Source organism: Oncorhynchus nerka, linkage group LG20 (genome assembly GCF_034236695.1).
Source record: "Oncorhynchus nerka isolate Pitt River linkage group LG20, Oner_Uvic_2.0, whole genome shotgun sequence".
Classification (NCBI taxonomy): Eukaryota; Metazoa; Chordata; class Actinopteri; order Salmoniformes; family Salmonidae; genus Oncorhynchus; species Oncorhynchus nerka.
In genome coordinates, this window is record NC_088415.1 from 10,577,882 (window position 1) to 10,642,414 (window position 64,533).

The 64,533-nt window shown below is 46.9% G+C and overlaps 1 protein-coding gene across 2 annotated transcripts; it reads left to right on the forward strand.

Annotated features, from left to right (window-relative positions):
• The first annotated feature begins 18,063 nt into the window (after positions 1-18,063).
• LOC115101945 (cytochrome c oxidase subunit 4 isoform 2, mitochondrial-like) lies at positions 18,064-60,671 on the forward strand. 2 transcript variants are annotated; one of them, XM_029621406.2, is made up of 5 exons: positions 18,064-18,193; positions 59,348-59,444; positions 59,817-59,981; positions 60,141-60,272; positions 60,381-60,671. In XM_029621406.2, exons 2-5 carry the CDS (start codon positions 59,348-59,350, stop codon positions 60,512-60,514), a joined length of 528 nt encoding a protein of 175 aa, XP_029477266.1. In that variant the 5' UTR covers positions 18,064-18,193; the 3' UTR covers positions 60,515-60,671. The 2 variants fall into 2 exon arrangements, with proteins under 2 accessions (XP_029477266.1, XP_029477265.1); XM_029621405.2 differs by lacking the exon at positions 18,064-18,193 and adding an exon at positions 18,341-18,415.
• Positions 60,672-64,533: the final 3,862 nt, after the last annotated feature.

The following is a 64,533-nucleotide window of genomic DNA, read 5'->3' on the forward strand; positions in this document are numbered from 1 at the left end:
ACCAGTACCCCCTGTATATAACCTCCACATTGACACGGTACTAGTAACCCCTGTATATAGTCTCCACATTGACTCGGTACTGGTACCCCTTGTATATGGCCTCCACATTGACTCTGTACCGGTACCCCCTGTATATAGCCTCCACATTGACTCGGTACCGGTACCCCTGTATATAGCCTCCACATTGACTCAGTACAAGTACCCCCCTGTATATAGTCTCCATATTGACTAGGTACTGGTACCCCCTGTATATAGTCTCCACATTAACTCGGTACTGGTATCCCCTGTATATAGTCTCCACATTGACTAGGTACTGGTACCCCCTGTATATAGTCTCCACATTGACTCTGTACCGTAACACCCTGTATATAGTGTCCACATTGTAACATACATTTCTTGTGTTACTCTTGATTGATTCCATTTTTTAAACTTTAGTTTATTTAGTAAATATTTTCTTACCTATTTTTCTTGAACTACATTGTTGGTTAAGGGCTTGTAAGTAAGCATTTCACGGTAAGGTCTACACCTGTTGTATCCGGCGCATGTGACAAATACAAATTGGATTTGATTTTGATTTGATTCAAGTGTGTTCAGATGAACTGCAGTATACTGAAGAACGGTGTGTAGAAGGACGACAGTGTTGCAATTGTGGTGGGGATCACGATCCTGAGTTCCTGGAGTGCCCTGTAAGGGTGGAGGAGATGTGGCAGAAGTTAGAGAGGTCGATCGAATGTCCTATGCGGAGGAGATATTAAAATAACTGAGAAAACAAGTGATGCTAGTGAAGATATGGTAGTGGATACACCACAGCCTGAAGGAAATGTTTGCTGCCAGACAAAATATACCCTGTGTGTTTAAAAAGGTGGATTTTTGTTGTGTTCATTTGCCACAGTTATAAGTTGTACAACACAAGCCTCAATGAAGTCATAACAAACTGGACATTATTGTGGTTGCGTCAGAAAGGTTTTTTGGGGACTTAAGGATTTTACATCTGAAAACTTACAAGGGGTATTGGCGCCAGAAGACACGCCCTCCCAGGTTCCCCAGGCCTGCTTGTCGCTAGGGTTGAAGGTCAAGGTCCTGTCAGTTTAGGGTCAGGCGATCAGAGTTGCGACAGATGGAGATGTACGGTACAGCTGGTTGGCAGCAGGTTTCCCACTAGAGCCTTCAGGAGCCTTCAGACATGCAACAGGGAACCTGAAGACAAGTACAGTTATGAAGATAGTTATGGGTAAAGATCTACATCGCTACAATCTATACCTGCAATGTCAACTAATGTTTTAAAAAATATATATATTTAGAGATGCAAAACATTAAAAACAGAATCCCATCAGATACATTTCTAGGAATTTCTATTGAACTTGAGTCAGTGATTCTTAACATAATTATATTTGCATAAAGGGTGACTGCCTACCAAGACTGATACATGTAAAACAACTAAAGACTGTGCCAGGGTGACATCTGACAAGAGCACAAATCTGTGCCAAAACAAACTAAGATACATGTTTCTATTGGTGCAACTAGACGGATTGGTGCGACTAGACGCCTCAGGTCGGAGGTCAGACTGGCATGCCCAGGGATTTTTGTGTTCAATCTCTGTGAGGTTACCTAACCCCCAAGCACGCTAACATACTCCCCCTCAAACTGTTGATCTGACCTGACACACACACACACACACACAGACACACATGCTCATTACTGAGTCGTTCAGCAGAGACAGGGATCAGCACCCATGGACACAAAAGGGGCCCTGAAAAAAATATATAATGATCACCCCCCTCCGTTATCGTTAACCCCTACCTCCCTCCCTCCTTCCCTCCCTCACCAGAACACTTACCCCACGATCCCCCACTCCTCTCTTTCACTCTCTCCATCCTCCTTTGATCTGGGACAGATGAGTCCATGCATGTGTGGCAGGAGTCAAGGTGCTGCCGTAAGGAACAAAGTGGTGGCCTCATGCATAAGAGCACTTAACCAAATCATGAATTATGATGAATAATGAATATTTAAATGAATAATAGATCAGAGATAATGTCTCTGCCCTGAAGCTGCAGATAGGACTGCAGAGATAGTACTGTAGAGATAGGTCTGTAGAGATAGGACTGCTCACCACACAGGTGAGTGATATATGCCAGTTAGGAATGAGAAGAATAATTAGGTGGCCATGATGGAATTTTGCCATGACACCCCTACAGTACTCTTAGAGTCATGGGATTTTGCCATGACACCCCTACAGTACTCTTAGAGTCATGGGATTTTGCCATGACACCCCTACAGTACTCTTAGAGTTGAATGACCACAGAGTCAGGATGCTTGTTTAGCATCCCAAAGACAGCACCCTACACAGGGCAATGTCCCCTTCACTGCAGTGGGGCATTTAGATCTCCTTAGACCAGAGGGACTATTGGCCCTCTAACGCCACCTCTAGCAGCATCTGGTCTCTCATTCACTTGAAGCTGATTTCCTGGTGTTTTTACAGTCTTTAAAGTCCAACAATACAAATAAATAAATAAAAATGTTTTTCCTCAAACAACATGGGGGGGACAAACAAAACCAAATTGTCACGCTGAGGGACAGTGCCATTGACCAAGAAGGCTGTTTCACTCATGTATTCCTTGAGGATTTCACTATGCCAGTAACCAGTCCAACATGTGAACAATTTCATAATTGAGATACAAAATGAATCAATATCATGCAACACGTACAGTGGAAGTGTCTTTCCATTCTAGCCTGCATAGCACCTTACACCCTGGGCACTTTTCTGCCTTTCCCAACCTCCTGATCTCTCTCCAGGTCACCTGTCTCAAACCATGATCTAACAACATTCCACAGAGAATTCCTGGTTATTTTCCAGCCTCTCATTTTCTCCTTCATGTGTGGTGCGTGGGAGATGCCAAAATGTGGCTAGGAGTAGATTGATTTGTAACTATTTGTTTGAGTGTATTCAGGTCAATGTGAGGGTACATATGTAGAGTGGCTGATTTTGTGTGAACATAGAATGCGATGAGTGAGTGTCTGTGTGAGTCTATGAGTGTATATGTTCTGCGTATTAATCGCTACAGTTGTACTTGTAGAACCAGTTCAGGACCAGATTAGGACCCGATTAGGACCAGTTCAGGACCAGATTAGGACCAGTTCAGGACCAGATTAGGACCAGATTAGGACCAGTTCAGGACCAGATTAGGACCAGTTCAGGACCAGATTAGGACCAGATAAGGACCAGATTAGGACCAGTTCAGGACCAGATTAGGACCAGATTAGGACCAGTTCAGGACCAGATTAGGACCAGTTCAGTAGGTTTTAAATCAAGCCCCTCGACACAGAAACGTTAATCCACACACACACACACACACACACACACACACACACACACACACACACACACACACACACACACACACACACACACACACACACACACACACACACACACACACACACACACACACACACACACACAGTGGCCTACTTGCTTCCCAACAGATAAAGTTGTAAGATGAATGAAGATGTTCACTAACACACAGAAGAGGAAGCAGAGTAGATATTGAGTCTATTTTTAGAGTAGACATTGAGTATATATTTTTATAGAGGATATTGAGTCTATATTTTTAGAGTAGATATTGAGTCTATATTTTTTAGAGTATATATTGAGTCTATTTTTAGAGTAGATATTTAGTCTATGTTTTAGAGAGGATGTTGAGTCTATTTTTAGAGTGGATATTGGGTCTATATTTAGAGTAGATATTGAGTCAATTTTTGGAATAGATATTGAGTCTATATTTAGAGTAGATATTGAGTCTATTTTTAGAGTAGACATTGAGTCTATATTTTTATAGAGGATATTGAGTCTATTTTTAGAGTAAATATTGAGTCTATTTTTAGAGTAGATATTGAGTCTATATTTTTTAGAGATATTGAGTCTATATTTTTAGAGTAAATATTGAGTCTATATTTTTAGAGAGGATATTGAGTCTATTTTTAGATTGGATATTGAGTCTATTTTTAGAGTAGATATTGAGTCTATATTTTTAGTGAGGATATTGAGTCTATTTTTAGCGTGGATATTGAGTCTATTTTTAGAGTAAATATTGAGTCTATTTTTAGAGTGGATATTGGGTCTACATTTTTAGAGTAAATATTGAGTCTATTTTTAGAGTAGATATTGAGTCTAAATTTTTATAGAGGATATTGAGTCTATTTTTAGAGTAGATATTGAGTCTATATTTTTATAGAGGATATTGAGTCTATTTTTAGAGTGGATATTGAGTCTATTTTTAGAGTAAATATTGTGGCTATTTTTAGAGTAGATATAGAGTCTATATTTTTAGAGTAAATATTGAGTCTATATTTTTAGAGATATTGAGTCTATTTTTAGAGTAGATAATGAGTCTATTTTTAGAGTATATATCGAGTCTCTATTTTTAGAGTAAATATTGAGTCTATTTTTAGAATAGATATTGAGTCTATTTTTAGAGTAAATATTGAGTCTATTTTTTGTGTAAATATTGAGTCTATTTTTAGAGTAGATATTGAGTCTATATTTTTAGAGTAGATATTGAGTCTATATTTTTAGAGAGGATATTGAGTCTATATTTTTAGAGTAAATATTGAGTCTATATTTTTAGAGATATTGAGTCTATATTTTTAGAGAGGATATTGAGTCTATTTTTAGATTGGATATTGAGTCTATTTTTAGAGTAGATATTGAGTCTATATTTTTAGTGAGGATATTGAGTCTATTTTTAGAGTAGATATTGAGTCTATATTTTTAGTGAGGATATTGAGTCTATTTTTAGCATGGATATTGAGTCTATTTTTAGAGTAAATATTGAGTCTATTTTTAGAGTGGATATTGGGTCTATATTTTTAGAGTAAATATTGAGTCTACTTTTAGAGAGGATATTGAGTCTATTTTTAGAGTAAATATTGAGTATTTTTAGAGTGGATATTGGGTCTATATTTTTAGAGTAAATATTGAGTCTACTTTTAGAGAGGATATTGAGTCTATTTTTAGAGTGGATATTGGGTCTATATTTTTAGAGTAGATATTGAGTCTATATTTTTATAGAGGATATTGAGTCTATTTTTAGAGTGGATATTGAGTCTATTTTTAGAGTAAATATTGTGTCTATTTTTAGAGTAGATATAGAGTCTATATTTTTAGAGTAAATATTGAGTCTATATTTTTTTAGATATTGAGTCTATTTTTAGAGTAGATAATGAGTCTATTTTTAGAGTATATATCGAGTCTATTTTTAGAGTAGATATTGAGTCTATTTTTAGAATAGATATTGGGTCTATTTTTAGAGTAAATATTGAGTCTATTTTTAGTGTAAATATTGAGTCTATTTTTAGAGTAGATATTGAGTCTATATTTTTAGAGTAGATATTGAGTCCATTTTTAGAGTCGATATTGAGTCTATTTTTAGAGTGGATATCGAGTCTATATTTTTTATTTTTGCTCCCAACATGTATTCTGTACATACAGCAACAGTGGCATAGCAGTGACCCCCCCATCGCTATTGTGGCATCCTGGGGTCTGTGGTGGCATCCTGATCTGTGGTGGCATCCTGGTCTGTGGTGGCATCCTGATCTATCTGTGGTGGCATCCTGGCCTGTGTTGGCATCCTGGCCTGTAGGGGCATCCTGACCTGTGGTGGCATCCTGGTCTGTGGTGGCATCCTGATCTGTGGTGGCATCCTGGCCTGTGTTGGCATCCTGATCTGTGGTGGCATCCTGGTCTGTGGTGGCATCCTGATCTGTGGTGGCATCCTGGCCTGTAGGGGCATCCTGGCCTGTAGGGGCATCCTGGCCTGTAGGGGCATCCTGGTCTGTGGTGGCATCCTGGTCTGTGGTGGCATCCTGGCCTGTGTTGGCATCCTGATCTGTGGTGGCATCCTGGTCTGTGGTGGCATCCTGATCTGTGGTGGCATCCTGGCCTGTAGGGGCATCCTGGCCTGTAGGGGCATCCTGGTCTGTGGTGGCACCCTGGCCTAGATCGTCAGTACCTAGAGGGTGCAGAAGGAAACACCAGTGACTTTTCAACATTCCTGCCTCATTTTAAAGCAATCCATTACTTCTAATTAGATTAAACCTGATTAATTTCCACCACATTTCCTTCGCTGAACCCTTTTAAAAACAAAGAGTGACAGATTGGGGTTTTTGTCCTGTAGATTCATTGGGATAAAGTTAATTAGAACATTGCCCCAGACCCTCCGGTCCCTTCTCCCTGCATTGTGTCCCAGGTGATTAGTCAGAGGCGCAGGACACTCTCCGACATCCGAAGGAAGGCCCCCAAACTCTGAGGCCATGCACAGAATGGCCCCTATATGCTGCCCTGGCAACGGCCACAATCCTGCAGAGACCAACTCCTCTGGAATACTAAAGACTGAGGAAAAAAGTCCCTGGCAAGTTCAACTGCCGCTTTTTTACTTAGAGACGAATCTGGTTGATTTGGTGCTGAAGTTTTATAGCTCTTAATATTGTCTATTTTTATTGACGTGTGATGTAATACGATGTAATGTAATGGCACGTTATTAAAAATCCATGAGAAACCGTAGGCTAATCTGGTACGGAGCAAAACCACATTCTGCAGGCGCACTAGGCACAGACGTCAATTCAACGTCTATTCCACGTTGGTTCAACGCAATTTCTTGGGTTGAACAACGTGGTAATAATGTTGATTCAACCAGCGTGTGCCCAGTGAGGGAGCCACATCCAGTAGAACCGAGGACACTATGCTGCGCCCTCAGGCAAGATGCTTAACCCAACTTGCATCATTACGTAGATAATACGTAAAACTGCAAGCTAGGTGACTTGCCCTGGATAAAAGTGAATGTGCCAAGTACACAAACTAAAGTGACAATGTTGTCGTGGTGCAGCAGACCTTCCTTTAAAGCATCAGTGGAGAAACAGAGAGAACGTTGGTTCATCGTTATCAGGACACACCCCCCTCTCCTCCGGGGCACGTTGGTTCATCGTTATCAGGACACATCCCCCTCCCCTCTATGGCACGTTGGTTCATCGTTATCAGGACACATCCTCCTCTCCTCTATGGCACGTTGGTTCATCGTTATCAGGACACATCCCCCTCTCCTCTATGGCACGTTGGTTCATCGTTATCAGGACACATCCTCCTCTCCTCTATGGCACGTTGGTTCATCGTTATTGGGGACACATCCTCCTCTCCTCTATGGCACGTTGGTTCATCGTTATCAGGACACATCCTCCTCTCCTCTATGGCACGTTGGTTCATCGTTATCAGGACACATCCTCCTCTCCTCTATGGCACGTTGGTTCATCGTTATCAGGACACATCCTCCTCTCCTCTATGGCACGTTGGTTCATCGTTATTGGGGACACATCCTCCTCTCCTCTATGGCACGTTGGTTCATCGTTATTGGGGACACATCCTCCTCTCCTCTATGGCACGTTGGTTCATCGTTATTGGGGACACATCCTCCTCTCCTCTATGGCACGTTGGTTCATCGTTATTGGGGACACATCCTCCTCTCCTCCGGGGCACGTTGGTTCATCGTTATTGGGGACACATCCCCCTCCCCTCCGGGGCACGTTGGTTCATCGTTATTGGGGACACATCCTCCTCTCCTCATTGGTTAATCATTATCCAGGGACACATCCCCCTCTCCTCCGGGGCATGTTGGTTCATCATTTTTGGGGACACATCCTCCTCTCCTCCGGGGCACGTTGGTTCATCATTATTGGGGACACATCCTCCTCCTCTCCGAGGAACGTTGGTTCATCGTTATTGGGGACACAGCCTCCTCTCCTCCAGGGCACGTTGGTTCATCGTTATCCAGGGACACATCCCCCTCCCCTCCGGGGCACGTTGGTTCATCGTTATTGGGGACACATCCTCCTCTCCTCATTGGTTCATCATTATCCAGGGACACATCCTCCTCTCCTCATTGGTTTATCATTATCCAGGGACACATCCTCCTCTCCTCATTGGTTCATCATTATCCAGGGACACATCCTCCTCTCCTCATTGGTTCATCATTATCCAGTGACACATCCTCCTCTCCTCTCCTCATTTGTTCATCATTATCCAGGGCCACATCCTCCTCTCCTCTCCTCATTGGTTCATCATTATCCAGGGACACATCCTCCTCTCCTCTCCTCATTGGTTCATCGTTATCCAGGGACACATCCTCCTCTCCTCATTGGTTCATCATTATCCAGGGACACATCCTCCTCTCCTCATTGGATCATCATTATCCAGGGACACATCCTCCTCTCCTCTCCTCATTGGTTCATCGTTATCCAGGGACACATCCTCCTCTCCTCATTGGATCATCATTATCCAGGGACACATCCTCCTCTCCTCATTGGATCATCATTATCCAGGGACACATCCTCCTCTCCTCATTGGTTCATCATTATCCAGGGACACATCCTCCTCTCCTCATTGGATCATCATTATCCAGGGACACATCCTCCTCTCCTCTCCTCATTGGTTTCCCCTGTGAAGCAGCGCCAGGGAAGCGACAACCCCAAAAACAGCACACAGCAGCAGAAGTAAAACTAACACAAACCAGCCTCGGAGTGCCCACGATGGGAATCTGACCCACTTACCCATTTTGCCTCAGGGATTCAATGTAGGGGACGGTGCTGTGCTGCCAGGGCCAGGGAGCCCGTGTCAGCGCACAAGCTCTACAGCAGAGACGAGACAGCCCAGCGAGTCTGGGCATGTAGGGGCCACCATGGCAGCCTGAGTTAAAGCTGCGCCAAGAGATAGGCTGGGCCTCCACTCTCCTTCCACCCACATACATTAGCAGGAGAATGTTCTGTACAGTCTGATAAAACATCCTGATTCCCATGGCTGACTGAGGAAGCAGACTACACTGATGTGTGGAAGAAGATCAATAGCCCATACACTGACTACAGAGACCTGATGTGTTCTGTCTCTGACTATAGACCCCTGGTGTGCTCTGACTCTGGGATGCTGCCTACACTGACTCCAGACCCCTGATGTGTTCTGTCTCTGACTATAGACCCCTGATGTGCTCTGACTCTGGGATGCTGCCTACACTGACTCCAGACCCCTGATGTGTTCTGTCTCTGACTATAGAGATCTGATCTGTTCTGTCTCTGACAATAGAGCCCTGATGTGTTCTGGCTCTGACTATAGAGATCTGATCTGTTCTGTCTCTGACAATAGACCCCTGATGTGTTTTGTCTCTGGGATGCTGTCTACCCTGACTATAGAGACCTGATGCGTCCTGTCTCTGGGATGCTGTCTACCCTGACTATAGAGACCTGATGCGTCCTGTCTCTGGGATGCTGTCTACCCTGTCTACAGAGACCTGATGTGTCCTGTCTCTGGGATGCTGTCTACCCTGACTATAGAGACCTGATGCGTCCTGTCTCTGGGATGCTGCCTACCCTGACTACAAAGACCTGATGTGTCCTGCCTCTGGGATGCTGTCTACCCTGACTATAGAGACCTGATGCGTCCTGTCTCTGGGATGATGCCTACCCTGACTACAAAGACCTGATGTGTCCTGTCTCTGGGATGCTGCCTACAGTGTTTCTCCATCAGCTTCTCCTAAATGGAGATAAAAAAATAAGCCGTGTTAATTTGATGCATGCTGGATATAGTGAACATTACACAATGTGTGATGATGAGGTGTCGTTAACCCACTGTTCCTAGGCCGTCATTGTAAATAAGAATGTGTTCTTAACTGACTTGCCTTGTTAAATAAAGGTTAAATAAAAAAATTCACGAAAGAAAACAAGTGATAGACGATAATACAGATGAAAACCAAATAACTGTGTGCAGGTTGGAAACCCAAGGGCTTATACAGAAATAGGGGCATCGACCGACAATAGGTGCATCGACTTGGGGGTGGGGTGGATGTGGGGCATCGATCGACAATAGGGGCATCGACTTGGGGGTGTGGTAGATGTGTGGCTTCGATCGACAATAGGGGCATCGACTTGGGGGTGGATGTGTGCACCGTCAGGGCATGTACTTAATTTTCATGAATGAATCAAGGGGACATGTGCCGCCCTGTTTGGGGGTGTTTGTTTGTGTTTGTTGGAGGGGTCCACGGCCTGTGACATTTATGTCAGCTCTATGTCTTGTCCTCCCAGCTGTTATGGTAATGTCCTCCCAGTTGTTATGGTAATGCCCTCCCAGCTGTTATGGTAATGTCCTCCCAGTTGTTATGGTAATGTCCTCCCAGTTGTTATGGTAATGTCCTCCCAGCTGTTATGGTAATGTCCTCCCAGTTGTTATGGTAATGTCCTCCCAGTCAGTTGTTATGGCAATGTCCTACCAGCTGTTATGGTAATGTTCTCCCAGCTGTTATGGTAATGTCCTCCCAGTTGTTATGGTAATGCCCTCCCAGTTGTTATGGTAATGTCCTCCCAGCTGTTATGGTAATGTCCTCCCAGTTGTTATGGTAATGTTCTCCCAGTTGTTATGGTAATGTCCTCCCAGCTGTTATGGTAATGTCCTCCCAGCTGTTATGGTAATGTCCTCCCAGTTGTTCATGGTAATGTTCTCCCAGCTGTTATGGTAATGTCCTCCCAGCTGTTATGGTAATGTCCTCCCAGGTGTCATGGTAATGTTCTCCCAGTTGTTATGGTAATGTCCTCCCAGGTGTTATGGTAATGTCCTCCCAGTTGTTATGGTAATGTCCTCCCAGCTGTTATGGTAATGTCCTACCAGTTGTTATGGTAATGTCCTCCCAGCTGTTATGGTAATGGTCTCCCAGTTGTTATGGTAATGTCCTCCCAGCTGTTATGGTAATGTCCTCCCAGGTGTCATGGTAATGTCCTCACAGTTGTTATGGTAATGTCCTCCCAGTTGTTATGGTAATGTCCTCCCAGCTGTTATGGTAATGTCCTCCCAGCTGTTATGGTAATGTCCCCCCAGCTGTTATGATAATGTCCTCCCATTTGTTATGGTAATGTTCTCCCAGCTGTTATGGTAATGTCCTCCCAGCTGTTATGGTAATGTACCCCCAGCTGTTATGATAATGTCCTCCCAGTTGTTATGGTAATGTTCTCCCAGCTGTTATGGTAATGTCCTCCCAGTTGTTATGGTAATGCCCGCCCAGTTGTTATGGTAATGTCCTCCCAGCTGTTATGGTAATGTCCTCCCAGGTGTCATGGTAACGTTCTCCCAGTTGTTATGGTAATGTCCTCCCAGCTGTTATGGTAATGTCCTACCAGCTGTTATGGTAATGTCCTCCCAGCTGTTATGGTAATGTTCTCCCAGGTGTTATGGTAATGTCCTCCCAGCTGTTATGGTAATGTCCTCCCAGTTGTTATGGTAATGTCCTCCCAGCTGTTATGGTAATGTCCTCCCAGGTGTCATGGTAATGTCCTCCCAGTTGTTATGGTAATGTCCTCCCAGTTGTTATGGTAATGTCCTCCCAGCTGTTATGGTAATGTCCTCCCATCTGTTATGGTAATGTCCTCCCATGTGCCATGGTAATGTTCTCCCAGTTGTTATGGTAATGTCCTCCCATCTGTTATGGTAATGTCCTCCCAGCTGTTATGGTAATGTCCTCCCAGGTGCCATGGTAACGTTCTCCCAGTTGTTGTGGTTCTGTCCTCCCAGTTGTTATGGTAATGTCCTCCCATCTGTTGGTAATGTCCTCCCATCTGTTATGGTAATGTCCTCCCAGGTGCCATGGTAACGTTCTCCCAGTTGTTATGGTAATGTCCTCCCATCTGTTATGGTAATGTCCTCCCATATGTTATGGTAATGTCCTCCCAGGTGTTATGGTAATGTCCTCCCAGCGTAAAGATACCTTAATAGAATTGTATTCATTTTTTATTTCACCTTTATTTAACCAGGTAGGCTTGTTGAGAACAAGTTCTCATTTACAACTGCGACCTGGTCAAGATAAAGCAAAGCAGTGTGAGAAAAACAACAACACAGAGTTCCACTTAAACAAATGTACATTCAATAAAACAAAAGAACATTTAAAAAATTACTCAAGTAAAAGTGGAAGTCACTCAGTTAAATACTACTTGAGTTTTAAATATACTTAAGTATCAAAAGTAAATGTCATTGCTAAAATATACTTAAGTATCAAAAGTAAAAGTGTCAATCAATTAAAATTCCTTATATTAAGCAAACCAGACTGCACAATTTTCTTGTTTTTCAATTTACAGATGGCCAGTGGCACACCAACACTAATTTACCAACAAAGCATTTGTGTTTAGTGAGTCTGCTAGATTAGAGGCAGTAGGGATGACCAGGGATGTTCTCTGTTTAGTGAGTCTGCTAGATTAAAGGCAGTAGGGATGACCAGGGATGTTCTCTGTTTAGTGAGTCTACTAGATTAGAGGCAGTAGGGATGACCAGGGATGTTCTCTGTTTAGTGAGTCTGCTAGATTAGAGGCAGTAGGGATGACCAGGGATGTTCTCTGTTTAGTGAGTCTGCTAGATCAGAGGCAGTAGGGATGACCAGGGATGTTCTCTGTTTAGTGAGTCTACTAGATTAGAGGCAGTAGGGATGACCAGGGATGTTCTCTGTTTAGTGAGTCTGCTAGATTAGAGGCAGTAGGGATGACCAGGGATGTTCTCTGTTTAGTGAGTCTGCTAGATCAGAGGCAGTAGGGATGACCAGGGATTTTCTCTTGATAAATGCGTGAAGTAATAACCAATCAGTCTGTCATGTTCCACGACTGGTCGAAGTATAAAGCTGATCATCCACTTCAGTTGTAGCCGTCACACTACCGTTTGAGAAAAGCTTGTTTAACTAAACATTAGGACTCATTCCCAATATCTCTCATGGATCAACCTCAGTCTTTCCACAAAACCCAGAGAAACACAAATCCCAGTAGCCTTAATCTTCCTTTCCACAACTGGAGCTCTGTGAGTACTGTTTTTTGGTCTCTGACGGCCTCCTGAAGTGAATATAATGCCAACAGAAAAAGGCTATATCCATTTTAGACCTACTTGATAAACCTACAGCACTTCACCAATAATCCAAGGCGATACTATTGATTCTGAAGTTATGTACATGCTGCCACCTTGTGTCTAAATGTGGTAACCACAAAATTGCGCCACTATTGAGTAGCTGTCGTCTGAATTCAAAATAACCACCTTCCCCTCGCCGCTCCATTTTTGCGTTCATTTGCACAAATGTCCCAAAGCTGAGGAAGGGTTAATTCGTGTAAAACCCCAGGCGGATTTGGCAATTCAAATGTCATTCTCGTTTTATTAAAATTGGGGACATAAATTGCATCATTCAATTCACGAGTGTGTCCCGAAGTTGATGGATTTATTGATCCCATCGCCACTAACTGGTCGTTATCGGAGTTTCGTCAGCAACACGTGACAACGGAAAGCCCCCGGAGCAAATTGGTGGTGGGGGGGTTCACCAATAGTAACTAGCAGAACTTTTTCACTTCTTAGCCATTTTGTATTTCTAAGAACCATTGGTCTGCAGCACACGTTTGTCGGTGCATAATAATATAACCAACTGGGCACAGACGTCAATTCAACGTCTATTCAACGTAATTTCGTTGAAATAAAATGGAAACAACATTGATTAAACCAGCGTGTGCCCAGTGGGACTGTACTATGAGTTGTAGCACTGAAAGGCTGTGGTGTAAACTACTTAAGTAAAAATACTTTAAAGTTCTACCTAAGTCATTTTTGTGGGGTATCTGAACTTTACTTTACAGGGCTCCGGGCAGCCGAGCGGAAATGGAGGAAAACTCGCCTCCCTGCGGACCTGGCATCCTTTCACTCCCTCCTCTCTACATTTTCCTCCTCTGTCTCTGCTGCTAAAGCCACTTTCTACCACTCTAAATTCCAAGCATCTGCCTCTACCCTAGGAAGCTCTTTGCCACCTTCTCCTCCCTCTTGAATCCTCCTCCCCCTCCCCCCCTCCTCCCTCTCTGCAGATGACTTCGTCAACCATTTTGAAAAGAAGGTCGACGACATCCGATCCTCGTTTGCTAAGTCAAACGACACCGCTGGTTCTGCTCACACTGCCCTACCCTGTGCTCTGACCTCTTTCTCCCCTCTCTCTCCTGATGACATCTCGCGTCTTGTGACGGCCGGCCGCCCAACAACCTGCCCGCTTAACCCTATCCCCTCCTCTCTTCTCCAGACCATCTCCGGTGACCTTCTCCCTTACCTCACCTCGCTCATCAACTCATCCCTGACCGCTGGCTACGTCCCTCCCGTCTTCAAGAGAGCGAGAGTTGCACCCCTTCTGAAAAAACCTACACTCGATCCCTCCGATGTCAACAACTACAGACCAGTATCCCTTCTTTCTTTCTCTCCAAAACTCTTGAACGTGCCGTCCTTGGCCAGCTCTCCCGCTATCTCTCTCAGAATGACCTTCTTGATCCAAATCAGTCAGGTTTCAAGACTAGTCATTCAACTGAGACTGCTCTTCTCTGTATCACGGAGGCGCTCCGCACTGCTAAAGCTAACTCTCTCTCCTCTGCTCTCATCCTTCTAGACCTATCGGCTGCCTTCGATACTGTGAACCATCAGATCCTCCTCTCCACCCTCTCCGAGTTGGGCATCTCCGGCGCGGCCCACGCTTGGATTGCGTCCTACCTGACAGGTCGCTCCTACCAGGTGGCGTGGCGAGAATCCGTCTCCTCACCACGTGCTCTCACCACTGGTGTCCCCCAGGGCTCTGTTCTAGGCCCTCTCCTATTCTCGCTATACACCAAGTCACTTGGCTCTGTCATAACCTCACATGGTCTCTCCTATCATTGCTATGCAGACGACACACAATTAATCTTCTCCTTTCCCCCTTCTGACGACCAGGTGGCGAATCGCATCTCTGTATGTCTGGCAGACATATCAGTGTGGATGACGGATCATCACCTCAAGCTGAACCTCGGCAAGACGGAGCTGCTCTTCCTCCCGGGAAGGACTGCCCGTTCCATGATCTCGCCATCACGGTTGACAACTCCATTGTGTCCTCGTCCCAGAGCGCTAAGAACCTTGGCGTGATCCTGGACAACACCCTGTCGTTCTCAAATAACATCAAGGCGGTGGCCCGTTCCTGTAGGTTCATGCTCTACAACATCCGCAGAGTACGACCCTGCCTCACACAGGAAGCGGCGCAGGTCCTAATCCAGGCACTTGTCATCTCCCGTCTGGATTACTGCAACTCGCTGTTGGCTGGGCTCCCTGCCTGTGCCATTAAACCCCTACAACTCATCCAGAACGCCGCAGCCCGTCTGGTGTTCAACCTTCCCAAGTTCTCTCACGTCACCCCGCTCCTCCGCTCTCTCCACTGGCTTCCAGTTGAAGCTCGCATCCGCTACAAGACCATGGTGCTTGCCTACGGAGCTGTGAGGGGAACGGCACCTCACTACCTCCAGGCTCTGATCAGGCCCTACACCCAAACAAGGGCACTGCGTTCATCCACCTCTGGCCTGCTCGCCTCCCTACCACTGAGGAAGTACAGTTCCCGCTCAGCCCAGTCAAAACTGTTCGCTGCTCTGGCCCCCAATGGTGGAACAAACTCCCTCACGACGCCAGGACAGCGGAGTCAATCACCACCTTCCGGAGACACCTGAAACCCCACCTCTTTAAGGAATACCTAGGATAGGATAAAGTAATCCTTCTCACCCCCTCCCCCCTTAAAAGACCTAGATGCACTATTGTAAAGTGGCTGTTCCACTGGATGTCATAAGGTGAAAGCACCAATTTGTAAGTCGCTCTGGATAAGAGCGTCTGCTAAATGACTTAAATGTAAATGTATATATTTGACAACTTTTACTTCCTAAAGGAAATAACTGTACTTTTTACTTGATACATTTTCCCTGACACCCAAAAGTTATTCATTACATTTTGAATGCTTAGCAGGAAATGAAAATGGTTCAATTCACACACTTATCAAGAGAACATCCCTGGTCATCCCTACTGCCTCTGATCTGGAGGACTCACTAAACAGAGAACATCCCTGGTCATCCCTACTGCCTCTGATCTGGAGGACTCACTAAACAGAGAACATCCCTGGTCATCCCTACTGCCTCTGATCTGGAGGACTCACTAAACAGAGAACATCCCTGGTCATCCCTACTGCCTCTGATCTGGAGGACTCACTAAACAGAGAACATCCCTGGTCATCCCTACTGCCTCTGATCTGGAGGACTCACTAAACAGAGAACATCCCTGGTCATCCCTACTGCCTCTGATCTGGAGGACTCACTAAACAGAGAACATCCCTGGTCATCCCTACTGCATCTGATCTGGAGGACTCACTAAACAGAGAACATCCCTGGTCATCCCTACTGCCTCTGATCTGGAAGACTCACTAAACAGAGAACATCCCTGGTCATCCCTACTGCCTCTGATCTGGTGGACTCACTAAACAGAGAACATCCCAGGTCATCCCTACTGCCTCTGATCTGGTGGAGTCACTAAACAGAGAACATCCCTGGTCATCCCTACTGCATCTGATCTGGAGGACTCACTAAACAGAGAACATCCCAGGTCATCCCTACTGCCTCTGATCTGGTGGAGTCACTAAACAGAGAACATCCCAGGTCATCCCTACTGCCTCTGATCTGGAAGAGTCACTAAACAGAGAACATCCCAGGTCATCCCTACTGCCTCTGATCTGGAAGAGTCACTAAACACAAATGCTTTGTTTGTAATTGGTGTTGGAGAGTGCCCCTGGCTATCCGTTAAAAAATATAACAAATAATTGTGCCGTCTGGTTTGCTTAATATAAGGAATGTGAAATGATTTATACTTTTACTTTTGATATTTAAGTATATTTAAAACCAAATACATTTAGACTTTTACCAACCAAATACTTATAGTATTTTACTGGGTCACTTTTCTATTAATTTATCTTTATTTTTACTCAAATATATGACAATTGGGTACTTTTCCCACCACTGCTGAAAGGCATACATCCAACTACATACTGTAGATTTATTCAGGTCTACCGTTGCAGTCAAATATACGTAGTCCTGTGCTGGTGAAAGATCGGCAAGCAGATTGAATGGAGTTTTATATATACAAACCATGAAGATATCAAAGAAGCAGTAAGAGGGTTTGTCCAAGTAAAGTGGACTCTGATGGTTACGTAATGTACCAGAAAAAACACTGTTTATCAGAGGGAAGTTACTCTTTAACAGACTGTCCGAATCCATTGCACTGCTCTGTGTTAATATGGTTGAAAACCTACTACTACAAGAATCTGGCTGTTAGTACTTCAGTCATTTCTTTACCATGTTCTGCTGAAATAGGTAGGTCAATTGTGCTACCAAAGTGGGTGTACTTTATGATAACATTGACCTTAACCTAATAAAGCAACATGGCACAATCGCCTGCAGCTTATAAATATGTTCATGCTGGTCAAGTGAGTGTGTGTATGTGTGTGTGTGTGTGTGCGTGCGTGCGTGTGTGGGAGAGAGAGAGACAGGTGCCTCTGAGTTAAGAGCTGCTGTCTACATTTGCTTGCTAAACAGCATACAGTACTGTGGAGTCCTTAACCAACCGCTCTTGTCACTCCCCCTCCTCTCCCCTCAGCGCCCACACTGTTGGTTTCCCTCCTGTGGATCACATACCAGCAGCCAAACAACTGTCAGGGGTTATGGTGGTTCGGGTCCTAAACCTAAATCAGGTTGGAACTTGATCCCATCTGGTCTCTTTCCCTTTTTCTAACACCCACTCTTCCTCCCGAAATACCGAGGTTCACATCTCACTCTTTTTCTCTACCCTCTCTTGGTCTCTCTCGTTCAACCTTTCACACGGCCTCTCTCTGTCTCTTTCTCTCTCTCTCTCTCTAGAGATCTTTTTCCATTTCCTCTTCACTGTTAAAGTAACTATTTTCTAAGATCCCTCGTTCTTATAATAAAACTGACCTAAAGTGACCCTTTCTGCATTCCAGAGGCTCCCTGTTTCTGTCCCAGTGGAGTTCTCTGTAAGATCTGTGAAGGTGGAAAGGAGAAAAGTATTAAATATATATATATTACAGTGCAATCCTATCCCTGCTCTAGTCTGCCAGTAGTGTCACATGCTTTCTCAGATGGTTTACTGGTTTAGTCTCTCTAAGCTCTCCCACACCCCCTCTCTGCCTTTAGCCCTCCCATTTTCTCACCAAGAGCCAAAGCTGAGACACAGCAACAGTGCGCCAAAGCAGGCAATCGCTGAAGAGTGGGTGAACTTTTTTTTGTCCATATTGTTTTTCTCAAGGTCCACTCTCTTAGGACAAATGTGAGTACCCGATGACTTCAGAACCTTTGGGGTCAGAGAGGACTAGCTATTTGGGTCAGACAGGGGCTGGGTTGGGAGGGGTATTGATACCCTTCGGAAGATTGAGAGGGGTCTCTAGACTTCTAACACAGAATGTGCAGACAGACTTCTACAAACAAAGGCATGAGCATTGGTTCTATTCCTCGTCAGGCTGTTGAGAGAGGAAAATGGATTGTGTTAATGGTATGCAATACTGTATTTGGATAAAAATAATTGTAATATCTCTCAATGCCTTTTGAAATAATGCATTAGGCTATTAGCCGGCCAATGCCCTATGTGTTAACTCAATTCTCCACAAGTTTCATTTGTAAACATTTGTGCCTTAAAAGACAGACACAACTCCATATTTGGAGAACAAATCACACTGTACTCCTTGATAAAAAATATGTCTGCACAAATGATTTAGCATAAATGTCTCAAAGTGTGTCTCATAAATGTATAATGGTCTGTGTCTGTTTGTCTGTCCGTCTGTGTGTCTGTGTGTCTGTCTGTCTGTCTGTCCGTCTGTGTGTCTGTCTGTCTATCTGTCTGTCCGTCTGTCTGTCTGTCTGTCTGTCCGTCCGTCCGTCTGTTTGTCTGTCTGTCTGTCTGTTTGTCTGTCCGTCTGTGTGTGGAGATCATTTAGACGTGGCGACATGGCTGCTGATGTTGACCAACTGCCAGTTTCCAAAAATGTTCCTTGCTGGTATGTGTGTGTGTGAGAGAGAGAGAGAGAGACACACAGACAGACAGACAGACAGACAGACAGACAGACAGACAGACAGACAGAGTATTACTCTTGCAATTCAAACAAATCTCCTAAATTAGCTAGTATTCCCAGCCTTTCTGAATCCTCCCCTGGTTTTAGTTGAGTCTAAGCCTGGAGTGGGGGGCTATAGTGTAATCCTCCCCTGGTTTTAGTCTAAGCCTAGAGTGGGGGGCTATAGTGTAATCCTCCCCTGGTTTTAGTCTAAGCCTGGAGTGGGGGGCTATAGTGTAATCCTCCCTGGTTTTAGTTTAGTCTGGAGTGGGGGCTATAGTGTAATCCTCCCTGGTTTTAGTTTAGTCTGGAGTGGGGGCTATAGTGTAATCCTCCCTGGTTTTAGTCTAAGCCTGGAGTGGGGGCTATAGTGTAATCCTCCCTGGTTTTAGTCTAAGCCTGGAGTGGGGGCTATAGTGTAATCCTCCCTGGTTTTAGTCTAAGCCTGGAGTGGGGGCTATAGTGTAATCCTCCCCTGGTTTTAGTCTAAGCCTGGAGTGGGGGCTATAGTGTAATCCTCCCTGGTTTTAGTTTAGTCTGGAGTGGGGGCTATAGTGTAATCCTCCCCTGGTTTTAGTTTAGTCTGGAGTGGGGGCTATAGTGTAATCCTCCCTGGTTTTAGTCTAAGCCTGGAGTGGGGGCTATAGTGTAATCCTCCCTGGTTTTTTGAGTCTAAGCCTGGTGGGGGCTTAGTGTAATCCTCCCCTGGTTTTAGTCTAAGCCTGGAGTGGGGGCTATAGTGTAATCCTCCCTGGTTTTAGTCTAAGCCTGGAGTGGGGGCTATAGTGTAATCCTCCCCTGGTTTTAGTCTAAGCCTGGAGTGGGGGCTATAGTGTAATCCTCCCTGGTTTTAGTTTAGTCTGGAGTGGGGGCTATAGTGTAATCCTCCCTGGTTTTAGTCTAAGCCTGGAGTGGGGGCTATAGTGTAATCCTCCCTGGTTTTTTAGTCTAAACCTGGAGTGGGGGCTATAGTGTAATCCTCCCCTGGTTTTAGTCTAAGCCTGGAGTGGGGGCTATAGTGTAATCCTCCCCTGGTTTTAGTCTAAAAGCCTGGAGTGGGGGCTATAGTGTAATCCTCCCCTGGTTTTAGTCTAAGCCTGGAGTGGGGGCTATAGTAATCCTCCCCTGGTTTTAGTCTAAGCCTGGAGTGGGGGCTATAGTGTAATCCTCCCCTGGTTTTAGTCTAAGCCTGGAGTGGGGGCTATAGTGTAATCCTCCCTGGTTTTAGTCTAAGCCTGGAGTGGGGGCTATAGTGTAATCCTCCCTGGTTTTAGTCTAAGCCTGGAGTGGGGGCTATAGTGTAATCCTCCCCTGGTTTTAGTCTAAGCCTGGAGTGGGGGCTATAGTGTAATCCTCCCCTGGTTTTAGTTTAGTCTGGAGTGGGGGCTATAGTGTAATCCTCCCCTGGTTTTTTAGTCTGGAGTGGGGGCTATAGTGTAATCCTCCCTGGTTTTAGTCTAAGCCTGGAGTGGGGGCTATAGTGTAATCCTCCCCTGGTTTTAGTTTAGTCTGGAGTGGGGGCTATAGTGTAATCCTCCCTGGTTTTTTGAGTCTAAGCCTGGAGTGGGGGGCTATAGTGTAATCCTCCCTGGTTTTAGTCTAAGCCTGGAGTGGGGGGCTATAGTGTAATCCTCCCTGGTTTTTTAGTCTAAGTCTGGAGTGGGGGCTATAGTGTAATCCTCCCTGGTTTTTTGAGTCTAAGTCTGGAGTGGGGGCTATAGTGTAATCCTCCCTGGTTTTAGTTTAGTCTGGAGTGGGGGCTATAGTGTAATCCTCCCCTGGTTTTAGTCTAAGCCTGGAGTGGGGGCTATAGTAATCCTCCCTGGTTTTAAGCCTGGAGTGGGGGCTATAGTGTAATCCTCCCCTGGTTTTAGTCTAAGCCTGGAGTGGGGAGCTATAGTGTAATCCTCCCCTGGTTTTAGTTGAGTCTAAGCCTGGAGTGGGGGGCTATAGTGTAATCCTCCCCTGGTTTTAGTCTAAGCCTGGAGTGGGGGGCTATAGTGTAATCCTCCCCTGGTTTTAGTCTAAGCCTGGAGTGGGGGGCTATAGTGTAATCCTCCCCTGGTTTTAGTTTAGTCTGGAGTGGGGGGCTATAGTGTAATCCTCCCCTGGTTTTAGTTTAGTCTGGAGTGGGGGGCTATAGTGTAATCCTCCCCTGGTTTTAGTCTAAGCCTGGAGTGGGGGGCTATAGTGTAATCCTCCCCTGGTTTTAGTCTAAGCCTAGTGGGGGCTATAGTGTAATCCTCCCTGGTTTTAGTCTAAGCCTGGAGTGGGGGCTATAGTGTAATCCTCCCTGGTTTTAGTCTAAGCCTGGAGTGGGGGCTATAGTGTAATCCTCCCCTGGTTTTAGTCTAAGCCTGGAGTGGGGGCTATAGTGTAATCCTCCCTGGTTTTAGTTTAGCCTGGAGTGGGGGCTATAGTGTAATCCTCCCTGGTTTTAGTCTAAGCCTGGAGTGGGGGCTATAGTGTAATCCTCCCTGGTTTTTTGAGTCTAAGCCTGGAGTGGGGGCTATAGTGTAATCCTCCCTGGTTTTAGTCTAAGCCTGGAGTGGGGGCTATAGTGTAATCCTCCCCTGGTTTTAGTCTAAGCCTGGAGTGGGGGGCTATAGTGTAATCCTCCCCTGGTTTTAGTCTAAGCCTGGAGTGGGGGGCTATAGTGTAATCCTCCCCTGGTTTTAGTTTAGTCTGGAGTGGGGGGCTATAGTGTAATCCTCCCCTGGTTTTAGTTTAGTCTGGAGTGGGGGGCTATAGTGTAATCCTCCCCTGGTTTTAGTCTAAGCCTGGAGTGGGGGCTTAGTGTAATCCTCCCTGGTTTTAGTTTAGTCTGGAGTGGGGGCTATAGTGTAATCCTCCCTGGTTTTATTTGAGTCTAAGCCTGGAGTGGGGGCTATAGTGTAATCCTCCCCTGGTTTTTTAGTCTAAGCCTGGAGTGGGGGCTATAGTGTAATCCTCCCCTGGTTTTAGTCTGAGTCTAAGTCTGGAGTGGGGGGCTATAGTGTAATCCTCCCCTGGTTTTAGTTGAGTCTAAGTCTGGAGTGGGGGCTATAGTGTAATCCTCCCCTGGTTTTAGTTTAGTCTGGAGTGGGGGCTATAGTGTAATCCTCCCTGGTTTTAGTCTAAGCCTGGAGTGGGGGCTATAGTGTAATCCTCCCTGGTTTTAGTCTAAGCCTGGAGTGGGGGCTATAGTGTAATCCTCCCTGGTTTTAGTCTAAGCCTGGAGTGGGGGCTATAGTGTAATCCTCCCTGGTTTTAGTTGAGTCTAAGCCTGGAGTGGGGGCTATAGTGTAATCCTCCCTGGTTTTAGTCTAAGCCTGGAGTGGGGGGCTATAGTGTAATCCTCCCCTGGTTTTAGTTTAGTCTGGAGTGGGGGGCTATAGTGTAATCCTCCCCTGGTTTTAGTCTAAGCCTGGAGTGGGGGGCTATAGTGTAATCCTCCCCTGGTTTTAGTTGAGTCTAAGCCTGGAGTGGGGGGCTATAGTGTAATCCTCCCCTGGTTTTAGTCTAAGCCTGGAGTGGGGGCTATAGTGTAATCCTCCCCTGGTTTTAGTCTAAGCCTGGAGTGGGGGCTATAGTGTAATCCTCCCCTGGTTTTAGTCTAAGTCTGGAGTGGGGGCTATAGTGTAATCCTCCCCTGGTTTTAGTCTAAGCCTGGAGTGGGGGGCTATAGTGTAATCCTCCCTGGTTTTAGTCTAAGCCTGGTTTTAATCCTCCCCTGGTTTTAGTCTAAGCCTGGAGTGGGGGCTATAGTGTAATCCTCCCTGGTTTTAGTCTAAGCCTGGAGTGGGGGCTATAGTGTAATCCTCCCCTGGTTTTAGTCTAAGCCTGGAGTGGGGGCTATAGTGTAATCCTCCCCTGGTTTTAGTCTAAGCCTGGAGTGGGGGCTAAGTGTAATCCTCCCTGGTTTTAGTCTAAGCCTGGAGTGGGGGCTATAGTGTAATCCTCCCTGGTTTTAGTCTAAGCCTGGAGTGGGGGGCTATAGTGTAATCCTCCCCTGGTTTTAGTCTAAGCCTGGAGTGGGGGCTATAGTGTAATCCTCCCCTGGTTTTAGTCTAAGCCTGGAGTGGGGGCTATAGTGTAATCCTCCCCTGGTTTTAGTCTAAGCCTGGAGTGGGGGCTATAGTGTAATCCTCCCCTGGTTTTAGTCTAAGCCTGGAGTGGGGGCTATAGTGTAAAGTGAATCCTCCCTGGTTTTAGTCTAAGCCTGGAGTGGGGGCTATAGTGTAATCCTCCCCTGGTTTTAGTCTTAGTCTGGAGTGGGGGCTATAGTGTAATCCTCCCTGGTTTTAGTCTAAGCCTGGAGTGGGGGCTATAGTGTAATCCTCCCCTGGTTTTAGTCTAAGCCTGGAGTGGGGGCTATAGTGTAATCCTCCCCTGGTTTTAGTCTAAGCCTGGAGTGGGGGCTATAGTGTAATCCTCCCTGGTTTTAGTCTAAGCCTGGAGTGGGGGCTATAGTGTAATCCTCCCTGGTTTTAGTCTAAGCCTGGAGTGGGGGCTATAGTGTAATCCTCCCTGGTTTTAGTCTAAGCCTGGAGTGGGGGCTATAGTGTAATCCTCCCCTGGTTTTAGTCTAAGCCTGGAGTGGGGGGCTATAGTGTAATCCTCCCTGGTTTTAGTTTAAGCCTGGAGTGGGGGCTATAGTGTAATCCTCCCTGGTTTTAGTTTAGTCTGGAGTGGGGGCTATAGTGTAATCCTCCCTGGTTTTAGTCTAAGCCTGGAGTGGGGGCTATAGTGTAATCCTCCCTGGTTTTAGTTTAGTCTGGAGTGGGGGCTTAGTAATCCTCCCTGGTTTTAGTTTAGTCTGGAGTGGGGGGCTATAGTGTAATCCTCCCCTGGTTTTAGTCTAAGCCTGGAGTGGGGGGCTATAGTGTAATCCTCCCCTGGTTTTAGTTTAGTCTGGAGTGGGGGGCTATAGTGTAATCCTCCCCTGGTTTTTTGAGTCTAAGCCTGGAGTGGGGGGCTATAGTGTAATCCTCCCCTGGTTTTAGTTGAGTCTAAGCCTGGAGTGGGGGGCTATACTGTAATCCTCCCCTGGTTTTAGTTGAGTCTAAGTCTGGAGTGGGGGGCTATAGTGTAATCCTCCCCTGGTTTTAGTTGAGTCTAAGTCTGGAGTGGGGGGCTATAGTGTAATCCTCCCCTGGTTTTAGTTTAGTCTGGAGTGGGGGGCTATAGTGAAATCCTCCCCTGGTTTTAGTCTAAGCCTGGAGTGGGGGCTATAGTGTAATCCTCCCTGGTTTTAGTCTAAGCCTGGAGTGGGGGCTATAGTGTAATCCTCCCTGGTTTTAGTCTAAGCCTGGAGTGGGGGGCTATAGTGTAATCCTCCCTGGTTTTTTGAGTCTAAGCCTGGAGTGGGGGCTATAGTGTAATCCTCCCTGGTTTTAGTCTAAGCCTGGAGTGGGGGCTATAGTGTAATCCTCCCCTGGTTTTAGTTTAGTCTGGAGTGGGGGCTATAGTGTAATCCTCCCTGGTTTTAGTCTAAGCCTGGAGTGGGGGCTATAGTGTAATCCTCCCTGGTTTTAGTCTAAGCCTGGAGTGGGGGCTATAGTGTAATCCTCCCCTGGTTTTAGTCTAAGCCTGGAGTGGGGGGCTATAGTGTAATCCTCCCCTGGTTTTAGTCTAAGCCTGGAGTGGGGGGCTATAGTGTAATCCTACCCTGGTTTTAGTCTAAGTCTGGAGTGGGGGGCTATAGTGTAATCCTCCCCTGGTTTTAGTCTAAGCCTGGAGTGGGGGGCTATAGTGTAATCCTCCCCTGGTTTTAGTTTAGTCTGGAGTGGGGGGCTATAGTGTAATCCTCCCCTGGTTTTAGTTGAGTCTAAGCCTGGAGTGGGGGGCTATAGTGTAATCCTCCCCTGGTTTTAGTTGAGTCTAAGCCTGGAGTGGGGGGCTATAGTGTAATCCTCCCCTGGTTTTAGTTGAGTCTAAGCCTGGAGTGGGGGGCTATAGTGTAATCCTCCCCTGGTTTTTTAGTCTGGAGTGGGGGCTAAGTGTAATCCTCCCTGGTTTTAGTTTAGTCTGGAGTGGGGGGCTATAGTGTAATCCTCCCCTGGTTTTAGTCTAAGCCTGGAGTGGGGGCTATAGTGTAATCCTCCCCTGGTTTTAGTCTAAGCCTGGAGTGGAGAGCTATAGTGTAATCCTCCCCTGGTTTTAGTCTAAGCCTGGAGTGGGGAGCTATAGTGTAATCCTCCCCTGGTTTTAGTTGAGTCTAAGCCTGGAGTGGGGGGCTATAGTGTAATCCTCCCTGGTTTTTTAGCCTGGAGTGGGGGCTATAGTGTAATCCTCCCTAAGTCTGGAGTGGGGGCTATAGTGTAATCCTCCCTGGTTTTAGTCTAAGCCTGGAGTGGGGGCTATAGTGTAATCCTCCCCTGGTTTTAGTTGAGTCTAAGCCTGGAGTGGGGGGCTATAGTGTAATCCTCCCCTGGTTTTAGTCTAAGCCTGGAGTGGGGGGCTATAGTGTAATCCTCCCCTGGTTTTAGTCTAAGCCTGGAGTGGGGGGCTATAGTGTAATCCTCCCTGGTTTTTTAAGTCTGGAGTGGGGGCTAAGCCTGGTTTTAGTCTAAGCCTGGAGTGGGGGCTATAGTGTAATCCTCCCCTGGTTTTAGTCTAAGCCTGGAGTGGGGGGCTATAGTGTAATCCTCCCTGGTTTTAGTTAAGCCTGGAGTGAGGGGCTATAGTGTAATCCTCCCCTGGTTTTAGTCTAAGCCTGGAGTGGGGGCTATAGTGTAATCCTCCCTGGTTTTAGTCTAAGCCTGGAGTGGGGGCTATAGTGTAATCCTCCCCTGGTTTTAGTCTAAGCCTGGAGTGGGGGGCTATAGTGTAATCCTCCCTGGTTTTAGTCTAAGCCTGGAGTGGGGGCTATAGTGAATCCTCCCTGGTTTTAGTCTAAGCCTGGAGTGGGGGCTATAGTGTAATCCTCCCTGGTTTTAGTCTAAGTCTGGAGTGGGGGCTATAGTGTAATCCTCCCTGGTTTTAGTCTAAGCCTGGAGTGGGGGCTATAGTGTTATCCTCCCCTGGTTTTAGTCTAACCTGGAGTGGGGGCTATAGTGTAATCCTCCCCTGGTTTTAGTCTAAGCCTGGAGTGGGGGCTATAGTGTAATCCTCCCTGGTTTTAGTCTAAGCCTGGAGTGGGGGCTATAGTGTAATCCTCCCCTGGTTTTAGTCTAAGCCTGGAGTGGGGGCTATAGTGTAATCCTCCCTGGTTTTAGTCTAAGCCTGGAGTGGGGGGCTATAGTGTAATCCTCCCTGGTTTTAGTCTAAACCTGGAGTGGGGGCTATAGTGTAATCCTCCCTGGTTTTAGTCTAAGCCTGGAGTGGGGGCTATAGTGTAATCCTCCCCTGGTTTTAGTCTAAGCCTGGAGTGGGGGCTATAGTGTAATCCTCCCCTGGTTTTAGTCTAAGCCTGGAGTGGGGGCTATAGTGTAATCCTCCCTGGTTTTAGTCTAAGCCTGGAGTGGGGGCTATAGTGTAATCCTCCCTGGTTTTAGTTTAGTCTGGAGTGGGGGCTATAGTGTAATCCTCCCTGGTTTTAGTCTAAGCCTGGAGTGGGGGGCTATAGTGTAATCCTCCCTGGTTTTAGTTTAGTCTGGAGTGGGGGCTATAGTGTAATCCTCCCCTGGTTTTTTAGTCTAAGCCTGGAGTGGGGGCTATAGTGTAATCCTCCCCTGGTTTTAGTCTAAGCCTGGAGTGGGGGCTATAGTGTAATCCTCCCTGGTTTTAGTCTAAGCCTGGAGTGGGGGCTATAGTGTAATCCTCCCCTGGTTTTAGTCTAAGCCTGGAGTGGGGGCTATAGTGTAATCCTCCCTGGTTTTAGTCTAAGCCTGGAGTGGGGGCTATAGTGTAATCCTCCCCTGGTTTTAGTCTAAACCTGGAGTGGGGGCTATAGTGTAATCCTCCTGGTTTTAGTCTAAGCCTGGAGTGGGGGGCTATAGTGTAATCCCTCCCTGGTTTTAGTCTAAGCCTGGAGTGGGGGCTATAGTGTAATCCTCCCTGGTTTTAGTCTAAGCCTGGAGTGGGGGCTATAGTGTAATCCTCCCCTGGTTTTAGTTTAGTCTGGAGTGGGGGGCTATAGTGTAATCCTCCCCTGGTTTTAGTTTAGTCTGGAGTGGGGGGCTATAGTGTAATCCTCCCCTGGTTTTAGTCTAAGCCTGGAGTGGGGGGCTATAGTGTAATCCTCCCCTGGTTTTAGTTTAGTCTGGAGTGGGGGGCTATAGTGTAATCCTCCCCTGGTTTTTTAGTCTAAGCCTGGAGTGGGGGGCTATAGTGTAATCCTCCCCTGGTTTTAGTTGAGTCTAAGCCTGGAGTGGGGGGCTATACTGTAATCCTCCCCTGGTTTTAGTTGAGTCTAAGTCTGGAGTGGGGGGCTATAGTGTAATCCTCCCCTGGTTTTAGTTGAGTCTAAGTCTGGAGTGGGGGGCTATAGTGTAATCCTCCCCTGGTTTTAGTTTAGTCTGGAGTGGGGGGCTATAGTGTAATCCTCCCCTGGTTTTAGTCTAAGCCTGGAGTGGGGGGCTATAGTGTAATCCTCCCCTGGTTTTAGTCTAAGCCTGGAGTGGAGAGCTATAGTGTAATCCTCCCCTGGTTTTAGTCTAAGCCTGGAGTGGGGAGCTATAGTGTAATCCTCCCCTGGTTTTAGTCTAAGCCTGGAGTGGGGGGCTATAGTGTAATCCTCCCCTGGTTTTAGTCTAAGCCTGGAGTGGGGGGCTATAGTGTAATCCTCCCCTGGTTTTAGTCTAAGCCTGGAGTGGGGGCTATAGTGTAATCCTCCCTGGTTTTAGTTTAGTCTGGAGTGGGGGCTATAGTGTAATCCTCCCCTGGTTTTAGTCTAAGCCTGGAGTGGGGGCTATAGTGTAATCCTCCCTGGTTTTTTAGTCTAAGCCTGGAGTGGGGGCTATAGTGTAATCCTCCCTGGTTTTAGTCTAAGCCTGGAGTGGGGGCTATAGTGTAATCCTCCCTGGTTTTAGTCTAAGCCTGGAGTGGGGGCTATAGTGTAATCCTACCCTGGTTTTAGTCTAAGTCTGGAGTGGGGGCTATAGTGTAATCCTCCCTGGTTTTAGTCTAAGCCTGGAGTGGGGGCTATAGTGTAATCCTCCCTGGTTTTAGTTTAGTCTGGAGTGGGGGCTATAGTGTAATCCTCCCTGGTTTTTAGTCTAAGCCTGGAGTGGGGGCTATAGTGTAATCCTCCCTGGTTTTAGTTGAGTCTAAGCCTGGAGTGGGGGCTATACTGTAATCCTCCCTGGTTTTAGTTGAGTCTAAGCCTGGAGTGGGGGCTATAGTGTAATCCTCCCCTGGTTTTTTAGTCTAAGCCTGGAGTGGGGGCTATAGTGTAATCCTCCCTGGTTTTAGTCTAAGCCTGGAGTGGGGGCTATAGTGTAATCCTCCCTGGTTTTAGTCTAAGCCTGGAGTGGGGGCTATAGTGTAATCCTCCCCTGGTTTTAGTCTAAGCCTGGAGTGGAGTGGGGGCTATAGTGTAATCCTCCCCTGGTTTTAGTCTAAGCCTGGAGTGGGGGCTATAGTGTAATCCTCCCTGGTTTTAGTCTAAGCCTGGAGTGGGGGCTATAGTGTAATCCTCCCTGGTTTTAGTCTAAGCCTGGAGTGGGGGCTATAGTGTAATCCTCCCCTGGTTTTAGTCTAAGCCTGGAGTGGGGGCTATAGTGTAATCCTCCCCTGGTTTTAGTCTAAGCCTGGAGTGGGGGCTATAGTGTAATCCTCCCCTGGTTTTAGTCTAAGCCTGGAGTGGGGGCTATAGTGTAATCCTCCCCTGGTTTTAGTCTAAGCCTGGAGTGGGGGGCTATAGTGTAATCCTCCCCTGGTTTTAGTCTAAGCCTGGAGTGGGGGGCTATAGTGTAATCCTCCCTGGTTTTAGTCTAAGCCTGGAGTGGGGGCTATAGTGTAATCCTCCCTGGTTTTAGTCTAAGCCTGGAGTGGGGGCTATAGTGTAATCCTCCCTGGTTTTAGTCTAAGCCTGGAGTGGGGGGCTATAGTGTAATCCTCCCTGGTTTTAGTCTAAGCCTGGAGTGGGGGCTATAGTGTAATCCTCCCTGGTTTTAGTCTAAGCCTGGAGTGGGGGCTATAGTGTAATCCTCCCTGGTTTTAGTCTAAGCCTGGAGTGGGGGCTATAGTGTAATCCTCCCTGGTTTTAGTCTAAGCCTGGAGTGGGGGGCTATAGTGTAATCCTCCCCTGGTTTTAGTCTAAGCCTGGAGTGGGGGCTATAGTGTAATCCTCCCTGGTTTTAGTCTAAGCCTGGAGTGGGGGCTATAGTGTAATCCTCCCTGGTTTTAGTCTAAGCCTGGAGTGGGGGCTATAGTGTAATCCTCCCCTGGTTTTAGTCTAAGCCTGGAGTGGGGGCTATAGTGTAATCCTCCCCTGGTTTTAGTCTAAGCCTGGAGTGGGGGCTATAGTGTAATCCTCCCTGGTTTTAGTCTAAGCCTGGAGTGGGGGGCTATAGTGTAATCCTCCCCTGGTTTTAGTCTAAGCCTGGAGTGGGGGCTATAGTGTAATCCTCCCCTGGTTTTAGTCTAAGTCTGGAGTGGGGGCTATAGTGTAATCCTCCCCTGGTTTTAGTTTAGCCTGGAGTGGGGGCTATAGTGTAATCCTCCCTGGTTTTAGTTTAGCCTGGAGTGGGGGCTATAGTGTAATCCTCCCTGGTTTTAGTCTAAGCCTGGAGTGGGGGCTATAGTGTAATCCTCCCCTGGTTTTAGTCTAAGCCTGGAGTGGGGGCTATAGTGTAATCCTCCCCTGGTTTTAGTCTAAGCCTGGAGTGGGGGCTATAGTGTAATCCTCCCTGGTTTTAGTCTAAGCCTGGAGTGGGGGCTATAGTGTAATCCTCCCTGGTTTTAGTCTAAGCCTGGAGTGGGGGCTATAGTGTAATCCTCCCCTGGTTTTAGTCTAAGCCTGGAGTGGGGGCTATAGTGTAATCCTCCCTGGTTTTAGTCTAAGCCTGGAGTGGGGGCTATAGTGTAATCCTCCCTGGTTTTAGTCTAAGCCTGGAGTGGGGGCTATAGTGTAATCCTCCCCTGGTTTTAGTCTAAGCCTGGAGTGGGGGGCTATAGTGTAATCCTCCCCTGGTTTTAGTCTAAGCCTGGAGTGGGGGCTATAGTGTAATCCTCCCTGGTTTTAGTCTAAGCCTGGAGTGGGGGCTATAGTGTAATCCTCCCCTGGTTTTAGTCTAAGCCTGGAGTGGGGGCTATAGTGTAATCCTCCCTGGTTTTAGTCTAAGCCTGGAGTGGGGGCTATAGTGTAATCCTCCCTGGTTTTAGTTAAGCCTGGAGTGGGGGCTATAGTGTAATCCTCCCTGGTTTTAGTCTAAGCCTGGAGTGGGGGCTATAGTGTAATCCTCCCTGGTTTTAGTCTAAGCCTGGAGTGGGGGCTATAGTGTAATCCTCCTGGTTTTAGTCTAAGCCTGGAGTGGGGGCTATAGTGTAATCCTCCCCTGGTTTTAGTCTAGTCTAAGCCTGGAGTGGGGGCTATAGTGTAATCCTCCCTGGTTTTAGTCTAAGCCTGGAGTGGGGGCTATAGTGTAATCCTCCCTGGTTTTAGTCTAAGCCTGGAGTGGGGGGCTATAGTGTAATCCTCCCTGGTTTTAGTCTTAGCCTGGAGTGGGGGGCTATAGTGTAATCCTCCCCTGGTTTTAGTTTAGCCTGGAGTGGGGGGCTATAGTGTAATCCTCCCCTGGTTTTAGTCTAAGCCTGGAGTGGGGGCTATAGTGTAATCCTCCCCTGGTTTTAGTCTAAGCCTGGAGTGGGGGCTATAGTGTAATCCTCCCTGGTTTTAGTCTAAGCCTGGAGTGGGGGGCTATAGTGTAATCCTCCCCTGGTTTTAGTCTAAGCCTGGAGTGGGGGGCTATAGTGTAATCCTCCCCTGGTTTTAGTTTAGTCTGGAGTGGGGGGCTATAGTGTAATCCTCCCCTGGTTTTAGTCTAAGCCTGGAGTGGGGGGCTATAGTGTAATCCTCCCTGGTTTTAGTCTAAGCCTGGAGTGGGGGCTATAGTGTAATCCTCCCTGGTTTTAGTCTAAGCCTGGAGTGGGGGCTATAGTGTAATCCTCCCTGGTTTTAGTCTAAGCCTGGAGTGGGGGCTATAGTGTAATCCTCCCCTGGTTTTAGTCTAAGCCTGGAGTGGGGGGCTATAGTGTAATCCTCCCCTGGTTTTAGTCTAAGCCTGGAGTGGGGGCTATAGTGTAATCCTCCCTGGTTTTAGTCTAAGCCTGGAGTGGGGGCTATAGTGTAATCCTCCCTGGTTTTAGTCTAAGCCTGGAGTGGGGGCTATAGTGTAATCCTCCCTGGTTTTAGTCTAAGCCTGGAGTGGGGGCTATAGTGTAATCCTCCCCTGGTTTTAGTCTAAGCCTGGAGTGGGGGCTATAGTGTAATCCTCCCTGGTTTTAGTCTAAGCCTGGAGTGGGGGCTATAGTGTAATCCTCCCTGGTTTTAGTCTAAGCCTGGAGTGGGGGCTATAGTGTAATCCTCCCTGGTTTTAGTCTAAGCCTGGAGTGGGGGCTATAGTGTAATCCTCCCCTGGTTTTAGTCTAAGCCTGGAGTGGGGGCTATAGTGTAATCCTCCCTGGTTTTAGTCTAAGCCTGGAGTGGGGGCTATAGTGTAATCCTCCCTGGTTTTAGTCTAAGCCTGGAGTGGGGGCTATAGTGTAATCCTCCCTGGTTTTAGTCTAAGCCTGGAGTGGGGGGCTATAGTGTAATCCTCCCTGGTTTTAGTCTAAGCCTGGAGTGGGGGCTATAGTGTAATCCTCCCTGGTTTTAGTCTAAGCCTGGAGTGGGGGCTATAGTGTAATCCTCCCCTGGTTTTAGTTTAGTCTGGAGTGGGGGGCTATAGTGTAATCCTCCCCTGGTTTTAGTTTAGCCTGGAGTGGGGGGCTATAGTGTAATCCTCCCCTGGTTTTAGTCTAAGCCTGGAGTGGGGGGCTATAGTGTAATCCTCCCCTGGTTTTAGTTTAGCCTGGAGTGGGGGGCTATAGTGTAATCCTCCCCTGGTTTTAGTCTAAGCCTGGAGTGGGGGCTATAGTGTAATCCTCCCCTGGTTTTAGTCTAAGCCTGGAGTGGGGGGCTATAGTGTAATCCTCCCCTGGTTTTAGTCTAAGCCTGGAGTGGGGGGCTATAGTGTAATCCTCCCCTGGTTTTAGTCTAAGCCTGGAGTGGGGGCTATAGTGTAATCCTCCCTGGTTTTAGTCTAAGCCTGGAGTGGGGGCTATAGTGTAATCCTCCCTGGTTTTAGTCTAAGCCTGGAGTGGGGGCTATAGTGTAATCCTCCCTGGTTTTAGTCTAAGCCTGGAGTGGGGGCTATAGTGTAATCCTCCCCTGGTTTTAGTCTAAGCCTGGAGTGGGGGGCTATAGTGTAATCCTCCCCTGGTTTTAGTCTAAGCCTGGAGTGGGGGCTATAGTGTAATCCTCCCTGGTTTTAGTCTAAGCCTGGAGTGGGGGCTATAGTGTAATCCTCCCCTGGTTTTAGTCTAAGCCTGGAGTGGGGGCTATAGTGTAATCCTCCCTGGTTTTAGTCTAAGCCTGGAGTGGGGGCTATAGTGTAATCCTCCCTGGTTTTAGTCTAAGCCTGGAGTGGGGGCTATAGTGTAATCCTCCCTGGTTTTAGTCTAAGCCTGGAGTGGGGGCTATAGTGTAATCCTCCCTGGTTTTAGTCTAAGCCTGGAGTGGGGGCTATAGTGTAATCCTCCCTGGTTTTAGTCTAAGCCTGGAGTGGGGGGCTATAGTGTAATCCTCCCCTGGTTTTAGTCTAAGCCTGGAGTGGGGGCTATAGTGTAATCCTCCCCTGGTTTTAGTCTAAGCCTGGAGTGGGGGCTATAGTGTAATCCTCCCTGGTTTTAGTCTAAGCCTGGAGTGGGGGCTATAGTGTAATCCTCCCTGGTTTTAGTCTAAGCCTGGAGTGGGGGCTATAGTGTAATCCTCCCCTGGTTTTAGTCTAAGCCTGGAGTGGGGGCTATAGTGTAATCCTCCCCTGGTTTTAGTCTAAGCCTGGAGTGGGGGCTATAGTGTAATCCTCCCTGGTTTTAGTCTAAGCCTGGAGTGGGGGCTATAGTGTAATCCTCCCTGGTTTTAGTCTAAGCCTGGAGTGGGGGCTATAGTGTAATCCTCCCTGGTTTTAGTCTAAGCCTGGAGTGGGGGCTATAGTGTAATCCTCCCTGGTTTTAGTCTAAGTCTGGAGTGGGGGCTATAGTGTAATCCTCCCTGGTTTTAGTCTAAGCCTGGAGTGGGGGCTATAGTGTAATCCTCCCTGGTTTTAGTCTAAGCCTGGAGTGGGGGGCTATAGTGTAATCCTCCCTGGTTTTAGTTTAAGCCTGGAGTGGGGGCTATAGTGTAATCCTCCCCTGGTTTTAGTCTAAGCCTGGAGTGGGGGGCTATAGTGTAATCCTCCCCTGGTTTTAGTCTAAGCCTGGAGTGGGGGCTATAGTGTAATCCTCCCTGGTTTTAGTTAAGCCTGGAGTGGGGGCTATAGTGTAATCCTCCCTGGTTTTAGTCTAAGCCTGGAGTGGGGGCTATAGTGTAATCCTCCCTGGTTTTAGTCTAAGCCTGGAGTGGGGGCTATAGTGTAATCCTCCCTGGTTTTAGTCTAAGTCTGGAGTGGGGGCTATAGTGTAATCCTCCCTGGTTTTAGTCTAAGCCTGGAGTGGGGGCTATAGTGTAATCCTCCCTGGTTTTAGTCTAAGCCTGGAGTGGGGGCTATAGTGTAATCCTCCCTGGTTTTAGTCTAAGCCTGGAGTGGGGGCTATAGTGTAATCCTCCCTGGTTTTAGTCTAAGCCTGGAGTGGGGGCTATAGTGTAATCCTCCCCTGGTTTTAGTCTAAGCCTGGAGTGGGGGCTATAGTGTAATCCTCCCCTGGTTTTAGTCTAAGCCTGGAGTGGGGGCTATAGTGTAATCCTCCCTGGTTTTAGTCTAAGCCTGGAGTGGGGGCTATAGTGTAATCCTCCCCTGGTTTTAGTCTAAGCCTGGAGTGGGGGCTATAGTGTAATCCTCCCCTGGTTTTAGTCTAAGCCTGGAGTGGGGGCTATAGTGTAATCCTCCCTGGTTTTAGTTTAGCCTGGAGTGGGGGCTATAGTGTAATCCTCCCTGGTTTTAGTCTAAGCCTGGAGTGGGGGGCTATAGTGTAATCCTCCCTGGTTTTAGTCTAAGCCTGGAGTGGGGGCTATAGTGTAATCCTCCCTGGTTTTAGTTTAGCCTGGAGCCTGGGGGGCTATAGTGTAATCCTCCCCTGGTTTTAGTCTAAGCCTGGAGTGGGGGCTATAGTGTAATCCTCCCTGGTTTTAGTCTAAGCCTGGAGTGGGGGGCTATAGTTAATCCTCCCCTGGTTTTAAGCCTGGAGTGGGGGCTATAGTGTAATCCTCCCTGGTTTTAGTCTAAGCCTGGAGTGGGGGCTATAGTGTAATCCTCCCCTGGTTTTAGTTTAGCCTGGAGTGGGGGCTATAGTGTAATCCTCCCCCTGGTTTTAGTCTAAGCCTGGAGTGGGGGCTATAGTGTAATCCTCCCCTGGTTTTAGTCTAAGCCTGGAGTGGGGGCTATAGTGTAATCCTCCCCTGGTTTTAGTCTAAGCCTGGAGTGGGGGCTATAGTGTAATCCTCCCTGGTTTTAGTCTAAGCCTGGAGTGGGGGCTATAGTGTAATCCTCCCTGGTTTTAGTCTAAGCCTGGAGTGGGGGCTATAGTGTAATCCTCCCTGGTTTTAGTCTAAGCCTGGAGTGGGGGCTATAGTGTAATCCTCCCCTGGTTTTAGTCTAAGCCTGGAGTGGGGGCTATAGTGTAATCCTCCCTGGTTTTAGTCTAAGCCTGGAGTGGGGGCTATAGTGTAATCCTCCCCTGGTTTTAGTCTAAGCCTGGAGTGGGGGGCTATAGTGTAATCCTCCCTGGTTTTAGTCTAAGCCTGGAGTGGGGGCTATAGTGTAATCCTCCCTGGTTTTAGTCTAAGCCTGGAGTGGGGGCTATAGTGTAATCCTCCCCTGGTTTTAGTCTAAGCCTGGAGTGGGGGCTATAGTGTAATCCTCCCTGGTTTTAGTCTAAGCCTGGAGTGGGGGGCTATAGTGTAATCCTCCCTGGTTTTAGTCTAAGCCTGGAGTGGGGGCTATAGTGTAATCCTCCCTGGTTTTAGTCTAAGCCTGGAGTGGGGGGCTATAGTGTAATCCTCCCCTGGTTTTAGTCTAAGCCTGGAGTGGGGGGCTATAGTGTAATCCTCCCCTGGTTTTAGTCTAAGCCTGGAGTGGGGGCTATAGTGTAATCCTCCCCTGGTTTTAGTCTAAGCCTGGAGTGGGGGGCTATAGTGTAATCCTCCCTGGTTTTAGTCTAAGCCTGGAGTGGGGGGCTATAGTGTAATCCTCCCCTGGTTTTAGTCTAAGCCTGGAGTGGGGGCTATAGTGTAATCCTCCCTGGTTTTAGTCTAAGCCTGGAGTGGGGGCTATAGTGTAATCCTCCCCTGGTTTTAGTCTAAGCCTGGAGTGGGGGCTATAGTGTAATCCTCCCTGGTTTTAGTCTAAGCCTGGAGTGGGGGCTATAGTGTAATCCTCCCCTGGTTTTAGTCTAAGCCTGGAGTGGGGGCTATAGTGTAATCCTCCCTGGTTTTAGTCTAAGCCTGGAGTGGGGGCTATAGTGTAATCCTCCCTGGTTTTAGTCTAAGCCTGGAGTGGGGGCTATAGTGTAATCCTCCCCTGGTTTTAGTCTAAGCCTGGAGTGGGGGGCTATAGTGTAATCCTCCCTGGTTTTAGTCTAAGCCTGGAGTGGGGGCTATAGTGTAATCCTCCCCTGGTTTTAGTCTAAGCCTGGAGTGGGGGCTATAGTGTAATCCTCCCTGGTTTTAGTCTAAGCCTGGAGTGGGGGGCTATAGTGTAATCCTCCCTGGTTTTAGTCTAAGCCTGGAGTGGGGGCTATAGTGTAATCCTCCCCTGGTTTTAGTCTAAGCCTGGAGTGGGGGGCTATAGTGTAATCCTCCCCTGGTTTTAGTCTAAGCCTGGAGTGGGGGGCTATAGTGTAATCCTCCCCTGGTTTTAGTCTAAGCCTGGAGTGGGGGCTATAGTGTAATCCTCCCTGGTTTTAGTCTAAGCCTGGAGTGGGGGCTATAGTGTAATCCTCCCCCTGGTTTTAGTCTAAGCCTGGAGTGGGGGCTATAGTGTAATCCTCCCTGGTTTTAGTTTAAGCCTGGAGTGGGGGCTATAGTGTAATCCTCCCCTGGTTTTAGTCTAAGCCTGGAGTGGGGGGCTATAGTGTAATCCTCCCCTGGTTTTAGTCTAAGCCTGGAGTGGGGGGCTATAGTGTAATCCTCCCCTGGTTTTAGTCTAAGCCTGGAGTGGGGGGCTATAGTGTAATCCTCCCCTGGTTTTAGTCTAAGCCTGGAGTGGGGGCTATAGTGTAATCCTCCCCTGGTTTTAGTCTAAGCCTGGAGTGGGGGGCTATAGTGTAATCCTCCCTGGTTTTAGTCTAAGCCTGGAGTGGGGGCTATAGTGTAATCCTCCCCTGGTTTTAGTCTAAGCCTGGAGTGGGGGCTATAGTGTAATCCTCCCTGGTTTTAGTCTAAGCCTGGAGTGGGGGCTATAGTGTAATCCTCCCCTGGTTTTAGTCTAAGCCTGGAGTGGGGGCTATAGTGTAATCCTCCCTGGTTTTAGTCTAAGCCTGGAGTCTGTAATCCTCCCCTGGTTTTAGTCTAAGCCTGGAGTGGGGGCTATAGTGTAATCCTCCCTGGTTTTAGTCTAAGCCTGGAGTGGGGGGCTATAGTGTAATCCTCCCCTGGTTTTAGTCTAAGCCTGGAGTGGGGGCTATAGTGTAATCCTCCCCTGGTTTTAGTCTAAGCCTGGAGTGGGGGCTATAGTGTAATCCTCCCCTGGTTTTAGTCTAAGCCTGGAGTGGGGGGCTATAGTGTAATCCTCCCCTGGTTTTAGTTTAGCCTGGAGTGGGGGGCTATAGTGTAATCCTCCCCTGGTTTTAGTCTGGAGTGGGGGCTATAGTGTAATCCTCCCCTGGTTTTAGTTAAGCCTGGAGTGGGGGCTATAGTGTAATCCTCCCTGGTTTTAGTCTAAGCCTGGAGTGGGGGGCTATAGTGTAATCCTCCCCTGGTTTTAGTCTAAGCCTGGAGTGGGGGCTATAGTGTAATCCTCCCTGGTTTTAGTTTAGCCTGGAGTGGGGGCTATAGTGTAATCCTCCCTGGTTTTAGTCTAAGCCTGGAGTGGGGGCTATAGTGTAATCCTCCCCTGGTTTTAGTCTAAGCCTGGAGTGTGGGGGCTATAGTGTAATCCTCCCTGGTTTTAGTCTAAGCCTGGAGTGGGGGCTATAGTGTAATCCTCCCTGGTTTTAGTCTAAGCCTGGAGTGGGGGCTATAGTGTAATCCTCCCTGGTTTTAGTCTAAGCCTGGAGTGGGGGCTATAGTGTAATCCTCCCCTGGTTTTAGTCTAAGCCTGGAGTGGGGGCTATAGTGTAATCCTCCCTGGTTTTAGTCTAAGCCTGGAGTGGGGGGCTATAGTGTAATCCTCCCTGGTTTTAGTCTAAGCCTGGAGTGGGGGCTATAGTGTAATCCTCCCTGGTTTTAGTCTAAGCCTGGAGTGGGGGGCTATAGTGTAATCCTCCCTGGTTTTAGTCTAAGCCTGGAGTGGGGGGCTATAGTGTAATCCTCCCCTGGTTTTAGTCTAAGCCTGGAGTGGGGGCTATAGTGTAATCCTCCCTGGTTTTAGTCTAAGCCTGGAGTGGGGGCTATAGTGTAATCCTCCCCTGGTTTTAGTCTAAGCCTGGAGTGGGGGCTATAGTGTAATCCTCCCTGGTTTTAGTCTAAGCCTGGAGTGGGGGCTATAGTGTAATCCTCCCTGGTTTTAGTCTAAGCCTGGAGTGGGGGGCTATAGTGTAATCCTCCCTGGTTTTAGTCTAAGCCTGGAGTGGGGGCTATAGTGTAATCCTCCCTGGTTTTAGTCTAAGCCTGGAGTGGGGGGCTATAGTGTAATCCTCCCCTGGTTTTAGTCTAAGCCTGGAGTGGGGGCTATAGTGTAATCCTCCCTGGTTTTAGTCTAAGCCTGGAGTGGGGGCTATAGTGTAATCCTCCCCTGGTTTTAGTCTAAGCCTGGAGTGGGGGCTATAGTGTAATCCTCCCCTGGTTTTAGTCTAAGCCTGGTAATCCTCCCTGGTTTTAGTCTAAGCCTGGAGTGGGGGCTATAGTGTAATCCTCCCTGGTTTTAGTCTAAGCCTGGAGTGGGGGGCTATAGTGTAATCCTCCCCTGGTTTTAGTCTAAGCCTGGAGTGGGGGCTATAGTGTAATCCTCCCCTGGTTTTAGTCTAAGCCTGGAGTGGGGGGCTATAGTGTAATCCTCCCCTGGTTTTAGTTTAGCCTGGAGTGGGGGGCTATAGTGTAATCCTCCCCTGGTTTTAGTCTAAGCCTGGAGTGGGGGCTATAGTGTAATCCTCCCTGGTTTTAGTCTAAGCCTGGAGTGGGGGCTATAGTGTAATCCTCCCCTGGTTTTAGTCTAAGCCTGGAGTGGGGGGCTATAGTGTAATCCTCCCTGGTTTTAGTCTAAGCCTGGAGTGGGGGCTATTTAATCCTCCCTGGTTTTAGTCTAAGCCTGGAGTGGGGGCTATAGTGTAATCCTCCCTGGTTTTAGTCTAAGCCTGGAGTGGGGGCTATAGTGTAATCCTCCCTGGTTTTAGTCTAAGCCTGGAGTGGGGGCTATAGTGTAATCCTCCCTGGTTTTAGTCTAAGCCTGGAGTGGGGGCTATAGTGTAATCCTCCCCTGGTTTTAGTCTAAGCCTGGAGTGGGGGCTATAGTGTAATCCTCCCCTGGTTTTAGTCTAAGCCTGGAGTGGGGGCTATAGTGTAATCCTCCCTGGTTTTAGTCTAAGCCTGGAGTGGGGGCTATAGTGTAATCCTCCCTGGTTTTAGTCTAAGCCTGGAGTGGGGGCTAGTGTAATCCTCCCTGGTTTTAGTCTAAGCCTGGAGTGGGGGGCTATAGTGTAATCCTCCCTGGTTTTAGTCTAAGCCTGGAGTGGGGGCTATAGTGTAATCCTCCTGGTTTTAGTCTAAGCCTGGAGTGGGGGCTATAGTGTAATCCTCCCTGGTTTTAGTCTAAGCCTGGAGTGGGGGGCTATAGTGTAATCCTCCCTGGTTTTAGTCTAAGCCTGGAGTGGGGGGCTATAGTGTAATCCTCCCCTGGTTTTAGTCTAAGCCTGGAGTGGGGGCTATAGTGTAATCCTCCCCTGGTTTTAGTCTAAGCCTGGAGTGGGGGGCTATAGTGTAATCCTCCCTGGTTTTAGTCTAAGCCTGGAGTGGGGGCTATAGTGTAATCCTCCCTGGTTTTAGTCTAAGCCTGGAGTGGGGGCTATAGTGTAATCCTCCCTGGTTTTAGTCTAAGCCTGGAGTGGGGGCTATAGTGTAATCCTCCCCTGGTTTTAGTCTAAGCCTGGAGTGGGGGCTATAGTGTAATCCTCCCCTGGTTTTAGTCTAAGCCTGGAGTGGGGGCTATAGTGTAATCCTCCCTGGTTTTAGTCTAAGCCTGGAGTGGGGGCTATAGTGTAATCCTCCCTGGTTTTAGTCTAAGCCTGGAGTGGGGGCTATAGTGTAATCCTCCCTGGTTTTTAAGCCTGGAGTGGGGGCTATAGTGTAATCCTCCCTGGTTTTAGTCTAAGCCTGGAGTGGGGGCTATAGTGTAATCCTCCCCTGGTTTTAGTCTAAGCCTGGAGTGGGGGCTATAGTGTAATCCTCCCTGGTTTTAGTCTAAGCCTGGAGTGGGGGCTATAGTGTAATCCTCCCTGGTTTTAGTCTAAGCCTGGAGTGGGGGGCTATAGTGTAATCCTCCCTGGTTTTAGTCTAAGCCTGGAGTGGGGGCTATAGTGTAATCCTCCCCTGGTTTTAGTCTAAGCCTGGAGTGGGGGCTATAGTGTAATCCTCCCTGGTTTTAGTCTAAGCCTGGAGTGGGGGGCTATAGTGTAATCCTCCCCTGGTTTTAGTCTAAGCCTGGAGTGGGGGCTATAGTGTAATCCTCCCTGGTTTTAGTCTAAGCCTGGAGTGGGGGCTATAGTGTAATCCTCCCCTGGTTTTAGTCTAAGCCTGGAGTGGGGGCTATAGTGTAATCCTCCCCTGGTTTTAGTCTAAGCCTGGAGTGGGGGCTATAGTGTAATCCTCCCCTGGTTTTAGTCTAAGCCTGGAGTGGGGGCTATAGTGTAATCCTCCCCTGGTTTTAGTCTAAGCCTGGAGTGGGGGCTATAGTGTAATCCTCCCTGGTTTTAGTCTAAGCCTGGAGTGGGGGCTATAGTGTAATCCTCCCTGGTTTTAGTCTAAGCCTGGAGTGGGGGGCTATAGTGTAATCCTCCCTGGTTTTAGTCTAAGCCTGGAGTGGGGGCTATAGTGTAATCCTCCCCGGGTTTTAGTTTAGTCTGGAGTGGGGGCTATAGTGTAATCCTCCCTGGTTTTAGTTTAGTCTGGAGTGGGGGCTATAGTGTAATCCTCCCCTGGTTTTAGTTTAGCCTGGAGTGGGGGGCTATAGTGTAATCCTCCCCTGGTTTTAGTCTAAGCCTGGAGTGGGGGGCTATAGTGTAATCCTCCCTGGTTTTAGTTTAGCCTGGAGTGGGGGCTATAGTGTAATCCTCCCTGGTTTTAGTCTAAGCCTGGAGTGGGGGCTATAGTGTAATCCTCCCCTGGTTTTTTGGAGTGGGGGCTAGTGTAATCCTCCCTGGTTTTAGTCTAAGCCTGGAGTGGGGGCTATAGTGTAATCCTCCCCTGGTTTTAGTCTAAGCCTGGAGTGGGGGCTATAGTGTAATCCTCCCTGGTTTTAGTCTAAGCCTGGAGTGTAATCCTCCCTGGGGGCTATAGTGTAATCCTCCCCTGGTTTTAGTCTAAGCCTGGAGTGGGGGCTATAGTGTAATCCTCCCTGGTTTTAGTCTAAGCCTGGAGTGGGGGCTATAGTGTAATCCTCCCTCTAAGCCCTGTGTAATCCTCCCTGGTTTTAGTCTAAGCCTGGAGTGGGGGGCTATAGTGTAATCCTCCCTGGTTTTAGTCTAAGCCTGGAGTGGGGGCTATAGTGTAATCCTCCCCTGGTTTTAGTCTAAGCCTGGAGTGGGGGCTATAGTGTAATCCTCCCCTGGTTTTAGTCTAAGCCTGGAGTGGGGGCTATAGTGTAATCCTCCCCTGGTTTTAGTCTAAGCCTGGAGTGGGGGCTATAGTGTAATCCTCCCCTGGTTTTAGTCTAAGCCTGGAGTGGGGGCTATAGTGTAATCCTCCCTGGTTTTAGTCTAGTGTAAGCCTGGAGTGGGGGGCTATAGTGTAATCCTCCCCTGGTTTTAGTCTAAGCCTGGAGTGGGGGGCTATAGTGTAATCCTCCCCTGGTTTTAGTCTAAGCCTGGAGTGGGGGGCTATAGTGTAATCCTCCCCTGGTTTTAGTCTAAGCCTGGAGTGGGGGGGCTATAGTGTAATCCTCCCCGGTTTTAGTTTGGAGTGGGGGCTATAGTAATCCTCCCCTGGTTTTAGTCTAAGCCTGGGGGGGGTGGCTATAGTGTAATCCTCCCTGGTTTTAGTCTAAGCCTGGAGTGGGGGCTATAGTGTAATCCTCCCCTGGTTTTAGTTTAGTCTGGAGTGGGGGGCTATAGTGTAATCCTCCCCTGGTTTTAGTTTAGTCTGGAGTGGGGGGCTATAGTGTAATCCTCCCCTGGTTTTAGTTTAGCCTGGAGTGGGGGCTATAGTGTAATCCTCCCCTGGTTTTAGTCTAAGCCTGGAGTGGGGGCTATAGTGTAATCCTCCCTGGTTTTAGTTTAGCCTGGAGTGGGGGCTATAGTGTAATCCTCCCCTGGTTTTAGTCTAAGCCTGGAGTGGGGGCTATAGTGTAATCCTCCCTGGTTTTAGTCTAAGCCTGGAGTGGGGGCTATAGTGTAATCCTCCCCTGGTTTTAGTTTAGCCTGGAGTGGGGGGCTATAGTGTAATCCTCCCCTGGTTTTAGTCTAAGCCTGGAGTGGGGGGCTATAGTGTAATCCTCCCCTGGTTTTAGTCTAAGCCTGGAGTGGGGGGCTATAGTGTAATCCTCCCTGGTTTTAGTCTAAGCCTGGAGTGGGGGGCTATAGTGTAATCCTCCCCTGGTTTTAGTCTAAGCCTGGAGTGGGGGGCTATAGTGTAATCCTCCCCTGGTTTTAGTCTAAGCCTGGAGTGGGGGCTATAGTGTAATCCTCCCCTGGTTTTAGTCTAAGCCTGGAGTGGGGGCTATAGTGTAATCCTCCCCTGGTTTTAGTCTAAGCCTGGAGTGGGGGCTATAGTGTAATCCTCCCCTGGTTTTAGTCTAAGCCTGGAGTGGGGGCTATAGTGTAATCCTCCCTGGTTTTAGTCTAAGCCTGGAGTGGGGGCTATAGTGTAATCCTCCCTGGTTTTAGTCTAAGCCTGGAGTGGGGGCTATAGTGTAATCCTCCCTGGTTTTAGTCTAAGCCTGGAGTGGGGGCTATAGTGTAATCCTCCCTGGTTTTAGTCTAAGCCTGGAGTGGGGGCTATAGTGTAATCCTCCCCTGGTTTTAGTCTAAGCCTGGAGTGGGGGCTATAGTGTAATCCTCCCTGGTTTTAGTCTAAGCCTGGAGTGGGGGCTATAGTGTAATCCTCCCCTGGTTTTAGTCTAAGCCTGGAGTGGGGAGCTATAGTGTAATCCTCCCCTGGTTTTAGTCTAAGCCTGGAGTGGGGGGCTATAGTGTAATCCTACCCTGGTTTTAGTTGAGTCTAAGCCTGGAGTGGGGGGCTATAGTGTAATCCTCCCCTGGTTTTAGTCTAAGCCTGGAGTGGGGGGCTATAGTGTAATCCTCCCTGGTTTTAGTCTAAGCCTGGAGTGGGGGCTATAGTGTAATCCTCCCTGGTTTTAGTCTAAGCCTGGAGTGGGGGCTATAGTGTAATCCTCCCTGGTTTTAGTCTAAGCCTGGAGTGGGGGCTATAGTGTAATCCTCCCCTGGTTTTAGTCTAAGCCTGGAGTGGGGGCTATAGTGTAATCCTCCCCTGGTTTTAGTCTAAACCTGGAGTGGGGGCTATAGTGTAATCCTCCCTGGTTTTAGTCTAAGCCTGGAGTGGGGGCTATAGTGTAATCCTCCCCTGGTTTTAGTCTAAGCCTGGAGTGGGGGCTATAGTGTAATCCTCCCCTGGTTTTAGTCTAAGCCTGGAGTGGGGGGCTATAGTGTAATCCTCCCCTGGTTTTAGTCTAAACCTGGAGTGGGGGGCTATAGTGTAATCCTCCCCTGGTTTTAGTTTAGTCTGGAGTGGGGGCTATAGTGTAATCCTCCCTGGTTTTAGTTTTAGTGGGGGGCTAAGTAATCCTCCCTGGTTTTAGTTTAGCCTGGAGTGGGGGCTATAGTGTAATCCTCCCTGGTTTTAGTCTAAGCCTGGAGTGGGGGCTATAGTGTAATCCTCCCCTGGTTTTAGTTTAGCCTGGAGTGGGGGCTATAGTGTAATCCTCCCTGGTTTTAGTCTAAGCCTGGAGTGGGGGCTATAGTGTAATCCTCCCTGGTTTTAGTCTAAGCCTGGAGTGGGGGCTATAGTGTAATCCTCCCTGGTTTTAGTTTAGTCTGGAGTGGGGGCTATAGTGTAATCCTCCCCTGGTTTTAGTCTAAGCCTGGAGTGGGGGCTATAGTGTAATCCTCCCTGGTTTTAGTCTAAGCCTGGAGTGGGGGGCTATAGTGTAATCCTCCCTGGTTTTAGTCTAAGCCTGGAGTGGGGGCTATAGTGTAATCCTCCCCTGGTTTTAGTCTAAGCCTGGAGTGGGGGCTATAGTGTAATCCTCCCTGGTTTTAGTCTAAGCCTGGAGTGGGGGCTATAGTGTAATCCTCCCCTGGTTTTAGTCTAAGCCTGGAGTGGGGGCTATAGTGTAATCCTCCCTGGTTTTAGTCTAAGCCTGGAGTGGGGGGCTATAGTGTAATCCTCCCCTGGTTTTAGTCTAAGCCTGGAGTGGGGGCTATAGTGTAATCCTCCCTGGTTTTAGTCTAAGCCTGGAGTGGGGGCTATAGTGTAATCCTCCCTGGTTTTAGTCTAAGTGGGGGCTATAGCCTGTTTTAGTCTAAGCCTGGAGTGGGGGCTATAGTGTAATCCTCCCTGGTTTTAGTCTAAGCCTGGAGTGGGGGCTATAGTGTAATCCTCCCTGGTTTTAGTCTAAGCCTGGAGTGGGGGGCTATAGTGTAATCCTCCCCTGGTTTTAGTCTAAGCCTGGAGTGGGGGGCTATAGTGTAATCCTCCCCTGGTTTTAGTCTAAGCCTGGAGTGGGGGAGTGTAATCCTCCCTGGTTTTAGTCTAAGCCTGGAGGGGGGGCTATAGTGTAATCCTCCCCTGGTTTTAGTCTAAGCCTGGAGTGGGGGGCTATAGTGTAATCCTCCCCTGGTTTTAGTTTAGTCTGGAGTGGGGGGCTATAGTGTAATCCTCCCCTGGTTTTAGTTTAGTCTGGAGTGGGGGGCTATAGTGTAATCCTCCCCTGGTTTTAGTTTAGCCTGGAGTGGGGGGCTATAGTGTAATCCTCCCTGGTTTTAGTCTAAGCCTGGAGTGGGGGCTATAGTGTAATCCTCCCTGGTTTTAGTTTAGCCTGGAGTGGGGGGCTATAGTGTAATCCTCCCCTGGTTTTAGTCTAAGCCTGGAGTGGGGGGCTATAGTGTAATCCTCCCTGGTTTTAGTCTAAGCCTGGAGTGGGGGCTATAGTGTAATCCTCCCCTGGTTTTAGTCTAAGCCTGGAGTGGGGGCTATAGTGTAATCCTCCCTGGTTTTAGTCTAAGCCTGGAGTGGGGGGCTATAGTGTAATCCTCCCTGGTTTTAGTCTAAGCCTGGGTGGGGGCTATAGTGTAATCCTCCCTGGTTTTAGTCTAAGCCTGGAGTGGGGGGCTATAGTGTAATCCTCCCCTGGTTTTAGTCTAAGCCTGGAGTGGGGGCTATAGTGTAATCCTCCCTGGTTTTAGTCTAAGCCTGGAGTGGGGGCTATCCTCCTGGTTTTAGTGTAATCCTCCCTGGTTTTAGTCTAAGCCTGGAGTGGGGGCTATAGTGTAATCCTCCCTGGTTTTAGTCTAAGCCTGGAGTGGGGGGCTATAGTGTAATCCTCCCTGGTTTTAGTCTAAGCCTGGAGTGGGGGCTATAGTGTAATCCTCCCTGGTTTTAGTCTAAGCCTGGAGTGGGGGCTATAGTGTAATCCTCCCCTGGTTTTAGTCTAAGCCTGGAGTGGGGGGCTATAGTGTAATCCTCCCCTGGTTTTAGTCTAAGCCTGGAGTGGGGGCTATAGTGTAATCCTCCCTGGTTTTAGTCTAAGCCTGGAGTGGGGGCTATAGTGTAATCCTCCCCTGGTTTTAGTCTAAGCCTGGAGTGGGGGCTATAGTGTAATCCTCCCCTGGTTTTAGTCTAAGCCTGGAGTGGGGGCTATAGTGTAATCCTCCCCTGGTTTTAGTCTAAGCCTGGAGTGGGGGGCTATAGTGTAATCCTCCCTGGTTTTAGTCTAAGCCTGGAGTGGGGGCTATAGTGTAATCCTCCCTGGTTTTAGTCTAAGCCTGGAGTGGGGGCTATAGTGTAATCCTCCCCTGGTTTTAGTCTAAGCCTGGAGTGGGGGCTATAGTGTAATCCTCCCTGGTTTTAGTCTAAGCCTGGAGTGGGGGCTATAGTGTAATCCTCCCTGGTTTTAGTCTAAGCCTGGAGTGGGGGCTATAGTGTAATCCTCCCTGGTTTTAGTCTAAGCCTGGAGTGGGGGCTATAGTGTAATCCTCCCTGGTTTTAGTCTAAGCCTGGAGTGGGGGGCTATAGTGTAATCCTCCCTGGTTTTAGTCTAAGCCTGGAGTGGGGGGCTATAGTGTAATCCTCCCCTGGTTTTAGTCTAAGCCTGGAGTGGGGGGCTATAGTGTAATCCTCCCCTGGTTTTAGTCTAAGCCTGGAGTGGGGGCTATAGTGTAATCCTCCCTGGTTTTAGTCTAAGCCTGGAGTGGGGGCTATAGTGTAATCCTCCCTGGTTTTAGTCTAAGCCTGGAGTGGGGGGCTATAGTGTAATCCTCCCTGGTTTTAGTCTAAGCCTGGAGTGGGGGCTATAGTGTAATCCTCCCTGGTTTTAGTCTAAGCCTGGAGTGGGGGGCTATAGTGTAATCCTCCCTGGTTTTAGTCTAAGCCTGGAGTGGGGGCTATAGTGTAATCCTCCCTGGTTTTAGTCTAAGTGGGGGCTATAGTGTAATCCTCCCTGGTTTTAGTCTAAGCCTGGGGGGTGGCTATAGTGTAATCCTCTCCTGGTTTTAGTCTAAGCCTGGAGTGGGGGGCTATAGTGTAATCCTCCCCCGGGTTTTAGTTTAGTCTGGAGTGGGGGGCTATAGTGTAATCCTCCCCTGGTTTTAGTTTAGTCTGGAGTGGGGGGCTATAGTGTAATCCTCCCCTGGTTTTAGTTTAGCCTGGAGTGGGGGCTATAGTGTAATCCTCCCCTGGTTTTAGTCTAAGCCTGGAGTGGGGGCCTAGTGTAATCCTCCCTGGTTTTAGTTTAGCCTGGAGTGGGGGGCTATAGTGTAATCCTCCCCTGGTTTTAGTCTAAGCCTGGAGTGGGGGGCTATAGTGTAATCCTCCCCTGGTTTTAGTCTAAGCCTGGAGTGGGGGCTATAGTGTAATCCTCCCTGGTTTTAGTCTAAGCCTGGAGTGGGGGCTATAGTGTAATCCTCCCCTGGTTTTAGTCTAAGCCTGGAGTGGGGGCTATAGTGTAATCCTCCCTGGTTTTAGTCTAAGCCTGGAGTGGGGGCTATAGTGTAATCCTCCCTGGTTTTAGTCTAAGCCTGGAGTGGGGGGCTATAGTGTAATCCTCCCTGGTTTTAGTCTAAGCCTGGAGTGGGGGCTATAGTGTAATCCTCCCTGGTTTTAGTCTAAGCCTGGAGTGGGGGCTATAGTGTAATCCTCCCTGGTTTTAGTCTAAGCCTGGAGTGGGGGCTATAGTGTAATCCTCCCTGGTTTTAGTCTAAGCCTGGAGTGGGGGCTATAGTGTAATCCTCCCTGGTTTTAGTCTAAGCCTGGAGTGGGGGGCTATAGTGTAATCCTCCCTGGTTTTAGTCTAAGCCTGGAGTGGGGGCTATAGTGTAATCCTCCCCTGGTTTTAGTCTAAGCCTGGAGTGGGGGCTATAGTGTAATCCTCCCCTGGTTTTAGTCTAAGCCTGGAGTGGGGGCTATAGTGTAATCCTCCCTGGTTTTAGTCTAAGCCTGGAGTGGGGGCTATAGTGTAATCCTCCCCTGGTTTTAGTCTAAGCCTGGAGTGGGGGCTATAGTGTAATCCTCCCTGGTTTTAGTCTAAGCCTGGAGTGGGGGGCTATAGTGTAATCCTCCCTGGTTTTAGTCTAAGCCTGGAGTGGGGGCTATAGTGTAATCCTCCCCTGGTTTTAGTCTAAGCCTGGAGGGGGGGGCTATAGTGTAATCCTCCCTGGTTTTAGTCTAAGCCTGGAGTGGGGGCTATAGTGTAATCCTCCCCTGGTTTTAGTCTAAGCCTGGAGTGGGGGCTATAGTGTAATCCTCCCTGGTTTTAGTCTAGCCTGGAGTGTAGTGTAATCCTCCCTGGTTTTAGTCTAAGCCTGGAGTGGGGGCTATAGTGTAATCCTCCCTGGTTTTAGTCTAAGCCTGGAGTGGGGGCTATAGTGTAATCCTCCCCTGGTTTTAGTCTAAGCCTGGAGTGGGGGCTATAGTGTAATCCTCCCTGGTTTTAGTCTAAGCCTGGAGTGGGGGCTATAGTGTAATCCTCCCTGGTTTTAGTCTAAGCCTGGAGTGGGGGGCTATAGTGTAATCCTCCCCTGGTTTTAGTCTAAGCCTGGAGTGGGGGCTATAGTGTAATCCTCCTGGTTTTAGTCTAAGCCTGGAGTGGGGGGCTATAGTGTAATCCTCCCTGGTTTTAGTCTAAGCCTGGAGTGGGGGCTATAGTGTAATCCTCCCTGGTTTTAGTCTAAGCCTGGAGTGGGGGCTATAGTGTAATCCTCCCTGGTTTTAGTCTAAGCCTGGAGTGGGGGCTATAGTGTAATCCTCCCTGGTTTTAGTCTAAGCCTGGAGTGGGGGGCTATAGTGTAATCCTCCCTGGTTTTAGTCTAAGCCTGGAGTGGGGGCTATAGTGTAATCCTCCCTGGTTTTAGTCTAAGCCTGGAGTGGGGGCTATAGTGTAATCCTCCCTGGTTTTAGTCTAAGCCTGGAGTGGGGGCTATAGTGTAATCCTCCCCTGGTTTTAGTCTAAGCCTGGAGTGGGGGCTATAGTGTAATCCTCCCCTGGTTTTAGTCTAAGCCTGGAGTGGGGGCTATAGTGTAATCCTCCCTGGTTTTAGTCTAAGCCTGGAGTGGGGGGCTATAGTGTAATCCTCCCCTGGTTTTAGTCTAAGCCTGGAGTGGGGGCTATAGTGTAATCCTCCCCTGGTTTTAGTAAACCTGGAGTGGGGGCTATAGTGTAATCCTCCCCTGGTTTTAGTCTAAGCCTGGAGTGGGGGCTATAGTGTAATCCTCCCTGGTTTTTTAGTCTAAGCCTGGAGTGGGGGGCTTTTAATCCTCCCTGGTTTTAGTCTAAGCCTGGAGTGGGGGCTATAGTGTAATCCTCCCTGGTTTTAGTCTAAGCCTGGAGTGGGGGCTATAGTGTAATCCTCCCCTGGTTTTAGTCTAAGCCTGGAGTGGGGGCTATAGTGTAATCCTCCCTGGTTTTAGTCTAAGCCTGGAGTGGGGGCTATAGTGTAATCCTCCCTGGTTTTAGTCTAAGCCTGGAGTGGGGGCTATAGTGTAATCCTCCCTGGTTTTAGTCTAAGCCTGGAGTGGGGGGCTATAGTGTAATCCTCCCCTGGTTTTAGTCTAAGCCTGGAGTGGGGGGCTATAGTGTAATCCTCCCCTGGTTTTAGTCTAAGCCTGGAGGGGGGGCTATAGTGTAATCCTCCCCTGGTTTTAGTCTAAGCCTGGAGTGGGGGGCTATAGTGTAATCCTCCCCCGGGTTTTAGTTTAGTCTGGAGTGGGGGGCTATAGTGTAATCCTCCCCTGGTTTTAGTTTAGTCTGGAGTGGGGGGCTATAGTGTAATCCTCCCCTGGTTTTAGTTTAGCCTGGAGTGGGGGTTTTAATCCTCCCTGGTTTTAGTCTAAGCCTGGAGTGGGGGGCTATAGTGTAATCCTCCCCTGGTTTTAGTTTAGCCTGGAGTGGGGGGCTATAGTGTAATCCTCCCCTGGTTTTAGTCTAAGCCTGGAGTGGGGGCTATAGTGTAATCCTCCCTGGTTTTAGTCTAAGCCTGGAGTGGGGGCTATAGTGTAATCCTCCCTGGTTTTAGTCTAAGCCTGGAGCCTGGGGGGCTATAGTGTAATCCTCCCTGGTTTTAGTCTAAGCCTGGAGTGGGGGCTATAGTGTAATCCTCCCCTGGTTTTAGTCTAAGCCTGGAGTGGGGGCTATAGTGTAATCCTCCCCTGGTTTTAGTCTAAGCCTGGAGTGGGGGCTATAGTGTAATCCTCCTGGGTCTAAGCCTGGAGTGGGCTATAGTGTAATCCTCCCCTGGTTTTAGTCTAAGCCTGGAGTGGGGGCTATAGTGTAATCCTCCCTGGTTTTTCTAGTGGGGGCTATAGTGTAATCCTCCCTGGTTTTAGTCTAAGCCTGGAGTGGGGGCTATAGTGTAATCCTCCCCTGGTTTTAGTCTAAGCCTGGAGTGGGGGGGGTAATCCTCCCCTGGTTTTAGTCTAAGCCTAGTGGGGGCTAGTGTAATCCTCCCCTGGTTTTAGTCTAAGCCTGGAGTGGGGGCTATAGTGTAATCCTCCCTGGTTTTAGTCTAAGCCTGGAGTGGGGGCTATAGTGTAATCCTCCCTGGTTTTAGTCTAAGCCTGGAGTGGGGGCTATAGTGTAATCCTCCCCTGGTTTTAGTCTAAGCCTGGGTGGGGGCTATAGTGTAATCCTCCCTGGTTTTAGTCTAAGCCTGGAGTGGGGGCTATAGTGTAATCCTCCCTGGTTTTAGTCTAAGCCTGGAGTGGGGGCTATAGTGTAATCCTCCCTGGTTTTAGTTAAGCCTGGAGTGGGGGGCTATAGTGTAATCCTCCCCTGGTTTTAGTCTAAGCCTGGAGTGGGGGCTATAGTGTAATCCTCCCTGGTTTTAGTCTAAGCCTGGAGTGGGGGCTATAGTGTAATCCTCCCTGGTTTTAGTCTAAGCCTGGAGTGGGGGCTATAGTGTAATCCTCCCTGGTTTTAGTCTAAGCCTGGAGTGGGGGCTATAGTGTAATCCTCCCTGGTTTTAGTCTAAGCCTGGAGTGGGGGGCTATAGTGTAATCCTCCCCTGGTTTTAGTCTAAGCCTGGAGTGGGGGCTATAGTGTAATCCTCCCTGGTTTTAGTCTAAGCCTGGAGTGGGGGCTATAGTGTAATCCTCCCCTGGTTTTAAGCCTGGAGTGGGGGCTATAGTGTAATCCTCCCTGGTTTTAGTCTAAGCCTGGAGTGGGGGCTATAGTGTAATCCTCCCCTGGTTTTAGTCTAAGCCTGGAGTGGGGGCTATAGTGTAATCCTCCCTGGTTTTAGTCTAAGCCTGGAGTGGGGGCTATAGTGTAATCCTCCCTGGTTTTAGTCTAAGCCTGGAGTGGGGGCTATAGTGTAATCCTCCCCTGGTTTTAGTCTAAGCCTGGAGTGGGGGCTATAGTGTAATCCTCCTGGTTTTAGTCTAAGCCTGGGTTCCTCCCTGGTTTTAGTCTAAGCCTGGAGTGGGGGCTATAGTGTAATCCTCCCCTGGTTTTAGTCTAAGCCTGGAGTGGGGGGCTATAGTGTAATCCTCCCTGGTTTTAGTCTAAGCCTGGAGTGGGGGCTATAGTGTAATCCTCCCCTGGTTTTAGTCTAAGCCTGGAGTGGGGGCTATAGTGTAATCCTCCCTGGTTTTAGTCTAAGCCTGGAGTGGGGGCTATAGTGTAATCCTCCCCTGGTTTTAGTCTAAGCCTGGAGTGGGGGGCTATAGTGTAATCCTCCCCCGGGTTTTAGTTTAGTCTGGAGTGGGGGGCTATAGTGTAATCCTCCCCTGGTTTTAGTTTAGTCTGGAGTGGGGGGCTATAGTGTAATCCTCCCCTGGTTTTAGTTTAGCCTGGAGTGGGGGCTATAGTGTAATCCTCCCCTGGTTTTAGTCTAAGCCTGGAGTGGGGGGGTAATCCTCCCCTGGTTTTAGTTTAGCCTGGAGTGGGGGCTAATCCTCCCCTGGTTTTAGTCTAAGCCTGGAGTGGGGGCTATAGTGTAATCCTCCCTGGTTTTAGTCTAAGCCTGGAGTGGGGGCTATAGTGTAATCCTCCCTGGTTTTAGTCTAAGCCTGGAGTGGGGGCTATAGTGTAATCCTCCCTGGTTTTAGTCTAAGCCTGGAGTGGGGGCTTAGTGTAATCCTCCCTGGTTTTAGTCTAAGCCTGGAGTGGGGGCTATAGTGTAATCCTCCCTGGTTTTAGTCTAAGCCTGGAGTGGGGGCTATAGTGTAATCCTCCCTGGTTTTAGTCTAAGCCTGGAGTGGGGGCTATAGTGTAATCCTCCCTGGTTTTAGTCTAAGCCTGGAGTGGGGGCTATAGTGTAATCCTCCCCTGGTTTTAGTCTAAGCCTGGAGTGGGGGCTATAGTGTAATCCTCCCCTGGTTTTAGTCTAAGCCTGGAGTGGGGGCTATAGTGTAATCCTCCCTGGTTTTAGTCTAAGCCTGGAGTGGGGGCTATAGTGTAATCCTCCCCTGGTTTTAGTCTAAGCCTGGAGTAAGTGTAATCCTCCCTGGTTTTAGTCTAAGCCTGGAGTGGGGGCTATAGTGTAATCCTCCCCTGGTTTTAGTCTAAGCCTGGAGTGGGGGCTATAGTGTAATCCTCCCTGGTTTTAGTCTAAGCCTGGAGTGGGGGCTATAGTGTAATCCTCCCTGGTTTTAGTCTAAGCCTGGAGTGGGGGCTATAGTGTAATCCTCCCTGGTTTTAGTCTAAGCCTGGAGTGGGGGCTATAGTGTAATCCTCCCTGGTTTTAGTCTAAGCCTGGAGTGGGGGCTATAGTGTAATCCTCCCTGGTTTTAGTCTAAGCCTGGAGTGGGGGCTATAGTGTAATCCTCCCCTGGTTTTAGTCTAAGCCTGGAGTGGGGGCTATAGTGTAATCCTCCCCTGGTTTTAGTCTAAGCCTGGAGTGGGGGCTATAGTGTAATCCTCCCTGGTTTTAGTCTAAGCCTGGAGTGGGGGCTATAGTGTAATCCTCCCCTGGGTCTAAACCTGGAGTGTAATCCTCCCCTGGTTTTAGTCTAAGCCTGGAGTGGGGGCTATAGTGTAATCCTCCCTGGTTTTAGTCTAAGCCTGGAGTCTAAGTAATCCCTGGTTTTAGTCTAAGCCTGGAGTGGGGGCTATAGTGTAATCCTCCCTGGTTTTAGTCTAAGCCTGGAGTGGGGGCTATAGTGTAATCCTCCCTGGTTTTAGTCTAAGCCTGGAGTTAGTGTAATCCTCCCTGGTTTTAGTCTAAGCCTGGAGTGGGGGCTATAGTGTAATCCTCCCTGGTTTTAGTCTAAGCCTGGAGTGGGGGCTATAGTGTAATCCTCCCTGGTTTTAGTCTAAGCCTGGAGTGGGGGCTATAGTGTAATCCTCCCTGGTTTTAGTCTAAGCCTGGAGTGGGGGGCTATAGTGTAATCCTCCCTGGTTTTAGTCTAAGCCTGGAGTGGGGGGCTATAGTGTAATCCTCCCCTGGTTTTAGTCTAAGCCTGGAGTGGGGGCTATAGTGTAATCCTCCCCTGGTTTTAGTCTAAGCCTGGAGTGGGGGCTATAGTGTAATCCTCCCTGGTTTTAGTCTAAGCCTGGAGTGGGGGCTATAGTGTAATCCTCCCTGGTTTTAGTCTAAGCCTGGAGTGGGGGGCTATAGTGTAATCCTCCCTGGTTTTAGTCTAAGCCTGGAGTGGGGGCTATAGTGTAATCCTCCCTGGTTTTAGTCTAAGCCTGGAGTGGGGGCTATAGTGTAATCCTCCCTGGTTTTAGTCTAAGCCTGGAGTGGGGGCTATAGTATAATCCTCCCTGGTTTTAGTCTAAGCCTGGAGTGGGGGCTATAATGTAATCGTCCCCTGGTTTTAGTCTAAGCCTGGAGTGGGGGGCTATAGTGTAATCCTCCCCTGGTTTTAGTTTAGTCTAAACCTGGAGTGGGGGGCTATAGTGTAATCCTCCCCTGGTTTTAGTCTAAATCTGGAGTGGGGGCTATAGTGTAATTAAGGGCGCTTTCCCATATCCCCTGTATGATCCTGGAGCGTTCGGTGCCCTGATCCGCACTATAAAGAATATGTCAAACGTAAACTAATCCTGGACAATGCCTGGGCTGTGGATTCAGGATTTAGGACCAGGGTAGCAGGTGGACCAGGGTAGCAGGTAATGTGAACGGCAACACGTGTCGTGAAACTTTCAAAATACAAAGATGCAACACGAGCGATATTCGTTATTTTCTGTTGGTCATTAAACTTTTGTTCGCCAGTTAACTTTAGGTAGAGATACTATTAATTAGCTAAGGGGCGACGTGGACTGTATCCGGTGCCTGCTGCTGCAAGTCCAAACCAGGCAATGAACAGTTCGTCATTTGAAATGGACGATTCCTTCCCCAGTGGTAAATTGACAGTAGGTTATGCATAGCAATGGCACACTGTAAATTAACGTGCGCTAGCTAGCAAAACATTATAACAACGTTAGGCCAAGTAACATTAGCCTATGATTAGTCCACTGATGATGCACACCGCTATGTAACGCAATGATACACTGTAGAAATGGCAATGGTGCATCGCAATGATACACTGTAGAAATGGCAATGGTGCATCGCAATGATACACTGTAGAAATGGCAATGGTGCATTGCAATGATACACTGTAGAAATGGCAATGGTGCATTGCAATGATACACTGTAGAAATGGCAATGATGCATTGCAATGATACACTGTAGAAATGGCAATGGTGCATTGCAATGATACACTGTAGAAATGGCAATGATGCATAGCAATGATACACTGTAGAAATGGCAATGATGCATGGCAATGATACACTGTAAATATCCGGTAGATAGCTAATAACATTAGGCCGTGTAACATTAGGATAGGCTGTGAGTAATGTTGTTTTTCTAAAACATAAAAAAACAAGACTAAGCCAATTCAGCACTTTGTTAATTTTATCTTATTTTTTTGCAAAGCCTAGAGATTCTGTTTTTGCTTCGTCGTGTTCATATTGCTTCATCCTGTTAATACTGCTTCATCGTGTTCATACTGTTTTGTCGTGTTAATACTGCTTCATCGTGTTAATACTGCTTCGTCGTCTTAATACTGCTTCCTCCTGTTAATACTGCTTCGTCGTGTTAATATTGCTTCGTCGTTTTAATACTGCTTCGTCGTCTTAATATTGCTTCGTCTTGTTAATATTGCTTCGTCGTCTTAATACTGCTTCATCGTCTTAATACTGCTTCGCAGTGTTAATATTGCTTCGTCGTCTTAATATTGCTTCGTCGTCTTAATATTGCTTCGTCGTCTTAATACTGCTTCGTCGTCTTAATACTGCTTCGTCGTCTTAATACTGCTTCGTCGTGTTAATACTGCTTCGTTGTGTTAATTAATACTGCTTCGTCGTGTCCACGATTTTTCCTGTACCCAAGAAAGCAAAGGTAACGGAACTAATTGACTATCGCTTCTGTCATCATGAAGTGCTTTGAGAGACTAGTAAAGGATCACATCACCTCTACCTTACCTGACACCCTAGACCCACTCCAATTTGCTTTCCAATAGATCCACATACGATGCAATCACCATCACACTGCACACGACCCTATCTCATCTGGACAAGAGGAATACCTACAGTTGAAGTCGGACGTTTACATACAACTTAGCTAAATACATTTAAACTCAGTTTGTCACAATTCCTGACATTTAATCCTAGTAAATATTCTGTTTTAGGTCAGCTAGGATCACTACTTTATTTTAAGGATGTGAAACGTCAGAATAATATTTTGAATATTGAATTTTGGCCCATTCCTCCTGACAGAGCTGGTGTAACTGAGTCAGGTTTGTAGGCCTCCTTGCTCGCACATGCTTTTTACGTTCTGCCCACAAATTTTCTATGGGATTGAGGTCAAAGCTTTGTGATGGCCACTCCACTACCTTGACTTTGTTGTCCTTAAGCCATTTTGCCACAACTTTGGAAGTATGCTTGGGGTCATTGTCCATTTGGAAGACCCATTTGCAACCAAGCTTTAACTTCCTGACTGATGTCTTGAGATGTTGCCTCAATATATCCACATCATTTTCCTTTCTCATGACGCCATCTATTTTGTGTTGTGCACCAGTCACTTGTGCAGCAAAGCACCCCCACAACATGATACTGCCACCCCCGTGCTTCATGGTTGGGATGGTGTTCTTCGACTTGCAGCCTCCCCCTTTTCCTCCAAACATAACGGTGGTCATTATGGCCAAACAGTTGTATTTTTGTTTCATCAGACCAGAGGACATTTCTCCAAAGAGTACGATCTTTGTCCCCATGTGCAGTTGCAAACTGTAGTCTGGCTTTTTTATGGCGGTTTTGGAATCAGTGGTTTCTTCCTTGCTGAGCGGCCATTCACGTTATGTCGATATAGGACTAGTTTTACTGTGGATATAGATACTTTTGTACCTGTTTCCTCCAGTATCTTCACAAGGTCCTTTGCTGTTGTTCTGGGATTGATTTGCACTTTTCGCTCCAAAGTACGTTAATCTCTAGGAGACAGAACGCGTCTCCTTCTTGAGCGGTATGACGGCTATGTGGTCCCATGGTGTTTATACTTGCATACTATTGTTTGTACAGATGAACGTGGTACCTTCAGGCGTTTGGAAATTGCTCCCAAGGATGAACCAGACTTATGGAGGTCTACAATTTTGTTTCTGAGGTTTTGGCTGATTTCTTTTGATTTTCCCATGATGTCAAGCAAAGGGGCACTGAGTTTGAAGGTAGGCCTTGAAATACATCCACAGGTACACCTCCAATTGACTCAAATTATGTCAATTAGCTTATCAGAAGCATCTAAAGCCATGGCATCATTTTCTGGAATTTTCTAAGCTGTTTTGAAGGCACAGTCAACTTAGTGTATGTAAACTTCTGACCCACTGGAATTGTGATACAGTGAATTATAAGTGAAATAATCTGTCTGTAAACAATTGTTGGAAAAATGACTTGTGTCATGCACAAAGTAGATGTGCTAACCGACTTGCCAAAACTATAATTTGTTAACAAAACATTTGTGGAGTGGTTGAAAAACAAGTTTTAAATGACTCCAACCTGTGTATGTAAACTTCTGACTTCAACTGTATGTAAGAATGCTGTTTATTGACTATGGCTCAGCATTCAACACCATAGTATCCTCCAAGCTCATCATTAAGCTCGGGGCCCTGGGTCTGAACCCCGCCCTGTGCAACAGGGTCCTGGACTTCCTGATGGGCCGCACCCCAGGTGGTGAAGGTCGGAACACAGGGGCCCCACACGTGTACGTGCTCAGCCCCCTCCTGTACTCCCTGTTCACCCATGACTGCGTAGCCATGCACGCCTCCAACTCAATCATCAAGTTTGCAGACGACAGTAGTAGGCCTGATTACCAACAATGATGAGACAGCCTACAGGGAGGAGGTGAGGGCCCTGGGAGTGTGGTGCCAGAGCCAATTCATGAACGGACCACTTCGCTAAGCTATGAATGACGTGAATAATCAAGTCAACAAACATTGGGTAGTTAGTTAGATAGTATAAAGTAAATATACTGGCAAGTTTGATGTACTAGTAGGCAACATACCCGGTATATACTGCTGTAATGTGGTTCGTAAACAAATTGTCAGCCAACACAACTTATTTTGAAAAGTATTTACATTATTACAGTGCTCAACATCTTCTTAACATTTGTCATAATTAGTTAAAGCAACGAATTTGTATCCTCTCTCTTTGGACTTCGGCTGCATATTTTCCGCCATTTTATGAAGAATTGCATTATGGGCCCTAAGAGCACGGAAATAGTGTCCATTGCTTGTATACTTTGTATTTTGGTGAATTTAGTACGACATCCGGGAACATTTGGCATCCTAACTATATCCATACTATGACTAATAAGCATACTACATACTCAATTTACGTCACATTTATGGTTAGTGCAGTTAGTATGAGTATTGGAACACAGCTCTTGTGTGCCTATGGTACTATATCATAGCCTCTCTGTCGCAAAGTTACATGTTTTTTTTTTTTGTAAACCTACATAAAAAAACTACAGTTTACAATAGAATATTACAGTACTTACTATAGAATTCTGCAGTAAACTGTAGTATACTGTAGAATACTATACTACACACTGTAGTACCCCTCGATCATGTGTAGTAATTACTATATAATGTTGTAATATACTGTAGAATACAATAGTAAATACTACGGTATACTACATTCCACAAAACACCACAGTAAATACTACAGTAATGTTCACAAAAACACTGCAGTAATTACTATGGTATATACTACAATATACCATTTTCATATACCCCGCCCATTCCCCCCCCCCCATATCCTAATTTGTGTCACCCAAAAGTGAGAAACCTACTGTACATGCCAAGTATAGACCATATATTGTGTTCCCTACAGGCTACATTCAGACCTCAGTCTTATCTACGCACCTACCTACAGGTTATGGAAAATGTGCTCTTTTGAGTATTTTGTCCAGTAGGGTTCCTCAAGGACAAGCCCCCACTGCTATGTCAAAGACAATGAAACAAAAATGTAATGTCTGCAAAAACACTACAGTAAATAATACTGTATATTACGGTCCACAAAAACACTACAGTAATTACTATAGTATATACTACAGTTTTTTTTTCTTACTGGAGTATTTAGACTGTAGTAAACTATAAATACTACAGTATACTACTTGTCCGTAAAACTACAGTATTCCCTTTTAGTGTTTTTGCGGACTACTATATGATTTTTTCATGTGGGAATGTACCTCTTCAGAGACATCGTATATTGTTTCATCCCTTGCTGCTACTCTAATGGACCCCCCCCCCCCCCCCCCCCCAAAAAAAAACTACTTAAGTGGTACGTTAAAGTATTTTTACCTAAGTACTTTGCACCACTGCTAGAAACAAAGCGTAGCTTAACCAACCCTTTGGCTCAATTTACTCCACTCTCCACCAGCGTAGTTACTTAGCCTAACTTGCTTTGCTATGAAGTCCCTAAAGAAGCTAGGCTTTTTCATCAACTGTTTCAGTATGATATGTTAGATAAAGGAATAACGACAGACACCAATGTTAGGTTCAATAGCCTTGTTTGTGCATTGTACGAATGGCTACAACTGGAGTCCGGGGAACAGTCCGGCTAGTCGATTACCTATCAACTAGACTCCGTAACATCAACCTTAGTTTTTACGACATTGCGCAGAGGATACGTTTAGGCTTATTGTTAAAATACCTGGTCACTTTAAAATGAAAGAGGGAGCCTCCCCAGTGAGCAAAATTACATTGAAATCACCACTAAAAGACGTATACAAAAATACATACATTTTTTCTGTTAATTGTTTCTATGGACAAAGTTCAACCATTCATACATTAACTTTGATCTACTAGTCAATAAAGAAAGCATTATATTATATGTATCATTGCTCTTACCTGTCACATGCACTTTAAAAAGCTTTAAACATCTGATAATGATCATGATCAAATTTATTGGACCAACAGACAAAAAAACAACAGAGCACTTCTCAGGAATGTTACGGAAACGTTATTTTGTTGTTGTTGTGCTATTAGTGTAATTAATATGTGGTTGTTTATCTACCTTTTAATTGAATACACTGACTGTAAGTTGCTCTGGATAAGAGCGTCTGCTAATATCTAAAATGTAAATGTTTTTTTTTTTTATGAACACTTGCAAAGCACACTGGGTATTATTCTAAACAAGACACAGGTCTTGCTCCCCTGCTCTGACGTTGCTTACGCATGCCAGAGCTTAAAACGTCTGAACCAATATAGACGTCTATGTTTCACAAGTTTGGACAACAGTAGAGAACAGCAGAGCAGGGGTTCCCAAACTTTTTCCAAGTACCCCCCCCCACCAATGCAGTAGAGCACAGAGTGCATTAAAATACAGTAAAGTACACGGTTTAGTTCAGTACATTAGGGTACAATAGAGTACATAATACTGTACTTTACTATGTTCTGTACTGTATTGTACTCTACTGTACTGAACTATACTCTACTTTTCTTTACTATACTGTGCTGTCCAAATCTGAACCAATTATAGACGTGGATGTTTAGTTCAAATGTTTTGTCCGGTCTGGACCAGATGTCTGTGGACGTTAAAATCAAGGCCGGTCTGGACCGAAAAAGGACGTCTGTGGATGTTTAAATTAAAGCCAGGGCAGATGGACCAAATATGGACGTATTTTCAACGTTCATGGACAACGACGTCGGACGGTGCTCACTGGGTCCGGATGGAATGATCAGTTATGTAGAGACATTTTGTTGAGGTATAAATCTTGTTCTGTCTCTATTCCTCACCTGTCAGATGCTTCACCTGACAGCAGGACGAGTCGGGTGCTTGTTTTCCAGGCGCGCGGTGGTGGGACTGACCAACAGTGGTGCGAGGATGTCAAGCCACCACGGTATTCTTTGACATGGCACTGCATGCATAATTGTCTGTAGGAAAAAACATTTATTTTCAGTATAAATGTATCCCCCAAAAAATCATCACAATACACATATCCTAGTTTGTTGTGTAAATCCTAATTTTATTCGAGCAAATTGAATTTGAAATGGCATGGCCTACTGCGCCATTGCATGTATTACCAGCAGATGGCACTGTTGGCTTTAAGTGGTGAATGGTTTTACAAGCGCAAGGACCTGAGGTCTTATCACCCAGTGTAATGTCTACTTCTCTAACGTCTATAAACCTCTAAACCCCACCTTACAACTCCCTTTACCTCAACCTCCCCCTCACATAATCAATATTGTGTCCTATCGCTCCTGTACTGTAGAGGTATCTGACCAGGTGGACATGTCCCAGCCAATGTACTGGGATCGTCTGGACACCCCTCTGCCAGACAGAGCATGGATTGATGTCCTTGATTCTAAGGATAAGAGTCTGAAACAGAAGGAGAAGGGGCCATGGACTGCACTGTCCAAGGAGGAAAAAATTGCCTGTAATCACCTCTCAATTAATTTAAAATGGCTTTATTGGCATGGGAAACATACTGAACGTTTACATTGCCAAAGCAAATGAAAAAATGTACTGTCTCATTCCTTCTCATTTTACAGCCTTTCATCCTGCTACCCTTAATATTTCTCCTTCTCTGTCCCAGTGTACAGGCTGAAGTTCAACCACACCTACCCTGAGATGAAGAAGCCGTCCCATGAGTGGAAGACCGTGATTGGTGGGATGTTCATCTTCTTTGGCATCACTGGTCTGGTGGTGTTTTGGCAGGGCCACTATGGTACGAATTCTCATGGTTGATTGCTAAACTTGATAGACTTCCTCGAGCCTGTATCACACATGTTCCATCCTCAAAGCTGCTGTTCTCTTTCTCCCTTGTGTCGCACAGTGTACCCACCTCAACCTCACACTTTTGGTGAGGAGTGGCAGGCTAAGCAGATCCAGAGGATGCTGGACATGCGGGTCAACCCAATTGAGGGCTTTTCTGCCAAGTGGGACTACAAGAACAAACAATGGAAGTAAATGAAGTAATGTAATGGACGGGATACTGTCCTGAAATGAGGAGCGGTTGGACTTGACAACACCTTGAGCCTCTGTTTAGCCAACAGCTTCTCCTTCCACCATAGCTACCCATCTGATTCCATCCCCATACTGTTTAAGTAAAAAATTACAAAAAACGGTTGGCTTTCTTCTCTCTCCATCTATCTGAGAAAATATGTCTGACAATATGGGCTGCTTGTCCTAATTTCTGCTTTAGCATTCCAGTGGTATTGTGTCTGGTTTGGCCATAAAGGAAGTGAGTATTGCGGGTTATACAATTGCCTTGGTGGTCCCTGTGGTTCAGATACACTCAACTCTAACAAAAAAACACAGCCTAGTATACTTCTGTTTTATCCCATAACTGTGAAACTCTTTATAGACATGCTCCGATACTTTGGCTTTAAAGACATGCTCCGATACTTTGGCTTTAAAGACATGCTCCGATACTTTGGCTTTAAAGACATGCTCCGATACTTTGGCTTTAAAGACATGCTCCGATACTTTGGCTTTAAAGACTTGCTCTGGTACTTTGGCTTTAAAGACATGCTCTGGTACTTTGGCTTTAAAGACATGCTCTGGTACTTTGGCTTTAAAGACATGCTCTGATACTTTGGCTTTAAAGACATGCTCTGGTACTTTAGCTTTAAAGACATGCTCTGGTACTTTGGCTTTAAAGACATGCTCTGATACTTTGGCTTTAAAGACATGCTCTGGTACTTTGGCTTTAAAGACATGCTCTGGTACTTTGGCTTTAAAGACATGCTCTGGTACTTTAGCTTTATAGACATGCTCTGATACTTTGGCTTTAAAGACATGCTCTGATACTTTGGCTTTAAAGACATGCTCTGGTACTTTGGTGACAAATAAGTATTTTTTTAGACCTCCCACTTTGGACTGGATGTGTCAATGTGTAGTTCATACATGCATAATCTGAGCAACATTACTGTGTTACCTCAATTAGCCATGAAATCCATAGTTTGAAAGACTGTTTTCTAGAAGCTGTGCTGCACCATATTCCCTACATTTCCCCCCATGTGGGCAAGCCCCCAAGAATATGAGATTCAGCCTCTCGCCATTTGTGACAGCTTGCGAGACTCACCCACAGCAGAGGGAGAGAGAGCAATAGCGTGGTGCACGTACAGTTGAAGACGGAAGTTTACATACACCTTAGCCAAATACATTTAAACTCAGTTTTTCACAATTCCTGACATTTAATCCTAATAAAAATGCCCCGTCTTAGGTCAGGATCACCATTTTATTTTAAGAATGTGAAATGTCAGAATAATAGTAGAGAGAATGATTTATTTCAGCTTTTATTTCTTTCATCACATTCCCAGTGGGTCAGAAGTTTACATACACTCAATTAGTATTTGGTAGCATTGCCTTTAAATTGTTTGACTTGGGTCAAACGTTTCGGGAAGCCTTCCACAAGCTTCCCACAATAAGTTGGATGAATTTTGGCCCATTCCTCCTGACAGAGCTGGTGTAACTGAGTCAGGTTTGTAGGCCTCCTTGCTCGCACACACCTTTTCAGTTCTGCCCACAAATGTTCTATAGGATTGGGGTCAGGGCTTTGTGATGGCCACTCCAATACCTTGACTTTGTTGTCCTTAAGCCACTTTGCCACAACTTTGGAAGTATGTGTGGGGTCATTGTCCATTTGGAAGACCCATTTGCGATCAAGCTTTAACTTCCTGACTGATGTCTTGAGATGTTGCTTCAATATATCCACATCATTTTCCTTTCTCATGCTGCCATCTATTTTGTGTTATGCACCAGTCCCTCCTGCAGCAAAGCACCCCCACAACATGATGCTGTCACCCCCGTGCTTCATGGTTGGGATGGTGTTCTTTGTCGTTGGTCATTATGGCCAAACAGTTGTATTTTTGTTTCATCAGACCAGAGGACATTTCTCCAAAAAGTACGATCTTTGTCCTCATGTGCAGTTGCAAACCGTAGTCTGGCTTTTTTATGGAGCAGTGGCTTCTTCCTTGCTGAGCGGACTTTCAGGTTATGTTGATATAGGACTCGTTTTACTGTGGATATAGATACTTTTTTACCTGTTTCCTCCAGCATCTTCACAAGGTCCTTTGCTGTTGTTCTGGGATAGATTTGCACTTTTCGCACCAAAGTACGTTCATCTCTAGGAGACAGAATGTGTCTCCTTCCTGAGCGGTATGATGGCTGCATGGTCCCATGGTGTTTATACTTGTGTACTATTGTTTGTACAGATGGACGTGGTACCTTCAGGTGTTTGGAAATTGCTCCCAAGGATGAACCAGACTCGTGGAGGTCTACATTTTTTCCTGAGGTCTTGGTTGATTTCTTTTGATTTTCCCATGATGTCAAGCAAAAAGGCACTGAGTTTGAAGGTAGGTCTTGAAATACATCCACAGGTGTACACTCCAATTGACTCAAATGACTCAATTAGTCTATCAGAAGCTTCTGAAGCATTTTATGGAATTCTCTAAGCTGTTTAAAGGCAGTCAACTAAGTGTAAGTAAACTTCTTAACCATTGTAATTGTGATACAGTGAATTATAAGTGAAGTAATCTGTAAACAATTGTTGGGAAAAATTACTTGTGTCATGCACAAAGTAGATGTCCTAACCGACTTGCCAAAACTATAGTTTTTTTAACAAGAAATTTGTGGAGTGGTTGAAAAACGAGTTGTTATGACTCAAGTGTATGTTACAACTTAAGTGTATGTAAACTTCCGACTTCAACTGTATCTGCACGTACACTATATACACAAAATTATGTGGACACCCCTTTCAGCCACGTACATGTGTATAAAATCGAGCACACAGCCATGCAATCTTCATAGAACACTGGCAGTAGAATGACCTTACTGAAGAGTGGTGACCTCCAACGTGGCATCGTCATAGGATACAACCTTTCCAACAAGTCAGTTTGTCAAATTTCTGCCCTGCTAGAGCTGCCCTGGACAACTGTATGTGCTGTTATTGTGAAGTGCAAACGTCTAGGAGCAACAACGGCTCAGCCACGAAGTGGTAGGCCACACAAGCTCACAGGACGGGACCCCCGAGTGCTGAAGCGCATAAAAATCGTCTGTCTTCGGTTGCAACACTCACTATCAAGTTACAAACTGCCTCTGGAATCAACGTCAGCACAATAACTGTTCGTTGGGAGCATTCCATGGCCCGAGCAGCCGCACACAAGCCTAAGTTCACCTTGCACAATGCCAGGTGTCGGCTGGAGTGGTGTAAAGCTTGCCGCTATTGGACTATGTAACAGAGGAAACGTGTTCTCTGGAGTGATTAATCACGTTTCACCATCTGGCAGTCATACGCACAAATCTGGGTTTGGCGGATGCAAGGAGAACGCTACCTGCACCAATGCATAGTGCCAACTGTAAAGTGTGATGGAAGAGGAATAATGGTCTGGGGCTGGTTCTCATGGTTCCCTTAGTTCCAGTGAAGGGAAATCTTAACGCTACAATGACAACAAAAAAATAAAATCAACCCTTGTACCTTTTTGTGTGCTTTCCTTACTTGTAGTGATGATGCTCAGAGCCTCAGACCATACATGATCTTTAACTTGTTTGCCATCTATACTCTCTACTACAAGCATTATCAAATCATTTTCTACAGAAAATACTGATATTCTTTGCAATGTTAGGACTAATTTTAGGTAAGGGACAGCATCAAGCCTGTTAAGGCAGCAGTCAGCAATTGAAAAACGAACAAAGCCTCCTCCCCACCCCTGTTTTGGTAAAAAGCTGAGGGATGGGGCTGGAGATATGTAACCACTCTCAAATTCATAGATGGGAGCAAAGACTGCCCATCCATGATGTCAAAATTATAGTTTTAACCATGAGGTTATATATAGTTTGTTTACATTTTCTTTGTTTATAAACATTGGAGTAAAATAAGCTCATTTTGGGTTCCGGTGGGGCACAAAAGTTGAACTAAGCTCATGAGGCGTTTATTTATAAGTTATATTCTTCAAGAATCAATGGGTGCATATTAACTTATAATT

Excerpts from the sequence above, each read along its gene's own strand:
- LOC115101945 (XM_029621405.2), top strand. The coding sequence starts at position 18,356 with ATGAGCATTGGTTCTATTCCTCGTCAGGCTGTTGAGAGAGGAAAATGG. Across the intron at positions 59,445-59,816 it reads GAGGATGTCAAGCCACCACG|AGGTATCTGACCAGGTGGAC; the intron begins GTATTCTTTGAC and ends CCTGTACTGTAG. Across the intron at positions 59,982-60,140 it reads CAAGGAGGAAAAAATTGCCT|TGTACAGGCTGAAGTTCAAC; the intron begins GTAATCACCTCT and ends TCTCTGTCCCAG.